Source organism: Harmonia axyridis, chromosome 6, assembly GCF_914767665.1.
Source record: "Harmonia axyridis chromosome 6, icHarAxyr1.1, whole genome shotgun sequence".
Lineage (NCBI taxonomy): Eukaryota > Metazoa > Arthropoda > Insecta > Coleoptera > Coccinellidae > Harmonia > Harmonia axyridis.
This window is the reverse complement of record NC_059506.1, coordinates 19,442,273-19,514,361: the sequence shown is the minus strand read 5'-3', so window position 1 is coordinate 19,514,361 and position 72,089 is coordinate 19,442,273. Positions and strand designations below refer to the sequence as shown.

The window sequence follows — 72,089 nt, the reverse complement described above, 5'->3', positions numbered from 1 at the left end:
AACGATCTTTGGATCAATATTCATCGTTGGTGATAAAAAATCCAGATTAACATCTTACACAGATTCGTTCATTAGCATTGATTTGTGATGAGTATGTATATCTTTTTTTCCCTGCCAAATACACAACAGGTCCAGGTGTCCAGGTGGGATAATGCTTCCGAATCTTAAAAAACATTAAATCCAAACAACTCGCAGCATCTTCATACGGGTTATGGCCAGAATCAGATGTTTGTATATTCTTTCCGAAATTTCTCCACATCAAATGTTTTAGTGAATACTTGAAAGGAAAACCACGATGATGAGGAAAAATTAAGAAAATATCTACAATTTTAGAATGAAAAATTTTCAATATTCGCAAATCATTATCCAAACTATGCCCTATTAAAAAAGTGTCTTCGGTGAAAAATTTCAAAATGTCCCTTTGCACGTTTAAGAATGTCTTGGTTGTTGAATTGTGTTGTGCATCCAACCGAACCAGGCGACTGTTTACAGCAAATGAAACTGTGGTTTAATAATTTACCTCAATGGAAGTAGCAACGATCTTTGGATCAATATTCATCGTTGGTGATAAAAAATCCAGATTAACATCTTACACAGATTCGTTCATTAGCATTGATTTGTGATGAGTATGTATATCTTTTTTTCCCTGCCAAATACACAATAGGTCCAGGTGTCCAGGTGGGATAATGCTTCCGGATCTTAAAAACATTAAATCCAAACAATTCGAAGCATCTTCATACGGGTTATGGCCAGAATCAGATGTTTGTATATTCTTTCCGAAATTTCTCCACATCAAATGTTTTAGTGAATACTTGAAAGGAAAACCACGATGATGAGGAAAAATTAAGGAAATATCTACAATTTTAGAATGAAAAATTTTTAATATTCGCAAATCATTATCCAAACTATGCCCTATTAAAATAGTGTCTTCGGTGAAAAATTTCAAAATGTCCCTTTGCACGTTTAAGAATGTCTTGGTTGTTGAATTGTGTTGTACATCCAACCGAACCAGGCGACTGTTTACAGCAAATGAAACTGTGGTTTAATACTTTACCTCAATGAAAGTAGCAACGATCTTTGGATCAATATTCATCGTTGGTGATAAAAAATCCAGATTAACATCTTACACAGATTCGTTCATTAGTATTGATTTGTGATGAGTATGTATATCTTTTTTTCCCTGCCAAATACACAACAGGTCCAGGTGGGATAATGCTTCCGAATCTTAAAAAACATTAAATCCAAACAACTCGAAGCATCTTCATACGGGTTATGGCCAGAATCAGATGTTTGTATATTCTTTCCGAAATTTCTCCACATCAAATGTTTTAGTGAATACTTGAAAGGAAAACCACGATGATGAGGAAAAATTAAGAAAATATCTACAATTTTAGAATGAAAAATTTTTAATATTCGCAAATCATTATCCAAACTATGCCCTATTAAAATAGTGTCTTCGGTGAAAAATTTCAAAATGTCCCTATGCACGTTTAAGAATGTCTTGGTTGTTGAATTGTGTTGTACATCCAACCGAACCAGGCGACTGTTTACAGCAAATGAAACTGTGGTTTAATAATTTACATCAATGGAAGTAGCAACGATCTTTGGATCAATATTCATCTTTGGTGATAAAAAATCCAGATTAACATCTTACACAGATTCGTTCATTAGCATTGATTTGTGATGAGTATGTATATCTTTTTTTCCCTGCCAAATACACAACAGGTCCAGGTGTCCAGGTGGGATAATGCTTCCGAATCTTAAAAAACATTAAATCCAAACAATTCGAAGCATCTTCATACGGGTTATGGCCAGAATCATATGTTTGTATATTCTTTCCGAAATTTCTCCACATCAAATGTTTTAGTGAATACTTGAAAGGAAAACCACGATGATGAGGAAAAATTAAAAAAATATCTACAATTTTAGAATGAAAAATTTTTAATATTCGCAAATCATTATCCAAACTATGCCCTATTAAAATAGTGTCTTCGGTGAAAAATTTCAAAATGTCCCTTTGCACGTTTAAGAATGTCTTGGTTGTTGAATTGTGTTGTGCATCCAACCGAACCAGGCGACTGTTTACAGCAAATGAAACTGTGGTTTAATAATTTACCTCAATGAAAGTAGCAACGATCTTTGGATCAATATTCATCGTTGGTGATAAAAAAATCCAGATTAACATCTTACACAGATTCGTTCATTAGCATTGATTTGTGATGAGTATGTATATCTTTTTTTCCCTGCCAAATACACAACAGGTCCAGGTGTCCAGGTGGGATAATGCTTCCGAATCTTAAAAAACATTAAATCCAAACAACTCGAAGCATCTTCATACGGGTTATGGCCAGAATCAGGTGTTTGTATATTCTTTCCGAAATTTCTCCACATCAAATGTTTTAGTGAATACTTGAAAGGAAAACCACGATGATGAGGAAAAATTAAGGAAATATCTACAATTTTAGAATGAAAAATTTTTAATATTCGCAAATCATTACCCAAACTATGCCCTATTAAATTAGTGTCTTCGGTGAAAAATTTCAAAATGTCCCTTTGCACGTTTAAGAATGTCTTGGTTGTTGAATTGTGTTGTGCATCCAACCGAACCAGGCGACTCTTTACAGCAAATGAAACTGTGGTTTAATAATTTACCTCAATGGAAGTAGCAACGATCTTTGGATCAATATTCATCGTTGGTGATAAAAAATCCAGATTAACATCTTACACAGATTCGTTCATTAGCATTGATTTGTGATGAGTATGTATATATTTTTTTCCCTGCCAAATACACAACAGGTCCAGGTGGGATAATGCTTCCGAATCTTAAAAAACATTAAATCCAAACAACTCGAAGCATCTTCATACGGGTTATGGCCAGAATCAGATGTTTGTATATTCTTTCCGAAATTTCTCCACATCAAATGTTTCAGTGAATACTTGAAAGGAAAACCACGATGATGAGGAAAAATCAAGAAAATATCTACAATTTTAGAATGAAAAATTTTTAATATTCGCAAATCATTACCCAAACTATGCCCTATTAAATTAGTGTCTTCGGTGAAAAATTTCAAAATGTCCCTTTGCACGTTTAAGAATGTCTTGGTTGTTGAATTGTGTTGTGCATCCAACCGAACCAGGCGACTCTTTACAGCAAATGAAACTGTGGTTTAATAATTTACCTCAATGGAAGTAGCAACGATCTTTGGATCAATATTCATCGTTGGTGATTAAAAATCCAGATTAACATCTTACACAGATTCGTTCATTAGCATTGATTTGTGATGAGTATGTATATCTTTTTTTCCCTGCCAAATACACAACAGGTCCAGGTGTCCAGGTGGGATAATGCTTCCGAATTTTAAAAAACATTAAATCCAAACAATTCGAAGCATCTTCATACGGGTTATGGCCAGAATCAGATGTTTGTATATTCTTTCCGAAATTTCTCCACATCAAATGTTTTAGTGAATACTTGAAAGGAAAACCACGATGATGAGGAAAAATTAAGGAAATATCTACAATTTTAGAATGAAAAATTTTTAATATTCGCAAATCATTATCCAAACTATGCCCTATTAAAATAGTGTCTTCAGTGAAAAATTTCAAAATGTCCCTTTGCACGTTTAAGAATGTCTTGGTTGTTGAATTGTGTTGTGCATCCAACCGAACCAGGCGACTGTTTACAGCAAATGAAACTGTGGTTTAATAATTTACCTCAATGAAAGTAGCAACGATCTTTGGATCAATATTCATCGTTGGTGATAAAAAAATCCAGATTAACATCTTACACAGATTCGTTCATTAGCATTGATTTGTGATGAGTATGTATATCTTTTTTTCCCTGCCAAATACACAACAGGTCCAGGTGTCCAGGTGGGATAATGCTTCCGAATCTTAAAAAACATTAAATCCAAACAACTCGAAGCATCTTCATACGGGTTATGGCCAGAATCAGATGTTTGTATATTCTTTCCGAAATTTCTCCACATCAAATGTTTTAGTGAATACTTGAAAGGAAACCACGATGATGAGGAAAAATTAAGGAAATATCTACAATTTTAGAATGAAAAATTTTTAATATTCGCAAATCATTACCCAAACTATGCCCTATTAAAATAGTGTCTTCGGTGAAAAATTTCAAAATGTCCCTTTGCACGTTTAAGAATGTCTTGGTTGTTGAATTGTGTTGTACATCCAACCGAACCAGGCGACTGTTTACAGCAAATGAAACTGTGGTTTAATAATTTACCTCAATGAAAGTAGCAACGATCTTTGGATCAATATTCATCGTTGGTGATAAAAAATCCAGATTAACATCTTACACAGATTCGTTCATTAGCATTGATTTGTGATGAGTATGTATATCTTTTTTTCCCTGCCAAATACACAACAGGTCCAGGTGTCCAGGTGGGATAATGCTTCCAAATCTTAAAAAACATTAAATCCAAACAACTCGAAGCATCTTCATACGGGTTATGGCCAGAATCAGATGTTTGTATATTCTTTCCGAAATTTCTCCACATCAAATGTTTTAGTGAATACTTGAAAGGAAAACCACGATGATGAGGAAAAATTAAAAAAATATCTACAATTTCAGAATGAAAAATTTTTAATATTCGCAAATCATTATCCAAACTATGCCCTATTAAAATAGTGTCTTCGGTGAAAAATTTCAAAATGTCCCTTTGCACGTTTAAGAATGTCTTGGTTGTTGAATTGTGTTGTACATCCAACCGAACCAGGCGACTGTTTACAGCAAATGAAACTGTGGTTTAATAATTTACCTCAATGAAAGAAGCAACGATCTTTGGATCAATATTCATCGTTGGTGATAAAAAATCCAGATTAACATCTTACACAGATTCGTTCATTAGTATTGATTTGTGATGAGTATGTATATCTTTTTTTCCCTGCCAAATACACAACAGGTCCAGGTGGGATAATGCTTCCGAATCTTAAAAAACATTAAATCCAAACAACTCGAAGCATCTTCATACGGGTTATGGCCAGAATCAGATGTTTGTATATTCTTTCCGAAATTTCTCCACATCAAATGTTTTAGTGAATACTTGAAAGGAAAACCACGATGATGAGGAAAAATTAAGGAAATATCTACAATTTTAGAATGAAAAATTTTTAATATTCGCAAATCATTATCCAAACTATGCCCTATTGAAATAGTGTCTTCGGTGAAAAATTTCAAAATGTCCCTTTGCACGTTCAAGAATGTCTTGGTTGTTGAATTGTGTTGTGCATCCAACCGAACCAGGCGACTGTTTACAGCAAATGAAACTGTGGTTTAATAATTTACCTCAATGGAAGTAGCAACGATCTTTGGATCAATATTCATCGTTGGTGATAAAAAATCCAGATTAACATCTTACACAGATTCGTTCATTAGCATTGATTTGTGATGAGTATGTATATCTTTTTTTCCCTGCCAAATACACAACAGGTCCAGGTGTCCAGGTGGGATAATGCTTCCGAATCTTAAAAAACATTAAATCCAAACAATTCGAAGCATCTTCATACGGGTTATGGCCAGAATCAGATGTTTGTATATTCTTTCCGAAATTTCTCCACATCAAATGTTTTAGTGAATACTTGAAAGGAAAACCACGATGATGAGGAAAAATTAAGGAAATATCTACAATTTTAGAATGAAAAATTTTTAATATTCGCAAATCATTATCCAAACTATGCCCTATTGAAATAGTGTCTTCGGTGAAAAATTTCAAAATGTCCCTTTGCACGTTCAAGAATGTCTTGGTTGTTGAATTGTGTTGTGCATCCAACCGAACCAGGCGACTGTTTACAGCAAATGAAACTGTGGTTTAATAATTTACCTCAATGGAAGTAGCAACGATCTTTGGATCAATATTCATCGTTGGTGATAAAAAATCCAGATTAACATCTTACACAGATTCGTTCATTAGCATTGCTTTGTGATGAGTATGTATATCTTTTTTTCCCTGCCAAATACACAACAGGTCCAGGTGGGATAATGCTTCCGAATCTTAAAAAACATTGAATCCAAACAACTCGAAGCATCTTCATACGGGTTATAGCCAGAATCAGATGTTTGTATATTCTTTCCGAAATTTCTCCACATCAAATGTTTTAATGAATACTTGAAAGGAAAACCACGATGATGAGGAAAAATCAAGGAAATATCTACAATTTTAGAATGAAAAATTTTTAATATTCGCAAATCATTATCCAAACTATGCCCTATTAAAATAGTGTCTTCGGTGAAAAATTTCAAAATGTCCCTTTGCACGTTTAAGAATGTCTTGGTTGTTGAATTGTGTTGTGCATCCAACCGAACCAGGCGACTGTTTACAGCAAATGAAACTGTGGTTTAATAATTTACCTCAATGGAAGTAGCAACGATCTTTGGATCAATATTCATCGTTGGTGATAAAAAATCCAGATTAACATCTTACACAGATTCGTTCATTAGCATTGATTTGTGATGAGTATGTATATATTTTTTTCCCTGCCAAATACACAACAGGTCCAGGTGTCCAGGTGGGATAATGCTTACGAATCTTAAAAAACATTAAATCCAAACAACTCGAAGCATCTTCATACGGGTTATGGCCAGAATCAGATGTTTGTATATTCTTCCCGAAATTTCTCCACATCAAATGTTTTAGTGAATACTTGAAAGGAAAACCACCATGATGAGGAATAATTGAGAAAATATCTACAATTTTAGAATGAAAAATTTTTAATATTCGCAAATCATTATCCAAACTATGCCCTATTAAAATAGTGTCTTCGGTGAAAAATTTCAAAATGCCCCTTTGCACGTTTAAGAATGTCTTGGTTGTTGAATTGTGTTGTGCATCCAACCGAACCATGCGACTGTTTACAGCAAATGAAACTGTGGTTTAATAATTTACCTCAATGGAAGTAGCAACGATCTATGGATCAATATTCATCGTTGGTGATAAAAAATCCAGATAAACATCTTACACAGATTCGTTCATTAGCATTGATTTGTGATGAGTATGTATATCTTTTTTTCCCTGCCAAATACACAACAGGTCCAGGTGTCCAGGTGGGATAATGCTTCCGAATCTCAAAAAACATTAAATCCAAAAAACTCGAAGCATCTTCATACGGGTTATGGCCAGAATCAGATGTTTGTATATTCTTTCCGAAATTTCTCCACATCAAATGTTTTAGTGAATACTTGAAAGGAAAACCACGATGATGAGGAAAAATTAAGAAAATATCTACAATTTTAGAATGACAAATTTTTAATATTCGCAAATCATTATCCAAACTATGCCCTATTAAAATAGTGTCTTCGGTGAAAAATTTCAAAATGTCCCTTTGCACATTTAAGAATGTCTTGGTTGTTGAATTGTGTTGTGCATCCAACCGAACCAGGCGACTGTTTACAGTTAATGAAACAGTGGTTTAATAATTTACCTCAATGGAAGTAGCAACGATCTTTGGATCAATATTCATCGTTGGTGATAAAAAATCCAGATAAACATCTTACACAGATTCGTTCATTAGCATTGATTTGTGATGAGTATGTATATCTTTTTTCTCTGCCAAATACACAATAAGAGGGTTCGAGAAGCATTGAATAAAATCTCGAACATTATTTATTCATTCATTTAAAATCGGAAATCCATCGGAACCCTCTTGGTGGGATAATGCTTCCGAATCTTAAAAAACATTAAATCCAAACAACTCGAAGCATCTTCATACGGGTTATGGCCAGAATCAGATGTTTGGATATTCTTTCCGAAATTTGTCCACATCAAATGTTTAAGTGAATACTTGAAAGGAAAACTACGTTGATTAAGAAAAATTAAGTGTATACAATTTTGGAATGCATTATCCAAACTATGTCCTACTAAGATAGTGTCTTCGGTGAACAATTTCAAAATGTCCCTTTGCATGTTTGAAAATGTCTTGATTAATGAATTGTGAATATCACTCTCAATTACTCCGGAATATCGTGTATTGTAATCGGCTACTTCATGATCAGGTTTCACGAAATGATCATACACAATCAATCCGCTATATGAAATAATTCCTTTATTTGTATAGCAGATTTCACAGTCCAAAGCATAAATATTTTGTTTCTTCCCTAGTTCAGAGGATTTTGTTTTCACAAAGCCTTCTAAAGGCTTATTTGTAGCATCAATGGTGCCATTCCAAACAAGAAGTTTCCCTATTATGCATCCAATTGATCCAGGCGACTGTTTACAGCAACTGAAACTATAGTTCAATAATTTTCCTCAATGGAAGTAGCAAGGATCTTTGGATGAAGATTCATCACTGGTGATTGAAAATACAGATTAAGATACATCTTACACAAATTCTTTCATTATAATATTGGTTTGTTTGAGTATTGTCATGAGTCTGTATATGAATTCCTTTTTCTCTCTTCCGAATACACCACAAGAGGGTTTGAGAAGCATCGCCTAAAAACTCGAACATTTTTGGTTGCTTCATTTAAAACCGAAAATCCGTTGAAGAAAAGCTGTCCAGATGGGATAATGAAATCATCCAACAATGAATAAAGTTGGTCATTTGTGAAAGGATTTCCATAAGGATTAAAGAAGCGAGAAATTTTCCGTTGAAATGAAGAATTTGCTCAAACCTGGTTCTTCTGTAAAAAAAAACAGTAAATATCATCACAAAATGATCATACACAATCCATCCGCTATATGAAATAATGACAACTCGACTCAGTTTGATAATGTCTTGGCTGTTGAATTGTGAATATCACTCTCAGTTACTCCGGAATATCGTGTATTACAATCGACTACTTCATTATCAGGTTTCACGAAATGACCATACACAATCAATCCGCTATATGAAATAATTCCTTTATTTGTATAGCAGATTTCACAGTCCAAAGCATATATATTTTGTTTCTTCCCTAGTTCAGAGGATTTTGTTTTCACAAAGCCTTCTAAAGGCTTATTTGTAGCATCAATGGTGCCATTCCAAACAAGAAGTTTCCCTATTATGCATCCAATTGATCCAGGCGACTATTTACAGCAACTGAAACTATAGTTCAATAATTTTCCTCAATGGAAGTAGCAAGGATCTTTGGATAAAGATTCATCACTGGTGATTGAAAATACAGATTCAGATACATCTTACACAAATTCTTTCATTATAATATTGGTTTGTTTGAGTATTGTCATGAGTCTGTATATGAATTCCTTTTTCTCTCTTCCGAATACACCACAAGAGGATTTGAGAAGCATTGCCTAAAAACTCGAACATTTTTGGTTGTTTCATTTAAAACCGCAAATCCGTTGATGAAAAGCTGTCCAGATGGGATAATGAAATCATCCAACAATGAATAAAGTTGGTCCTTTGTGAAAGGATTTCCATAAGGATTAAGGAAGCCAGAAATTTTCCGTTGAAATTAAGATTTTGCTCAAACCTGGTTCTTCTGTGAAAAAAAAACATTAAATATCATCACAAAATGATCATACACAATCAATCCGCTATATGATATAATGACAACTCGACTCAGTTTGATAATGTCTTAGCTGTTGAATTGTGAATATCACTCTCAGTTACTCCGGAATATCGTGTATTACAATCGACTACTTCATTATCAGGTTTCACGAAATGATCATACACAATCAATTCGCTATATGAAATAATTCCTTTATTTGTATAGCAGATTTCACAATCCAAAGCATAAATATTTTGTTTCTTCCCTAGTTCAGAGAATTTTGTTTTCACAGAGCCTTCTAAAGGCTCATTTGTAACATCAATGGTGCCATTCCAAACAAGAAGTTTCCCTACTAAGCATTCAATTGATCCAGGCGACTGTTTACAGCAATTGAAACTATAGTTCAATAATTTTCCTCAATGGAAGTAGCAAGGATCTTTGGATAAAGATTCATCACTGGTGATTGAAAATACAGATTAAGATACATCTTACACAAATTCTTTCATTATAATATTGGTTTGTTTGAGTATTGTGATGAGTCTGTTTATGAATTCCTTTTTCTCTCTTCCGAATACACCACAAGAGGGTTTGAGAAGCATTGCCTGAAAACTCGAACATTTTTGGTTGCTTCATTTAAAACCGAAAATCCGTTGATGAAAAGCTGTCCAGATGGGATGATGAAATCATCCAACAATGAATAAGGTTGGTCCTTTGTGAAAAGATTTCCATAAGGATTAAGGAAGCGAGAAATTTGTTGTTGGAATGAAGTTTTTGCTCAAACTTGGTTCTTCTGTAAAAAAAAACATTAAATATCATCACAAAATGATCATACACAATCAATCCGCTATATGAAATAATGACAACTCGACTCAGTTTGATAATGTCTTGGCTGTTGAATTGTGAATATCACTCTCAGTTACTCCGGAATATCGTGTATTATAATCGACTACATTATCAGGTTTCACGAAATGATCATACACAATCAATCCGCTTTATGAAATAATTCCTTTATTTGTATAGCAGATTTTACAGTCCAAAGCATAAATATTTTGTTTCTTCCCTACTTCAGAGGATTTTGTTTTCACAGAGCCTTCTAAAGCCTCATTTGTAACATCAATGGTGCCATTCCAAACAAGAAGTATCCCTATTATGCATCCAATTGATCCAGGCGACTGTTTACAGCAACTGAAACTATAGTTCAATAATTTTCCTCAATGGAAGTAGCAAGGATCTTTGGATAAAGATTCATCACTGGTGATTGAAAATACAGATTAAGATACATCTTACACAAATTCTTTCATTATAATATTGGTTTGTTTGAGTATTGTGATGAGTCTGTTTATGAATTCCTTTTTCTCTCTTCCGAATACACCACAAGAGGGTTTGAGAAGCATTGCCTGAAAACTCGAACATTTTTGGTTGCTTCATTTAAAACCGAAAATCCGTTGATGAAAAGCTGTCCAGATGGGATGATGAAATCATCCAACAATGAATAAGGTTGGTCCTTTGTGAAAAGATTTCCATAAGGATTAAGGAAGCGAGAAATTTGTTGTTGGAATGAAGTTTTTGCTCAAACTTGGTTCTTCTGTAAAAAAAAACATTAAATATCATCACAAAATGATCATACACAATCAATCCGCTATATGAAATAATGACAACTCGACTCAGTTTGATAATGTCTTGGCTGTTGAATTGTGAATATCACTCTCAGTTACTCCGGAATATCGTGTATTATAATCGACTACATTATCAGGTTTCACGAAATGATCATACACAATCAATCCGCTTTATGAAATAATTCCTTTATTTGTATAGCAGATTTTACAGTCCAAAGCATAAATATTTTGTTTCTTCCCTACTTCAGAGGATTTTGTTTTCACAGAGCCTTCTAAAGCCTCATTTGTAACATCAATGGTGCCATTCCAAACAAGAAGTATCCCTATTATGCATCCAATTGATCCAGGCGACTGTTTACAGCAACTGAAACTATAGTTCAATAATTTTCCTCAATGGAAGTAGCAAGGATCTTTGGATAAAGATTCATCACTGGTGATTGAAAATACAGATTAAGATACATCTTACACAAATTCTTTCATTATAATATTGGTTTGTTTGAGTATTGTGATGAGTCTGTTTATGAATTCCTTTTTCTCTCTTCCGAATACACCACAAGAGGGTTTGAGAAGCATTGCCTAAAAACTCGAACATTTTTGGTTGCTTCATTTAAAACCGAAAATCTGTTGATGAAAAGCTGTCCAGATGAGATAATGAAATCATCCAACAATGAATAAAGTTGGTCCTTTGTGAAAGGATTTCCATAAGGATTAAGGAAGCGAGAAATTTTCCGTTGGAATGAAGTTTTTGCTCAAAACTGGTTCTTCTGTAAAAAAAACATTAAATATCATCACAAAATGATCATACACAATCAATCCGCTATATGAAATAATGACAACTCCACTCAGTTTGATAATGTCTTGGCTGTTGAATTGTGAATATCACTCTCAGTTACTCCGGAATATCGTGTATTATAATCGACTACATTATCAGGTTTCACGAAATGATCATACACAATCAATCCGCTTTATGAAATAATTCCTTTATTTGTATAGCAGATTTCACAGTCCAAAGCATAAATATTTTGTTTCTTCCCTACTTCAGAGGATTTTGTTTTCACAGAGCCTTCTAAAGGCTCATTTGTAACATCAATGGTGCCATTCCAAACAAGAAGTTTCCCTATTAAGCATTCAATTGATCCAGGCGACTGTTTACAGCAACTGAAACTATAGTTCAATAATATTCCTCAATGGAAGTAGCAAGGATCTTTGGATAAAGATTCATCACTGGTGATTGAAAATCCAGATTAAGATACATCTTACACAAATTCTTTCATTATAATATTGGTTTATTTGAGTATTGTGATGAGTCTGTATATGAATTCCTTTTTTTCTCTTCCGAATACACCACAAGAGGGTTTGAAAAGCATCGCCTTAAAACTCGAACATTTTTGGTTGCTTCATTCAAAACCGAAAATCCGTTGATGAAAAGAGGTCCAGACGGGATAATGAAATCATCCAACAATGAATAAAGTTGGTCCTTTGTGAAAGGATTTCCATAAGGATTAAGGAAGCGAGAATTTTTCCGTTGGAATGAAGTTTTTGCTCAAACCTGGTTCTTCTGTAAAAAAAAAACATTAAATATCATCACAAAATGATCATACACAATCAATCCGATATATGAAATAATGACAACTCGACTCAGTTTGATAATGTCTTGGCTGTTGAATTGTGAATATCACTCTCAGTTACTCCGGAATATCGTGTATTATAATCGACTACATTATCAGGTTTCACGAAATGATCATACACAATCAATCCGCTTTATGAAATAATTCCTTTATTTGTATAGCAGATTTCACAGTCCAAAGCATAAATATTTTGTTTCTTCCCTACTTCAGAGGATTTTGTTTTCACAGAGCCTTCTAAAGGCTCATTTGTAACATCAATGGTGCCATTCCAAACAAGAAAATTCCCTAATATGCATCCAATTAATCCAGGCGACTGTTCACAAAAAAAAAAAAAATATATATATATATATATATATATTTTTTTTTTTTTTTTGTATATATATATATATATATATATATCCATCTGTAGCATCGAGAGAACAAGTTGCTTAATATTTGAGTTGGTGATTTCTTAGTGTTTTCTCGATCGTTATATCTACGTGAGTACCTAAACGAATAGGAGTTTTTTGATCGGGGTGAGATTTCAGTTGGCAACACAACAGTATTGCGTGTAAGATTTTTTACGTAGAAATAATATTGTTTATATCTTGAGATTGTTATAAGGTTGGGATTTGCTTGCCGCATTTCGTGTATCCATCGGCGTGACATCTGTTCTACACATAGATCGGATCATCCTTGGGGAGTATAGTTTTCCATACACTGCACGATTTGTAGATTATTGGTCGTTTTCCTCTGCATGTTACCTTTGTAATTTATAACCTTATTGAACCTAGACCTTCCTGTATGTGTTATAAAGTAAAGTCTCCCTGGTCGGTCTCAGTGGAGTGAAGCTTGTGTCCTTTGTAAATTATCCATAAAATAAGACCAAAAATCTCAAATTGGGAAACTAATAAACGTTAATAAGTTGATAATGCCAAACGAGGAACAGGTATCACTGAAACAACTTCTGGAGGAAATACGAGATACGAGAAAAGAGGTCAAGAACTGCATTTCAGCAACGGAAACTAGGTTATTGTTAGAAATACAACATCTAAAAAATAAAAATGTGGCATTAGAGGAAGAAAACAATTGTTTGAAGGAAAAACTAGAAAGAACAGAACGTTGGTGTAGAAAAAATAACATAGTAATCTTTGGATTAAGGAGGGAGTCTGACTTAACGGCAGACTTTCTTTGCCGAGAGTTGAATCGCTTATTGAATGTGTGTATTGACGCGTCACAAATTAGTGATTTTTATACTTTGGGCAAAGGTGAAAACAGTCCAGTGAAGGTAGAATTCTGCTCATATCAAAATAAAAAGCTCATCTTCGAACACGTCAAAAGTCTGAAGGGCACAGATGTATCAGTTTCGAACGATTTGACGGTACAACAACGCCAGGAGATAAATAAATTGAAAGCATATTTAGTGAAGGCCAGAGCAAATTCAACGGAAAAATCATTCATAAGAGGAAACCGACTGTTTGTTGGTCAAAGAACGTACACTCTGGAGGAACTGGAGGGTCCAGAGGAGGAAACCAAATCGAACAGTGCTCCAAATACACCTACAATAACTAGCAATATTATCTTTGAGAAAGATGAATCGAACACTAACGAACTGAAATCAGAGTCGGGACTATCGAACAAATTGAAAAACGGCGGGGATAAAAAATTTTCTACGCCACATTTATCTACACACAGAAAAATATTTACTAATAGGAAGAAATCCCCAACAAAGGATAATTTGATTGGTATGAAACTGCGACACAAGTCTACAACAGACAAGAACAATTAAATATCCGGAAGCTATTCTTTTTTGTTTGTTTTTCCATAGATTTTTTTTTTTTTTTTTTTGGAGAACAATGGATCCCTATATAAGGGACTATGAGATAAACACCCATGAAACTTCATATTTAAGTAAATTCATCGACCTAAAAAGTTATAATTTGTCGCATCATCTCAAATTTTTACAAATCAACATAAGAAGTATAGAAAAGAATATAGACGAACTAAAAATTCATTTGAAGAATATGGAAGAAGAATTTCATGTCATAGTTCTCACTGAAACATTTAAGGTGAGCGATCCGCAGATATTTGGCATGGTCGGTTATTCAACAATCTACAACGAAGGGGTATACAATAGAAACGACGGAGTCATTGTATTTGTACGAGAGGATTTGCAGTTTGACTACTCAATTATAGCATTTGGCGACATCAAGGCAGTTGAAGTAAACATGAAGACAGAAGAAAATTCCATAAAGTTAACATGTATATACCGTTCTCCGCATTCCTGTCCTAGTGTTTTCAACATAAACCTTTATAAATACTTAGAAAGAACTGAAAGAGCCGATTATCATATCCTAACAGGCGATTTAAATATTAATATTTTGGCAAATAATGATTTCATAGCTGAATATTTAAACATAGTGGACTCTTTTGGGTTTGTCTCGTACATTAATAAATCCACTAGACCATCAAGTGGAACATGCTTAGACCACTTCTTTGTGAAGTCAAAGAACCCTCTTCAGGCTGATGAAGTCAAGTCATTCATTGTAAACACTAACATCACTGATCATTACCCAATTATATTGTGTCTTAAAGGTTCAGAACTACGAAATCAACAACAAAATGTGAAAACTAGAAAATATATAGATTATGATGCATTAAAAACGGACTTGGAGAAAATTGACTGGTACAGTTCAGAGAACACTCTAGATGTTGATAAGTTTGCGACGGAACTGTTCACAAAAATTTATAAATATATTAACAAAAACACTGTAACAGTAAGAATAAATACTAAGAGAACTGGTAAGAAGGGGTGGATTACGACCGGACTTCTCAAATCTATAAACCGAAAGAATGAATTATATCTAAGGACCACAAAATACCCAAATAATCAAGAACTCAAACTGGAGTATATCGCTTATAGAAACAAGTTACACAGACTTATAAGAACAGCGAAAAAGAGACATTTACAAGATTACATGCACAAAACTAAATCATCTACGAAAGCACTGTGGAACTTTGTGAGTGATATATGCAACCAGTCAAAGTCTGAAACGGATATATCGCACATAGAGGTGGGAGGTCGTCAAGTAACAGAAAGGGAGGACGTTGCTGAGGCATTCAATGAGTATTTTAGTGGAATTGGAAAAGAATATGCAGATAAAATAAGGGAACCTAAGGAATTTGAGGAGCATGAGAATTTTCTGGAGGAAACCATTTTTCTTTATCCCACAGACTCAACCGAAGTGAAAAAAGTGATAAGCGACCTTAAAGAGGGAAAAGCTCCGGGTATTGATGGGATAAGATCTACTACTCTTAAACAAATTAAGGACCAAGTATCAGAACCCATCGCATATTTGATCAATCTCTGCTTCGAACAAGGGTCATTTCCAAAAATATTCAAAACAGCTATAATAAAACCCCTTCATAAAGCTGGAAGTCGAACCAATATTCAAAACTATAGACCCATCTCTCTCATTTCAAACTTTGGTAAAATTATTGAAAAAATCATTAAAACACGGATGACGCAGTTTCTAGAAAAACATGAAATTATCGCAGAAAGTCAACATGGGTTCAGAAAAGGCAAATCAACAAGGGATGCCATATTCGAGTTGACAGATGGGATCTATAAGTTGTTGGATCAAAAGAGGGCCGCATTATGCATATTTATTGACCTGGCAAAGGCATTTGATACTGTCTCTCATGAAAAGCTGCTCAGAAAATTGTACGTGTGTGGGTTTCGAGGTAAATCATACGACCTGTTTGAGAGTTATTTAAAAAACAGGAAGCAAATAGTAGAAATAGAAGGGTATCAAAGCAAATCTAGGTCTGTGACATTTGGAGTACCCCAGGGCACCGTTCTCGGACCTGTCCTCTTCTTGGTGTACATGAGCAGCCTTTTGTTGATGCGACAGAATGGAAAAATCATCAGTTTTGCGGATGATACTGCGATCCTCTACACGAACGGCACTTGGAAGGGGCTAAAGCGGATGGTAGAGGTGGAGTTTAAAAAAATTAAAAACTGGTTCAAATACAATAAACTGACACTTAACATAGAGAAAACAAATTACATTACGTTCGTGTCTTACAGATCTGGCGCTCCCAATTTTGGATGTCTGCGAGTTGATGAGGAAACTTATATACCGGAAGCAACGGAGATCAAATACTTCGGTATTACCATTGATCAAAATCTGAGATGGGATAAACATATCAACAACGTTGTTAAGAAACTAAGAGGCCTATTGTATAAATTCAGATATCTAAAAAAATATCTAGACATTCCCCACTTACGACAACTATACTTTTCGCTGGTGCAGTCTCAGTTAACATATGGTATAATAGGATGGGGAGGCGCGTATGACACCCACATGAATAAAGTCGAAACTCTGCAGAAGTGGATTTTGAAAATTATGTATGGTAAACCACTGATCTTCCCAAGCAATGAGATCTATCAATTATCAGGAATGCTGGAACCTTATCAATTATTCACAATGGAAATTCTTACAAACATTTTCAGCGGAAAGCTTCCTGTTAATTTGAGGAACCATCCCTATTCAACAAGAGAAAAGACGTCACAGTTTGAGAGTTCCATAGCCTCTAAAAGAGTTGGCCAGCGAAGTGGTGCATACTTGGCTCCACGGATATATGCAACATTACCAGAGAACATCAGAAAAATAAAGAATTTTAGTACTTTCAAGAAGCAGACAAAGCAGTGGATATTCGAGACAGGCAGAGAAGTCAATTTCAGAATAATAAATAGCTCATAGACGAGATAGTGAAAAATGATGGAAATGGAAGAGACATAACACCGGATGTGACAGACATTACTCCCGACAGTGACACTTTACTCCCGATCAAGACGTTTAACCTGGCAATGAAGATTATTTAAGAAATTTAGAATGATTTTTGTTTTAGGTTGTAGGATTAGTACTAAGTTGAATCATCACGAACAGACATAATATGTCTCTGTGATTATTGTTTATTCAAAACCTAAGGTCGAATAAATTATTTTATTTTATTTATTTATTTATATATATATATATATATATATATATATATATATATATATATATATATATATATATATATAAACAATGGTTTAAGGGGAGTTGGATAAACTTCAATTGTTACTATCTTCTTTATTTCATCAGTCGACGTTTCGATCTTTGGTTGGGATCTTCTTCAGGACTTCTATAAAACAAACAACATACAAATATAACACAAACATTGCAGAAAAGACAACATGTTAAAACGCACCGAAATGCGAAGAGTTACAGATCTTAAGTTGCACTGAATCTTATACAGATTTGGAGGAAAAAATTAATTATTTTTGAACACAAAATAGTCTTTAATACAATAACGTCTTTGATATCACACACTTCTTTATTCTCTTGAGAACTTCTTTTTTAAAAAACTTCCTTCATTCATCTGACAACTGCGTAAAAAACGAAAGGGGCTAGGTCGGGTTCACAGAACATCATAGATCTTCAACTGACATTCGAGAACATAGAACTTGAGATCAACAACTCACTCTCACTAAGTTGGTTTGAATGTATTAGATATGAATAAATGTTGCTTATATTCTCTATATTCTTTCTGTAGTTCGTGGAATTTTCATGTTGCTTAATGTGAATCATCTCCAGGAAACATCTTTTTCTCATATTCTCCTCGCACTCCAAGACTTTTTGAACAGAAATCCCATCAAATTTGTATGAAAAAACCAGAAAGTCGCAAAGCGATAGCTTCAGGCGTTCTGGAGTTATGGCCGACAGAAGACACAATTTAGTTTTTCAGTGCATCAGTTGAAGAATATATTTTTTCGTCCATAACTCTAGAACGCCTGAAGCTATCGCTTTGCGACCTTCTGGTTTTTTCATACAAATTTGATGGGATTTCTGTTTCTGTTAGAACTTGAAGACTCAATTTGGTTTTTCGCAGTGCATCAGTTGAAGAATTTCTTCTTTCGGCCATAACTTCAGAACGCCTGAAATTATCGCTTTGCGACTTTCAGGTTCTTTCATGCAAATTCAATGAAATTTTTGTTTCTGTTAAGAAAATCCTATCATTACATTTGAAATTTCAGAGAAAAATGAACAAAACAATGAACTTCTGACTTAGCGCTCCCTATCGGAAGCAGCTGAATCAAATTCATCATGAGTATATTTTTTCCTCAATCAACAAGATGTTGTCTCTCAAATAAGATCTAATTTGCTCAAAAATGTTGAGCCAAACTGAAGTTACAGACATTTCAATCAGTCAGATTTCTATCTTTTCCCCACCCTTATTTCATGTCGCAAAATCAAAAGTGACAATTCAAACAGATAGAGAATTTTCCAAGGTTTACAGTGATGATATTTTTTTTCCAACTTAATATGAAAATTTTTCGAGTAAAATGCATTTTTCTACTCGACGATAGCTATTACGCCCCCTAGAGGTGGAGGTATGAACTTCAAAACAATTTCCAGTGTTTTGTTTACTTTAGTGGTAAAATTTTTTACCGCAAGTTTCTACGATGAGTGGATCCTGAGATATAGCCGCTTACCTCGCTTATTTGCCCACCCTGTACAATACGGCGTCGGTTTCAGGGGCTAGATTTTGGGTATACGCAGGTTTTCCTTCCTCACAGCCTTCCACAGTTGTGTTCAGTCTTGAAGGTGATGGCAGCAAGGTCTTGTACTTCAAAGTGACGTAAATGTTGTTTTTGTCGATGTCGTTTATATCCACGCAGTCGTCCAAATATTGTTCCAGCACGTCAGCTTCTATGTTCTCGATGGCCATCACTCCAAACTCGTTCTTGTTAGCAAGGGAAGAGCCTTTGCGAAGAGAAGTTCTAAGATGTGCTTGGTCTTGGCGAACTTCACAGCGTAATGCAGAGGGGTCTGCTGGAAATTCTTGCTTTATCCAGAATTCAGAGATGCTTCATCCTGGCTTTTCATGAGTTCCTCGAAGCATTTCCCGTATTTTCCGCCAGCTTCGCTGAGGTTCATCTTATTCAACAGGATTGACAGCGTTGAGCTAGGGACTTTCAGGCTTTTGTCGTGGTCTAGAAGGAGTTCTACTATTTCGAAGTGACCATGTTCACCAGCTAACTCCAAGGGAGGACTAGACTGTTTCTGCGTGGTTCTACGGACGTCTGCCTTGTTTTCTAAGAGGTGTCTTGTGGCTTTCAACAGTCCAAGTTGGCAACTCAACTGAAGAAGGGTTTGAGTGTAGTCATCTGTATCTTTGTACTGAGAAATATCACCTTGGTTGTAACTGATAAAAGCGTCTTCATTATAGGACTTCAAGTAATTATTGTCTTGATATTGATGATGGACTATATGTTAGATAGTTATTTGGGCTGTTTCCATCATCTGTGCGGTTGGGTGTTTCCGACGTTTCGGCAAGCATTCGCCTGCCGTCCTCAGGGTGGTGGTCCTGAGAAGGACCGATTGGGTGGTTCTGAGAAGAACCGTTTGCCAAACTTGGTCTGTCTGGACTTGTACGCACCATAGTTTTTTCGATTTCGTATGAGGGTATCGAGGTTTGAACCTTAGTCGTATCGGTTGCAATCCTTCAACTCTCACCACTAGTCTACAGAAGCAGGTAGTAATCTATACGCATTAAGCTTAATATAAGTTACACCTGTATGCGCAGTTGGGATGCGCAGTAGTCGAATATTCGGGTTGCGCAGATGGTGTGCGCAGTTATCCGTCCGAATTCCGATTCATTTTTTAATTTGGTGGTGTCGAGGTGCTTCCGACCTGGACCGGGTTTAATTTCCTCAGATCAGATCTTATGATTGGTGCCCAGACTTCCTTGATCTCCAGGACTTCAAGTATTTGAAGAGGAGGTCTTTGGGACTGGCAATGGTGGTGAAATTGTCTGGTAACACTAGATCACTAGGGTATTTGGATAAGGTCAGCTCTCTGGCACTTTTACCATTCACTGTGTAGTTGTCGATGTCCAAATCGAAGCTGTTATTCAAAAGCACCTCAATGAGATCCCTGTAGTCCTTCTTGATGGCCCGTAGGATTGCAGTGAAGTTCTTCAGGTCAGCGTGGTTGACGTTGATGCCGGATTTAACAAGAATTCTTGCACATTCCAGAAATTCAGTCCTGTTGCTTTATTCTCCCTCTTTAACTAGAAGTAACAAAGCGTTGTTGCCTCGATAAGTGTGATTTATCTCTTCTCTGGTCAAGTATTTGACGAGTATCTTAAGAACTGCTGAGTTGGTGAGTCTACACACCACGTGGATGATTTCTCCTTTGGCGAGTCTGTCTCGAGCCAAGTTTAATGTGCGCCCTCTCCAGGGGGTTTTTTAGTGTTTCGTCCCGAGATCGCTGGTGGACTCATCGGTTAGGCTATCCAGCGATCTCTGCCTAATGCCCGCCACTCACGAAGAGTTTCTTCCAGCGTTTGGTAGCAGGCGTCGAAGAGATTCCAGTCAGACAGCTCGGGACATGGCCGTACGACTGTAAATCAGAGTATGAACTTGACTGCCCGACTGGAATCTTTTCGACGCTTGCTACCAAACGCTGGAAGAAACGCTTCGTGAGTGGCGGGCATAAGACACACCCTTCCCACACCATTTGGTGAGAAGTGATTCGGTTGCTTCGCGTCGGCCCCTTTAAATACGCCGGAGCCGATGTTGTGTGGCGCATTACCACCATGGCGCCATCTCTGAGCAAACCGAGTCACTACAACATTAGAAAGTTAACATTTTTAGAATGGCCATCAACCCCATTAGGTAAGTCATTATAAATATGACAAATAAACATTTTGAATGTACCTACTCAAGAACTCATTAAGAGTAAGTGTCAAACTTTTGTTGGTTATCTGATGACGTCGTAATCTTTAAAGCATTATTTACCCTTTTAATAGATAACATAGGTATCCATGAGAATTTGTCAATAAACTTAATTAAGGACCTGATACCAACAACTGAATACTTATTGTTCAGAATTCAGTATTAAATAAATATCAAAAAAAAAAAAAATAATAATAAAACAAATGAACATTTGAAAGGAACTTTAAGAAGAGCGTGTAATTTTTTTTGCTTATCTGATCACGTTATGGTCATTAAAGCATTATTTAATTATTTACTAATAGGTAATTAAATAATTCTCATACTTTTTTTCTTAAAGTTATTCAACTATCTGTTTGCAATTAAAGAATGGATTTATAAGTTTTTGAACGACTATGATGTTATCAGATAAGTGACTTCTTGAAAGTTTTTTAAAATGTTTATTTGTCAACTTATCATGGCTTATGAAATGGCATTTGATAATAACTTACTAATAGCATAGTATAAGGAAAGGATAGTAAGCCAACCGCTGTTTGACGGCAAGGAAATCTAAATATGCAACATCCATCGGGATATTACGATCCACTGATCTAGTCCATTCATCAATACACCTCAGCAAGGCGGATATGACTGATCTCTTCGGGAGAAAACCATGCTGATCGCCATGAATAATGCTTTTTTGTTCAAAGAACGATAATAGCCTCGAACTGACAAACCGCTCGGCGATCTTACCAATAATAGGAAGCAGGCTTATGGGTCTATGATTTGAAGTATCAAACTTGTCCCCTTCCTTATACACTGGAGTCACCTTGGCACATTTCCATACTGTAGGCAGCTTCTTAGTATCAAAAGAAATATTAAGTAGTCTGGTAATAGGATCAGTTAGAGACTCAGCACAGTTTTTTAGGATGCTAACAGAAATGTTGTCAGGACCTGGTGCAGAGGTGGGGTCAAGTGATCTCAGAATGTCATTAATTTCTGTGGAACTAAAGCTGATACGATCGAGAGTCTGGTGGCATCTTGGTGCTTCAACATCAGGAATTAGTTCGTCAGGTTCCGATGTGAATGATTGTCCAGAGATTCAGAGCAAATCACTATTATACTGATAAATTTGCTTCTTCAGTGATAATACCTTCCAAAAATTTTACATTGAAAGTTCTTATATTTCCAATTAGCTTATGTATTCTTCGAGTTCAATAATATAAATTTTTAAATTGTTGAAACAAATAATCTTTCCGAATACAACTCGTTCTTCAAATTTTATCAGAACATTATTTATTTTCATCAATCAAACTTGCTTATTTGAGGCAAAAATTTCTCATACGTCTTTATTATTGCTCTCATATACCTTCCATGTCGACTTTGTTTTTGAGCAAAAAATATCTCAAGACCACAAAATCTTGAATAGTTCATTCCATTTTTGATAACCACTCTCATTATATCTACTATCTCTTTGTTAAATCACTCAGAAACTTAATCACTCGCAATAGCATGATAATAATGTTAGGACATTACAACTAATCACCTTCCTTTTACTTTCGATAGGGGCGATCAATCGGTCAAGCGTACTTTCATGTGAATCTTCAGGCTTCGTGTCCGGATGCATCGTGATTTTCTAGTGCTATCTAGAGCTAGTTTTCCTATCTTCTGCATTTTTATGTTCTTTGAGTTCTTCGGGTAGCATATTTGTATTAGTCCCATCTAGTAGATATTTTGGTGTAAAAGCTGTTACTGGGCATTATGTTATATTATATTTGTCAACACATTCTCTCACTATAGTTGTCCAAGCTTTCTTTTCTGTAGATTCAATGACTCTACATCTCATTTCATCGACTATGGTTTGGTTTACTCTTTCATTTAGACCATTTGACAAATGTACATTTGAGACTGTGTGAATAAGTCTGATATTTTGTCCTATTAAAAAAATGTTGTGTCCTGGATATTGAACTGTTAATATTGTATCTTTCTGGTTTATTTCTAGTGTGTTCTGAACTATCTTTATGAAATCGTTTGGGTTTTTGAAGTATTCATGAATGCGTATCTTCTAAAGTGATGAACCATATTTTGAAGATAGTTTTTCGTTGATCTGTGACCATCAAATCCAACGATCCTATCAATCTACACTATCTCAGGACTTGACTTGACTGAATACTGGTCCTAATTGCGACATCAAGCCATACTTTGCTAGACCTCAAGATTTATTTATTTTACAATAATTTACATATAATATGGGCATATGCTGTGCATTTTTGACAATTCGACACCAATCTATATGTGTATTTCTTATCAATTCTACACTGAATTTCTGTGATAATACTATCTTCTTTTTGTTCTCACTTTGTTTATAAATTATACCATGCAAATATATTGTTCCTTTCTTGAGTTCTTTTAATGCAATGTTTTCATCTTGATCTTTTTTTAGCTCTTGAATTTGGATTGTATTTACTATATTTTCAGTTTGTGTTTTGTTTCTACTGAGAACTTTCATCTTCGGATTTCGTTTCTCACTAGTATCATGATGAATGGAGAAGCATTGCACACATTCTTTCATTTCACAGTATTTTCTAGAACAACATTTCATAAACTGGTGATCTTCATCCTTTACTCAAGACGCATCTGAGAACTCACTCCCTTCGATCGCCATACTTACCTATTACTATTATGTACATATTCATTTTCATAACAATAACAATATATGGACCGTATTACAAGCACATATCATTGAAATAATACTAAACCAATAAAGTTGAATATGACTTTCTGAATATTGTCGAAACAATATTCAATCAATATCCTATCAAATTTGGATATACCTACAATATTGTCTATTATTTCTTGAATCGGTATTAAAAGAATATTGAGGTTACAATATTGATTCAAGATGTTGAGAATAATGTTGTCTTGCCTCTATTGGCCATGATCGTGACAGGAATTTGTAAAGTAAATCAAATCAAATAAAATATTTTTCCATTATTTTGAATATACAATAAAATAAACCTACTATATACAAATTATTACATATATACAATTACATAGATAATCTCAATTATTTCATCCGGCCTTCTTTATCAAAATATTTGAATGTATTATGATTTTTTTTTTATCTTTTCCTTTTCGCACTAAAATGTCGGAGTGAATTATAATTTACAAATAATCAACACATTTCAGTTTTTACAAATCACCGTGAAACGGTAACAAAACAATAACACAATGAAAAAATAAATACATAATGAAACATGACACGATAACAATATCAATATATAGCACCGTCATCTAAGTTGTCATCTTCATCATTACAATAGTCTTCACCATTATCGAAGTAATTATTGCCATAATCATCTCCATCTTCAATTTCCTCCTCCATATCTTCATCTCCTTGCTCCATTCCATCATCTTCATCCTCTTCCTCTTTAGGCTTAGTTTTGACCTCTTCAGACCAAGAGTTACTCTCCATTTTCTCCAAATTTCCCAGTTTCGCCAAGAAGCTGTCGTTGTCCTCCTTCTTCAAAGCTTTGATTTGTCTTTTTGCCTTCAATTTTGGACGTAGTTCTGAGGGTAACAAGTGCCAATCGTAAGTCATCTTTTTTGGGGCAGGAAGTCTGATCTTTTCTGAGTCATCGTTGGATTGTTCTGGCATATTCATGTAGGAGTAAGTTGACTGTAGGTGTTTCACAAAGGAATTTCTTAGAACTATTTCATAGTCTGAAGTTTTAGATGAGTCAAATGTCACTGGGATTTTATGTGAAGGTGGAAAGAGAGGTGGAGGTTTTAATTTCGTTTTTGTTGTGGTTCAGTATTTGGACCTGTAGCGCCTAAAGCGTTCAATTGTTCTCTATTGAAAGAACGGGTGGATCCTCTACCTCTACCTCTTCCTCTTGCAGACATCACGAAGTTATTTCACAATTTTTGCTTCTTGATCAAAACTTAACACTGATATTTTGTCCTTTAAAAAAAATTTTGTGTCCTGGATATTGAACTGTTAATATTGTATCTTTCTGGTTTATTTCTAGTGTGTTCTGAACTATCTTTATGAAATCGTTTGGGTTTTTGAAGTATTCATGAATGCGTATCTTCTAAAGTGATAAACCATATTTTGAAGATAGTTTTTCGTTGATCTGTTACCATCAAACCCAACGATCCTATCAATCTATACTATCTCAGGACTTTGTTACTGAATACTGGTTCTAATTGCGACATCAATCCGTACTTTGCTAGACCTCAAGATTTATTTATTTTACAAATATCGCGAGTTTTGCATGTTTTTTTAAGTTTTCTATTAATCTTCTTGAAGTGTAATATGGGCATATGCTGTGCATTTTTGACAATTCGACACCAATCTATATGTGCATTTCTTATCAATTCTACACTCAATTTCTGTGATAATACTATCTTCTTTTTGTTCTCACTTTGTTTATAAATTATACCATGCAAATCTATTGTTCCTTTCTTGAGTTGTTTCAATGCAATGTTTTCATCTTGATCTTTTCTTATCTCTTGAATTTGGATTGTATTTACTATATTTTCCGTTTTTGTTTTGTTTCTACTGAGAACTTTCATCTTCGGATTTCGTTTCTCACTAGTATCATGATGAATGGAGAAGCATTGCACACATTCTTTCATTTCACAGTATTTTCTAGAACAACATTTCATAAACTGGTGATCTTCATCCTTTACTCAAGACGCATCTGAGAACTCACTCCCTTCGATCGCCATACTTTCCTATTACTAATATGTACATATTCATTTTCATAACAATAACAATATATGGACCGTATTACAAGCACATATCATTGAAATAATACTAAACCAATAAAGTTGAATATGACTTTCTGAATATTGTCGAAACAATATTCAATCAATATCCTATCAAATTTGGATATACCTACAATATTGTCTATTATTTCTTGAATCGGTATTAAAAGAATATTGAGGTTGCAATATTGATTCAAGATGTTGAGAATAATGTTGTCTTGCCTCTATTGGCCATTATCGTGACAGGAATTTGTAAAGTAAATCAAATCAAATAAAATATTTTTCTATTATTTTGAATATACAATAAAATAAAACTACTATATACAAATTATTACATATATACAATTACATAGATAATCTCAATTATTTCATCCGGCCTTCTTTATCAAAATATTTGAATGTATTATGATTTTTTTTTTATCTTTTCCTTTTCGCACTAAAATGTCGGAGTGAATTATAATTTTTTTTTCAATTTTTGTTTTTATCGTTTTGTCTTCCCTACAAATGTTTTTTTTTCGATAGCTTTTCCGAATTGCTCGTAATAATCTTTGAGAGATCTTTGAGCATCTGGTACTCGCTTCTGGTCTAGCTCAATAGCTTTTCCGATTTGCTCGTAATAATCTTTGAGAGATCTTTGAGCATCTTTTTCTCGCTTCTGGTCTAGCTTAGATCTTTCCTCTTCTTCCTGCAAAAAAAAAAAACTACATATTAGTTGGTGAAATAATGTGACTGCTGGCTGAAGGTTGGGAGTTCAAAAGTTGTGAAACAAAACCGGGTATTTTATTTTTCGAAAAGTAACGTTTTGGATATTAAAACCATCGCATATATACAATATTATGAATATTGAATGGAATACTGAATATTCAGCTCAAGAAATGTTAGTTGATATTGATTACTACCACATGAAAAAGATCGCATAACTTTTTTTCCTTTGAACAAAATTGAAAAAGTATTCTATTATTAAACTATGAAATTGAGTCGATGAAAAATAGTATTTGAAAAAGTTAACTCACATCATCTGGGGAATAATCAGTGTCTATTGCTCTTCTTTGTTGCCACTCACATGTATTTTCTCTAATTCTCCTTAGACGTTTGACTTTCTGCGAACAAAAGAATATATATTAAAATGGCCGATTCCGTGAATAGTTGAAGGTTATTGGATAGTTGTCGGATTTCAATTAACTCATTTGTGAAGTATGAATGAAATTAATCAATTCTCGTTTATTGACTAAAGATTTTTCTGGTTTTAAAAATTGGTTATGAAATGCGATTGAAAACCCAACCGATTCTTTACTCGGGAATTCTTTAGGTAAAAAGTATTATATTCGATTTCACGATTATGTATTATTAAGTTTCCGAAAAATGAGTTTTTTCGAATTGTGCTTCAATTTTATCAAAAATATCAAATTTTATGTTCAACAAATGATATTTGGTGAACTAAATACAATAAAAGATTAAAACAATTAAATATAAACCGACCGAATATATAAAATATATATATATAATGAAGATAAATATATGTAATAAAGAAAAAACAGGATATGCCGACTTACCCCATTGATTACTTCAGTTTCTTCGATTAGATATCGAGACATTTTAAAGTTATAATAATTAATTCAAAATCAAACGACACACAGCACCACGACAAGTCGGAAGCTTACAATATTATGATTTCTTTTTGAATGCATCTCTGAATATATTCTGTATTCTTAATGACTCAGCTCAACTTAATGACTTCATGCCTATTCAACTTCTTGTTTCCTACTTTTTCTTCTCCTTCTTCTTCTTTATCTTATTTTTGGCCTGCGGTTTGTAAATTTCACTTCAATTCTTGGTGGATGTGGATTCAAGTCCTTCCGACATGTATTTTTCTTCAAGTATTATGATTAGATTTTTATTTTAAATTAATTTCAACGACATACATGTACACAGTATTTTTTTCTCTCAACTTCTTTACCAAATGGTTTAGAAAAAGGACTCAATAGAGTTTTTGACAATTTTTAATCGCTTATATATTATAATTTCGAATATTTTTCATTGATTTGAATTACTGCATTTCGAAAGGTGGGCGTGTTTTAATAGGATTTTTCATTTAGATTCGAAAAAGAAATTTAAGAAAATTATTATATATGGTAATTTTTCAAATCATAGGATGAAAATAATATTATTGAATAATATGCTGAAGTACTCTGGAAAATTTAAATTTTTCATCAATTCCTTAATCTAATTGTCATTATATTTTTTTAGTTTCAATATTTTCAATGCAATTGGATTTGTTTTTGGTGTATATTCAAAATTTGCTCCATTTTTTTTCATCCAGAGACAGTTCAAAATATGAACATATTTCAGAAAATGATATTTGAAATAGAATAGTGAACTTTCGAATGAATGATATTTTTTTGTAAAAATATAGCACCTTCGAAGTTTTGGAATGTCGAATATTTGAAACTCAATTATCCTAGGATTCGCAGATGAATACCATACAAATGATGTACAAAATAAATTTTTCAATGGAATGTGTTACACAAGGTGATTCCTAGCAACAACGAAACTTCAGATGATGATTTGTTAGTTCGTTTCAAGAAAAAAATTTCATACGAATATATGTATGGAGATGCTTCGCTCCCGAGATATATTGATAGTTTAAAGAAGGGTAGAAATTTACAATTTATAGAGAATATTGTTGAACCGATTTGGAATCGATTCAGTAAAAATATCGGATGTAATAAATCGTTCAGTTGGCCCCAACAAGATTGAAATTATCAGAACCAGTGGCGTCCCAAAGGACAAAACAGCCTTCCTTCAGGTAACAAGATACGACGCGGACTTTTCTGTAGTTATTCAAATTTTCAAGATTGAGCCAATTGAAAAAACAACTTTAGGTTCACTTGTGTTTCATGCATAACAAGCTTCGTTTTGAGGAAAAATTGTTAAAGCCACTTTATTTCATATAATAATAATAATATGTCTTCATTGAAATTGACAGAGAAAAAAATATACATCATAGTGATTGAAAAATATCGCAAAGGGCGAGGTTCAGTTCACTCATATCATGTTGTATAAGGATGAATTTTAGAAATAGCGGCAAATTTGATTTGAATGTTTTATTCCTGACTGTATTTTCTGACTTTTATATTGACGATGCTAAACATGTGAATATGTATTCGAACCATTCTACAATATGAATAATGCAATATTCTGAGTTTTTTCTCGATAACGATATGAAAAATATATTTACGTTAATTTTTTTCACATGTCAAAATCTGATATTTTGGTGGTTTCAACTAATAGCAATGCATTATTCCACAAGCCAATCATTAAGTATTATACTGATAAATTTGCTTCTTCAGTGATAAAACCTTCCAAAAATTTTACTTTGAAAGTTTTTATATTTCCAATTAGCTCATGTATTCTTCGAGTTCAATAACATAAATTTTTAAATTGTTGAAAGAAATAATCTTTCCAAATACAACTCGTTCTTCAAATTTTATCACAACATTATTTATTTTCATCAATCAAACTTGTTTATTAGAGGCAAAAACTTTCAAATACATCGAATTCAGACAAAATCTCGAGTCCATTAGCACGATTGATTTTATCTGAATTCGGTGATTTCGCCAAATATACAAGATTTCGTGAAAAAAAATTATCGACCTTCGGTGTCGGACTCTTTCTCCAAAAATGAAAATGACCGAAAGCAGTTTTTCAAAGAAAACACGCTGAAATGCGAAATTATCCGGTCATTTTGATGCACGAGTGTAATTCGGGGGAATATTTCACGAATAAACTGTTACAGTACTTGTCAAACTGACGTAGAATGGAATTGCCATAGATTCGAACTGTGTAATTATCGCAGGGCTATTTCGCTTCCCACAAATGCAATTATCAATAGTAAAAACACAAGAGCTTTTTTTTTATCGGATTCTCTTTGAAACGAAACAGTTTTGGGAAATATTCGATTAAATTTGAAGCACTCGTTGGATGCCATTTGATAATTTATAAATATCTACCGCCTTTCTTAAATAAGTAGTTGGGAATCACCATATATATCCAGTGTTCCATATATGTTGTAGCCTTCATTGCATTGTTGTGATTGTTATTCTGACGTTTTTGCAACATCGCGTATTCTAGGAATATCGGTACGTACCTATTTTTCGTTAGATTGATTCATTTTCATTAGAGGTATTGTTTTCGGTAAGAAAAGAAAGAAGTTGATGTATGGTGATAAAAAATTTTCGGTGTTGCACAGAACGTTTTGGTTTCATTTACGGACATTTTTCATATATCATAAATACAGTTCATGAGGAGGACAGTTTCGCATTGTATAAATCTCATTTTATTGTTATTATTATTTATTGGAAATAAGAGAAGAGGCAAAAGCCCATACATCTAAAGTACAAATAAATTCAAAGAAATACATTGCTAGTGTGCGAGGAGTTGAAAACAATACAATTAAAAAGGAAAAGTCTGGAAGAGAAAAAATCAAACAAATTAACATTGGAAATCAAGATACAGACAAGTGATGATCAAGACGGTTTTTGAAAGTGTTTATTGACGGGGCGCATACAATTTCACTAGGCAGTGCGTTCCAAGCGTGGAATACACGATTAGATAAAAATGCTCTCGAACGGTACCCTTGAAATTTTCGCGGTAGAGCTTAAGATGATGACCACGCCGTCCCGCACGATCCCGCACAAACAACCCACTCATATCACAACCGAAAAGCCCATGGAGGGTGCGATAAGTCACAATGAGATCCCCGCGCGCACGACGGTCCGAAAAAGATGGCAGACCAAACAAATTGAGTCTCTCCTCGAAAGTTGGACGCATGATGCCGAATGGAATCCTGGTAGCCCTTTGCTGAACAGACTCCAGGGTTTCACGATCTCGAACCAGTACAGGCGCCCAGACAGGACCAGCATACTCCAGTATGGGCCGTAAAAAGGTTGTGTAAAGTAATTTGCAGGTCTCCACTGAGCACCGGGAAAATGATCGTTTGATGAGATATATGAGCTTTGCTCACTATACAATCAATATGTTGCGACCAACTGAGGTCATCTGAAACCGCAACACCAAGATCGCTTTTGGAACTGGAAACTCGCACTAGTTGCCCATAATGGTGGCCAGGGTTTCCTCTCCCCAAGTGCATAATAGCACATTTTTCAATATTCATAGGCAAGAGCCACCTTCTCGACCATTCGAATATGCGATCCAAATCCTGCTACAAGCTAACACTTGAGGAGACATCAGCGAAGATCTTAATGTCATCGGTGTACGAAGAGTGACGGCAGACCAAGCCCATCGGCAAATCAGCCACGTAAGCCAGGAATAGGATTGGGCCGAGGACAGATCCCTGAGGCACCGCACTACCAACTGCGAAACTACGGAAAGTAACGTCAGCCACCCTCACCTGAAATTGGCGATCATGAAGAAATGACTCGATCCATCGCAGGAGTCCACCCCTGACACCAAAATGTTCGAGCTTGTGGAGAAGTCTTCTATGCGGCACACGATCAAATGCACGCTAGAAATCTAAATATGCCACATCCATCGGGATATTACGATCCACTGATCTAATCCATTCATCAATACACCTCAGCAAGGCGGTTATGACTGATCTCTTTGGGAGAAAATCATGCTGATCGCCATGAATAATGCTGGTTTGTTCAAAGATCGATAATAGCCTCGAACTGACCAACCGCTCGGCGATCTTACCAATAATAGGAAGCAGGCTTATGGGTCTATAATTTGAAGTATCAAACTTGTCTCCTTCCTTATACACTGGAGTCACCTTGGCACATTTCCATACTGTAGGCAGCTTCATAGAATCAAAAGAAATATTAAGTAGTCTGGTAATAGGATCAGTTAGAGACTCAGCACAGTTTTTTAGGATGCTAGCAGGAATGTTGTCAGGACCTGGTGCAGAGGTGGGGTCAAGTGATCTTAGAATGTCATTAATTTCTGTGGGACTAAAGCCGAAACGATCGAGAGTCTGGTGGCATCTTGGTGCTTCAACATGAGGAATTAGTTCGTCAGGTTCCGATGTGAATGATTGTCCAGAGAATCAGAGCAAATCACTATTATACTGATAAATTTGAATCTTCAGTGATAATAACTCTCAAAAATTTTACATTGAAAGTTCTTATATTTCCAATTAGCTTATGTATTCTTCGAGTTCAATAATATGAGTTTTTAAATTGTTGAAACAAATAATCTTTCCGAATACAACTCGTTCTTCAAATTTTATCGGAACATTATTTGTTTTCATCAATCAAACTTGCTTATTTGAGACAAAAATTTCTCATACGTCTTTATTATTGCTCACATAAACCTTCTATGTCGACTTTGTTTTTGAGCAAAAAATATCTCAAGACCACAAAATCTCGAATAGTTTATTCCATTTTTGATAACCACTCTCATTATATCTACTATCTCTTTGTTAAATCACTCAGAAACTTAATCACTCGCAATAGCATGATAATAATGTTAGGACATTACAACTAATCACCTTCCTTTTACTTTCGATAGGGGCGATCAATCGGTCAAGCGTACTTTCATGTGAATCTTCAGGCTTCGTGTCCGGATGCATTGTGATTTTCTAGTGCTATCTAGAGCTAGTTTTCCAATCTTCTGCATTTTTATGTTCTTTGAGTTCTTCGGGTAGCATATTTGTATTAATCCCATCTTGTAGATATTTTGGTGTAAAACCTGTTACTGGGCATTATGTCATATTATATTTGTCAACACATTCTCTCACTATAGTTGTCCAAGCTTTCTTTTCTGTAGATTCAATGACTCTACATCTTATTTCATCGACAAAAATTGAGGAAAATAAACATGGCGCCGCGAAATGATAACAGTGGAGAAAATAGCTGCAATAAATGTTCAAAAGAAGTGAAAGTGTATGTTACCTGCTCTAAGTGTAAAAAGACATATCACCATAGCTGTGTACTTAAAATCTGCGGTATTTATGTGGGAGATGAAGGAAAGGTAGTTTGTTGCGAAAACATAACCTCTAAAAAGTGTCAATGTGAAGACAAAGATTTGGAGATACAGAAGCTAAAAGAACGGCTTTCGGAACTCAATGAATTAAATTTTGAACGGTCAATAAGCCAACAGCAATCAGAAATTGTGAATGAACACTCCCAAGAACATAATGACGAGGATACTTTCAGTAGCCCGAGGGAGACAGTGAAAAATAGGGAGAACGACAGAGAGGTAGAGGTGAGGTACTTAAATATGGTAATAGATGAGAAATCAAATTTGATGGTGGAACTGCAAGACAAAGTAGAAGTTTTGAAGAAATACATTCTCTTGTTAGAGAAAATAGAACAAAATAAATCACCGGAGCCATCTATAAATTCTACCCGAAAGGAAATGATGACACAACAAAACCAACATATTATTACTGCTAAGGAGAACGCTGCACACACGTTGAAGGAATCTTTATTAAAATCCAAATCAGATATGGTCAAGAAAACTGACAGCTGTGCAGAAAACTGTACCGGTATGAGATTTGAGCAATATGCATCAAGAGATAAAACACCACTACAAAATCAACAGATTCCGCTTGAAGGAACGGCGGTTCAAACATTGAAGGAACCTGCATCACAGTCCGAATCAGATGAAGAATTTAAACAAATAAGATATAAAACTAGAAGCAAACAGGCTAGTGGTTCTAAACATATGTCAAATGGAAGCGATAAACTAAAAGTGAACGAGGATGATAAATCAAAATCAAATGAGACAAATTTGAAGAGGGAGAAAAGGTCAGGTGAAAGGAACGAAAAAAGTGTCACTGGAACTGGTACAGGATCGTCGACTTTTTTGTGTGCACAAAGACGCGCATGGATGTACGTGGGCCGAGTGGGTGAAAAAGTACAAGAATCTGAAATAGAACAACATCTAAAGGAAAAATTCCCTGATGAGGAATTCTCGATTGAAAAACTTTCTAAACGTGATATTATGTCGAACAGCTCTTCGTTCAAGATAGGTGCGAGCTTATCGCTTGTGGACGAACTTTATAAGCCACAAAACTGGCCTGCAGGTGTGGTCGTGAAACGCTTCAGATTTTTTCGAGGAGCAAGGAAAAACTAAATACGATAAAAACGACGTGTTAAAATCAAGAAAACTGTCAGAATTGAAAAATGACGCAGTATTAAATATCAATATTCAGAGTTTAAGTAATAAACTGGACGCGGTCGACTTCGTTTTGAATACCGGAAAATACAAACTAGCTTGCATTACTGAACATTGGATGACTGATAACCAGTTACGAGGCTTTAACATACAAAACTATGTGGTGGCTAGTTCTTTTTCTCGTAAAGTTTTCAAACACGGTGGCTGCCTGATACTTGCACGGAAAGATTTTCAAAGTGGTCCTGAAACAAAAACTCTCAACGAACTATCTATTGAGAAGCACATAGAAATATGTGCAGTTTTAGAGAAAGGAACAAAAATATTCTATATATGTATTTATAGATCACCACATGGAAACTTTGATTTATTTATTGATCAGTTTGAGAAAGCCCTGAACATAGTAAGTAAACAAGCGCATCATAACATAGTAATCGCCGGGGACTTCAATATCAACTTTCTTGAAAGAAATAATGAAACGCGAAAAATCGAGGAAGTCCTGACATCATATGGATTGCACGTTGTCTTCAAAGAGGCATCTCGTAAAACACAAACATCAGGTACATGTATTGATAATATTTTCTCCGATTTAAACCAGAACACCTATAAAACGAAAACAATAAATTATCACATCTCTGATCACCTGGCGCAGAGACTGGACATTCAAATGACAAACGCATGTGGGAAAGATAAATGCAGAACTGTTCGTATCATGAATAAAGAAAATACTCGCATATTTCGGGAAAGATTAGAAAACACAGATTGGAGTTTCATTCATAATGACTCAGTTCATGATTCATACAGGAAATTCCACGTGGCCATCATGAATGTTTATAATGATTGTTTTCCAGAGAAAAAAATGACTATAAGGAAGTCACGTCCAAGAAGATGTTGGGAAAATGCAGAGTTAACTGAACTCAAGAAGAAGGTCGATGCGGCCCAAACAATATATGAAGTAAAAAGAGATGAAGACTCAAAAAGATTATATATGGAATTGAAAAAGCAGTTTAAAGTTTTAATAACGAATGTAATAAGAAATGAAGATAAGAAATTAATCGATGAAGCAGAAAACAAAAGCCAGGCTATATGGAGGGTTATAAATTCGAAGCTGAAAACCAAAGAGAGCGCGAAATCAGAGACACTAACCGAAGAGGATTTCAACTTTTATTTCTCGAAAGTTGCAGACAAGTTAATTGGATCAAACAATGATCGAGCAAAGAGTGATAAATTTATGAAGAAAAAGAAAATTAGAAATTCATGCTCATTATTTATTTCCCCAACATCTCCAGGGGAAGTCATGAATGTGGTCTCGAAGATGAAAAAGAAGTCCTCGCAAGATATTTATGGTTTTTCAGTCAGGATTGTGAAAGAGATTATCCAATGTCTGGCACACCCACTTTCAGATCTTATAAATCGTTGTTTTCAGCAAGGATACTTCCCTGAAGAACTGAAGGTCGCTAGAGTAATCCCAGTGCATAAAAAGGGCGATCGAGATTCACTTGATAATTACAGACCAATATCGATTCTGCCAGCTCTGTCGAAAATCTTCGAGTCGCTCCTAAGGAAGAGATTAACAGCATTTCTAGAAGGAAACTCTTTGCTGGACAACCATCAACATGGATTCAGAAGAGGAAAGTCTACAACTACTGCCCTAGTCCAGATGATCGAGTTCATTACGACTGCACTCGATGAGGAAGATGAGGTAAAAATATCGTGCATGGATCTCAGCAAAGCTTTTGACTGTGTGAACCATGATATATTGCTACGCAAGCTCGATAATATAGGTGTCAGGGGCCCCGCATTGAACCTGATAAAGTCATATTTGCAAGATCGGTACCAGGTTGTGGATCTAGAAGGAACAAAGTCCTCGAAAATGAAGATGACCTCAGGTGTGCCCCAGGGATCAATGCTCGGACCAATTTTATTCCTCGTATATATTGACGACCTGGTGAGTAATGTTGAAGCTGACAACGAACTTCTCTTTGCCGACGATGCGTCATTCCTTAATAAATCTAAGAATAGGCATTTACTGGAAGATAGGTCCCGGAGATCAGTACAGGAAGCTATAATCTGGTTCACGGCAAACAACTTGAAAGTGAACACGGATAAAACACAGGAACTTATTGTTAGTACAAAACATCACACTACAAAAAGTATCTCCTTGTTAGGGATGAAAATTGATGGGAATTTGTCATGGACGCTACATATTGACGAGCTGTGCGGAAAATTATCCACGTCAATATTCGCAATAAGAAGAATCCGACATATATTGACCGAAAAAGAAGCGTTACTCACATACCATACTCAATTTCATAGCAGAATGACCTACGGCATTATCTTGTGGGGTGCATCACCAGAGGCGGAGAGAGTATTCTTAAAACAAAAGAGAGCACTACGTGCATTGGCGGACGTCGGTCAGATGACCAGCTGCAGGCCACTATTTAGAAGATACAATGTACTGACTGTCACAGGTTGTTACATGTTAGAGTGCCTCATGTATATACACAACAACAAACACAATTTCCTTAAACACTCAGAAGTGCACAACCATAATACACGATTCAAAGAAAAGTACATAACTCCAAAACACAGGCTACAAAAAACACAGAACACTCACGTTTTCAATGGGATGAGACTTTACAACAATCTTCCCCAGAGAATTACATCACTAGATGGCAAAGCATTCAAAAAAATCATGAAGCATAACCTTACCGAATGCGTAGTGTACACTTTTGATGAATTATTGTCCTGTCAGTTCTAGTCAATCACTATATTTTTAGAATGATTTATCTATGCTTTTATTTCGTTCTTGAGTATGTGTTATAAGTGTAACCATATTGTATTTTTGCATTATTGCAGATTATTTATTTTACCGAAACTATCTATTTATGTATGACTTTCCCTGTATGTTTTGAGGGTAATAAATGAAATATGAAAATAAAATATGAAAATATGGTTTGGTTTACTCTTTCATTTAGACCATTTGACAAATGTACATTTGAGACTGTGTGAATAAGTCTGATTGTTAAGTTTTGAGTCGTTGCTCTCGCCCCTTGAGACACAGTGTTCAGCTTGCACAATTTCAAGTTAGTGAAATATTGGCCTTGTCGCCACATGGTTAGAAAAGACCCTACAGTTGTTCATCGCATCTTCGTTAGTACGGTAAATTGTTATTGGATAAGTGCGTGGAACTGATTCATAGTTTTCGATAACTAGTTAAGCAAATCTTGTAAAGTGTACATTGTGTAATTGTATATATAAACCTACTTCAATAAATAGTGTGGAAAATTTCATGGTCCTTCGAACTTCACAACCCAGTACCTTACAGTCCAATTTATGTATGGATGTTCTCATCTAATAGCTACATAAATTGGTTTTTTTAATAATTGTAGAAATATATTTAACAGAACAACATCAAACATAATTCTATGAGAGAAAAGAACTAAAAAGTTCAAAAATAATTTACAAATAATCAAAACATTTCAGTTGTTACAAATCACCATGAAACGGTTACAAAACAATAACACAATAAAAAAATAAATACATAATGAAACATGACACGATAACAATATCAATATACAGCACCGTCATCTAAGTTGTCATCTTCATCATTACAATAATCTTCACCATTATCGAAGTAATTATTGCCATAATCATCTCCATCTTCAATTTCCTCCTCCATATCTTCATCTCCTTGCTCCATTCCATCATCTTCATCCTCTTCCTCTTTAGGCTTAGTTTTGACCTCTTCAGACCAAGAGTTACTCTCCATTTTCTCCAAATTTCCCAGTTTAGCCAAGAAGCTGTCGTTGTCCTCCTTCTTCAAAGCTTTGATTTGTCTTTTTGCCTTCAATTTTGGACGTAGTTCTGAGGGTAACAAGTGCCAATCGTAAGTCATCTTTTTTGGGGCAGGAAGTCTGATCTTTTCTGAGTCATCGTTGGATTGTTCTGGCATATTCATGTAGGAGTAAGTTGACTGTAGGTGTTTCACAAAGGAATTTCTTAGAACTATTTCATAGTCTGAAGTTTTAGATGAGTCAAATGTCACTGGGATTTTATGTGAAGGTGGAAAGAGAGGTGGAGGTTCTAAATTTCGTTTTTGTTGTGGTTCAGTATTTGGACCTGTAGCGCCTAAAGCGTTCAATTGTTCTCTATTGAAAGAACGGGTGGATCCTCTACCTCTACCTCTTCCTCTTGCAGACATCACGAAGTTATTTCACAATTTTTGCTTCTTGATCAAAACTTAACACTGATATTTTGTCCTTTAAAAAAAAATTTGTGTCCTGGATATTGAACTGCTAATATTGTATATTTCTGGTTTATTTCTAGTGTGTTTTGAACTATCTTTATGAAATCGTTTGGGTTTTTGAAGTATTCATGAATGCGTATCTTCTAAAGTGATAAACCATATTTTGAAGATAGTTTTTCGTTGATCTGTGACCATCAAACCCAACGATCCTATCAATCTACACTATCTCAGGACTTTGTTACTGAATACTGGTTCTAATTGCGACATCAATCCATACTTTGCTAGACCTCAAGATTTATTTATTTTACAAATATCGCGAGTTTTGCATGTTTTTTTAAGTTTTCTATTAATCTTCTTGAAGTGTAATATGGGCATATGCTGTGCATTTTTGACAATTCGACACCAATCTATATGTGTATTTCTTATCAATTCTACACTCAATTTCTCTGATAATACTATCTTCTTTTTGTTCTCACTTTGTTTATAAATTATACCATGCAAATCGATTGTTCCTTTCTTGAGTTCTTTTAATGCAATGTTTTCATCTTGATCTTTTTTTATCTCTTGAATTTGGATTGTATTTACTATATTTTATGTTTTTGTTTTGTTTCTACTGAGAACTTTCATCTTCGGATTTCGTTTCTCAATAGTATCATGATGAATGGAGAAGCATTGCACACATTCTTTCATTTCACAGTATTTTCTAGAACAACATTTCATAAACTGGTGATCTTCATCCTTTACTAAATACGCATCTGAGAACTCACTCCCTTCGATCGCCATACTTTCCTATTATTATTATGTACATATTCATTTTCATAACAATAACAATATATGGACCGTATTACAAGCACATATCATTGAAATAATACTAAACCAATAAAGTTGAATATGACTTTCTGAATATTGTCGAAACAATATTCAATCAATATCCTATCAAATTTGGATATACCAACAATATTGTCTATTATTTCTTGAATCGGTATTAAAAGAATATTGAGGTTACAATATTGATTCAAGATGTTGAGAATAATGTTGTCTTGCCTCTATTGGCCATTATTGTGACAGGAATTTGTAAAGTAAATTAAATCAAATAAAATATTTTTCTATTATTTTGAATATACAATAAAATAAACCTACTATTTACAAATTATTACATATATACAATAACATAGATAATCTCAATTATTTCATCCGGCCTTCTTTATCAAAATATTTGAATGTATTATGATTTTTTTTTTATCTTTTCCTTTTCGCACTAAAAGGTCGGAGTGAATTATAATTTTTTTTTCAATTTTTGTTTTTATCGTTTTGTCTTCCCTACAAATGTTTTTTTTTTCGATAGCTTTTCCGAATTGCTCGTAATAATCTTTGAGAGATCTTTGAGCATCTGGTACTCGCTTCTGGTCTAGCTCAAATCTTTCCTCTTCTTCCTGCAAAAAAAAAACTACATATTAGTTGGTGAAATTATGTGACTGCTGGCTGAAGGTTGGGAGTTCAAAAGTTGTGAAACAAAAACGGGTATTTTATTTTTCGAAAAGTAACGTTTTGGATATTAAAACCATCGCATATATACAATATTATGAATATTGAATGGAATACTGAATATTCAGCTCGAAAAATGTTTGTTGATATTGATTACTACCACATGAAAAAGATCGCATAACTATTTTTCCTTTGAACGAAATTGAAAAAGTATTCTATCATTAAACTATGAAATTGTGTCGATGAAAAATAGTATTTGAAAAAGTTAACTCACATCATCTGGGGAATAATCAGTGTCTATTGCTCTTCTTTGTTGCCACTCACATGTATTTTCTCCAATTCTCCTTAGACGTTTGACTTTCTGCGAACAAAAGAATATATATTGAAATGGCCGATTCCGTGAATATGTTGAATAGTTGAAGGTTATTGGATAGTTGTCGGATTTCAATTGACTCATTTGTGAAGTATGAATGAAATTAATCAATTCTCGTTTATTGACTAAAGATTTTTCTGGTTTTGAAAATTGGTTCCGAAATGCGATTGAAAATCCAACCGATTCTTTCCTCGGGAATTCTTAAGGTAACAAGTATTATATTCGATTTCACGATTATGTATTATAAAGTTTCCGAAAAATGAGTTTTTTCGAATTGTGCTTCAATTTTAACAAAAATATCGAATTTTTTTTCAACAAATGATATTTGGTGAACTAAATACAATAAAAGATTAAGACAATTAAATATAAACCGACCGAATATATAATATAAATATATATATATATATATATATATATATATATATATATATATATATATATATATATATATATATATATATATATATATATATATATATATATATATATATATATATATATATATATATATATATATATATATATATTTATATTTATATATATATATATATATATATATATATATATATATATATATATATATATATATATACTATGTAGATAAATATATGTAATAAAGAAAAAATAGGATATGCCGACTTACCCCATTGATTACTTCAGTTTCTTCGATTAGATATCGAGACATGTTGAAGTTATAATAATTAATTCAAAATCAAACGACACACAGCACCACGACAAGTCGGAAGTTTACAATATTATGATTTCTTTTTGAATGCATCTCTGAATATATTCTGTATTCTTAATGACTCAGCTCAACTTAATGACTTCATGCCTATTCAACTTCTTGTTTCCGACTTTTTCTTCTCCTTCTTCTTCTTTATCTTATTTTTGGCCTGCGGATTGTAAATTCCACTTCAATTCTTGGTGGATGTGGATTCAAGTCCTTCCGACATGTATTTTTCTTCAAGTATTATGATTAGATTTTTATTTTATAATAATTTCAACGACATACATGTACACAGTATTTTTTCTCTCAACTTCTTTACCAAATGGTTTCAAAAAAGGACTCAATAGAGTTTTTGACAATTTTCAATCGCTTATATATTATAATTTCGAATATTTTCCATTGATTTGAATCACTGCATTTCGAAAGGTGAGCGTGTTTTAATAGGATTCTTCATTTAGATTCAGAAAAGAAATATAAGAAAAGTATTATATATGGTAATTTTTCAAATCATAGGATGAAAATAATATTATAAATACAAAATGAAACATGACACGATAACAATATCAATATACAGCACCGTCATCTAAGTTGTCATCTTCATCATTACAATAATCTTCACCATTATCGAAGTAATTATTGCCATAATCATCTCCATCTTCAATTTCCTCCTCCATATCTTCATCTCCTTGCTCCATTCCATCATCTTCATCCTCTTCCTCTTTAGGCTTAGTTTTGACCTCTTCAGACCAAGAGTTACTCTCCATTTTCTCCAAATTTCCCAGTTTCGCCAAGAAGCTGTCGTTGTCCTCCTTCTTCAAAGCTTTGATTTGTCTTTTTGCCTTCAATTTTGGACGTAGTTCTGAGGGTAACAAGTGCCAATTGTAAGTCATCTTTTTTGGGGCAGGAAGTCTGATCTTTTCTGAGTCATCGTTGGATTGTTCTGGCATATTCATGTAGGAGTAAGTTGACTGTAGGTGTTTCACAAAGGAATTTCTTAGAACTATTTCATAGTCTGAAGTTTTAGATGAGTCAAATGTCACTGGGATTTTATGTGAAGGTGGAAAGAGAGGTGGAGGTTCTAAATTTCGTTTTTGTTGTGGTTCAGTATTTGGACCTGTAGCGCCTAAAGCGTTCAATTGTTCTCTATTGAAAGAACGGGTGGATCCTCTACCTCTACCTCTTCCTCTTGCAGACATCACGAAGTTATTTCACAATTTTTGCTTCTTGATCAAAACTTAACACTGATATTTTGTCCTTTAAAAAAAATTTTGTGTCCTGGATATTGAACTGTTAATATTGTATCTTTCTGGTTTATTTCTAGTGTGTTTTGAACTATCTTTATGAAATCGTTTGGGTTTTTGAAGTATTCATGAATGCGTATCTTCTAAAGTGATAAACCATATTTTGAAGATAGTTTTTCGTTGATCTGTGACCATCAAACCCAACGATCCTATCAATCTACACTATCTCAGGACTTTGTTACTGAATACTGGTTCTAATTGCGACATCAATCCATACTTTGCTAGACCTCAAGATTTATTTATTTTACAAATATCGCGAGTTTTGCATGTTTTTTTAAGTTTTCTATTAATCTTCTTGAAGTGTAATATGGGCATATGCTGTGCATTTTTGACAGTTCGACACCAATCTATATGTGTATTTCTTATCAATTCTACACTCAATTTCTCTGATAATACTATCTTCTTTTTGTTCTCACTTTGTTTATAAATTATACCATGCAAATCTATTGTTCCTTTCTTGAGTTCTTTTAATGCAATGTTTTCATCTTGATCTTTTTTTATCTCTTGAATTTGGATTGTATTTACTATATTTTATGTTTTTGTTTTGTTTCTACTGAGAACTTTCATCTTCGGATTTCGTTTCTCAATAGTATCATGATGAATGGAGAAGCATTGCACACATTCTTTCATTTCACAGTATTTTCTAGAACAACATTTCATAAACTGGTGATCTTCATCCTTTACTAAATACGCATCTGAGAACTCACTCCCTTCGATCGCCATACTTTCCTATTATTATTATGTACATATTCATTTTCATAACAATAACAATATATGGACCGTATTACAAGCACATATCATTGAAATAATACTAAACCAATAAAGTTGAATATGACTTTCTGAATATTGTCGAAACAATATTCAATCAATATCCTATCAAATTTGGATATACCAACAATATTGTCTATTATTTCTTGAATCGGTATTAAAAGAATATTGAGGTTGCAATATTGATTCAAGATGTTGAAAATAATGTTGTCTTGCCTCTATTGGCCATTATTTTGACAGGAATTTGTAAAGTAAATTAAATCGAATAAAATATTTTTCTATTATTTTGAATATTCAATAAAATAAACCTACTATATACAAATTATTACATATATACAATTATTTCATCCGGCCTTCTTTATCAAAATATTTGAATATATTATGATTTTTTTTTTATCTTTTCCTTTTCGCACTAAAATGTCGGAGTGAATTATAATTTTTTTTTCAATTTTTGTTTTTATCGTTTTGTCTTCCCTACAAATGTTTTTTTTTTCGATAGCTTTTCCGAATTGCTCGTAATAATCTTTGAGAGATCTTTGAGCATCTGGTACTCGCTTCTGGTCTAGCTCAAATCTTTCCTCTTCTTCCTGCAAAAAAAACTACATATTAGTTGGTGAAATTATGTGACTGCTGGCTGAAGGTTGGGAGTTCAAAAGTTGTGAAACAAAAACGGGTATTTTATTTTTCGAAAAGTAACGTTTTGGATATTAAAACCATCGCATATATACAATATTATGAATATTGAATGGAATACTGAATATTCAGCTCAAAAAATGTTTGTTGATATTGATTACTACCACATGAAAAAGATCGCATAACTATTTTTCCTTCGAACAAAATTGAAAAAGTATTCTATCATTAAACTATGAAATTGAGTCGATGAAAAATAGTATTTGAAAAAGTTAACTCACATCATCTGGGGAATAATCAGTGTCTATTGCTCTTCTTTGTTGCCACTCACATGTATTTTCTCCAATTCTCCTTAGACGTTTGACTTTCTGCGAACAAAAGAATATATATTGAAATGGCCGATTCCGTGAATATGTTGAATAGTTGAAGGTTATTGGATAGTTGTCGGATTTCAATTAACTCATTTGTGAAGTATGAATGAAATTAATCAATTCTCGTTTGTTGACTAAAGATTTTTCTGGTTTTAAAAATTGGTTCCGAAATGCGATTGAAAATCCAACCGATTCTAACCTCGGGAATTCTTAAGGTAACAAGTATTATATTCGATTTCACGATTATGTATTATTAAGTTTCCGAAAAATGAGTTTTTTCGAATTGTGCTTCAATTTTAACAAAAATATCGAATTTTTTTTCAACAAATGATATTTGGTGAACTAAAAACAAAAGATTAAAACAATTAAATATAAACCGACCGAATATATAATATATATATATATATATATATATATACAATGTAGATAAATATATGTGATAAAGGAAAAATAGGATATGCCGACTTACCCCATTGATTACTTCAGTTTCTTCGATTAGATATCGAGACATTTTGAAGTTATAATAATAAATTCAAAATCAAACGACACACAGCACCACGACAAGTCGGAAGTTTACAATATTATGATTTCTTTTTGAATGCATCTCTGAATATATTCTGTATTCTTAATGACTCAGCTCAACTTAATGACTTCAAGCCTATTCAACTTCTTGTTTCCGACTTTTTCTTCTCCTTCTTCTTCTTTATCTTATTTTTGGCCTGCGGTTTGTAAATTCCACTTCAATTCTTGGTGGATGTGGATTCAAGTCCTTCCGACATGTATTTTTCTTCAAGTATTATGATTAGATTTTTATTTTAAATTAATTTCAACGACATACATGTACACAGTATTTTTTCTCTCAACTTCTTTACCAAATGGTTTCGAAAAAGGACTCAATAGAGTTTTTGACAATTTTCAATCGCTTATATATTATAATTTCGAATATTTTCCATTGATTTGAATTACTGCATTTCGAAAGGTGAGCGTGTTTTAATAGGATTCTTCATTTAGATTCAAAAAAGAAATATAAGAAAAGTATTATATATGGTAATTTTTCAAATCATAGCATGAAAATAATATTATAAATACATAATGAAACATGACACGATAACAATATCAATATACAGCACCGTCATCCAAGTTGTCATCTTCATCATTACAATAATCTTCACCATTATCGAAGTAATTATTGCCATAATCATCTCCATCTTCAGTTTCCTCCTCCATATCTTCATCTCCTTGCTCCATTCCATCATCTTCATCCTCTTCCTCTTTAGGCTTAGTTTTGACCTCTTCAGACCAAGAGTTACTCTCCATTTTCTCCAAATTTCCCAGTTTCGCCAAGAAGCTGTCGTTGTCCTTCTTCTTCAAAGCTTTGATTTGTCTTTTTGCCTTCAATTTTGGACGTAGTTCTGAGGGTAACAAGTGCCAATCGTAAGTCATCTTTTTTGGGGCAGGAAGTCTGATCTTTTCTGAGTCATCGTTGGATTGTTCTGGCATATTCATGTAGGAGTAAGTTGACTGTAGGTGTTTCACAAAGGAATTTCTTAGAACTATTTCATAGTCTGAAGTTTTAGATGAGTCAAATGTCACTGGGATTTTATGTGAAGGTGGAAAGAGAGGTGGAGGTTCTAAATTTCGTTTTTGTTGTGGTTCAGTATTTGGACCTGTAGCGCCTAAAGCGTTCAATTTTTCTCTATTGAAAGAACGGGTGGATCCTCTACCTCTACCTCTTCCTCTTGCAGACATCACGAAGTTATTTCACAATTTTTGCTTCTTGATCAAAACTTAACACTGATATTTTGTCCTTTAAAAAAAATTTTGTGTCCTGGATATTAAACTGTTAATATTGTATCTTTCTGGTTTATTTCTAGTGTGTTTTGAACTAACTTTATGAAATAGTTTGGGTTTTTGAAGTATTCATGAATGCGTATCTTTTAAAGTGATAAACCATATTTTGAAGATAGTTTTTCGTTGATCTGTGACCATCAAACCCAACGATCCTATCAATCTACACTATCTCAGGACTTTGTTACTGAATACTGGTTCTAATTGCGACATCAATCCATACTTTGCTAGACCTCAAGATTTATTTATTTTACAAATATCGCGAGTTTTGCATGTTTTTTTAAGTTTTCTATTAATCTTCTTGAAGTGTAATATGGGCATATGCTGTGCATTTTTGACAATTCGACACCAATCTATATGTGTATTTCTTATCAATTCTACACTCAATTTCTCTGATAATACTATCTTCTTTTTGTTCTCACTTTGTTTATAAATTATACCATGCAAATCTATTGTTCCTTTCTTGAGTTCTTTTAATGCAATGTTTTCATCTTGATCTTTTTTTATCTCTTGAATTTGGATTGTATTTACTATATTTTATGTTTTTGTTTTGTTTCTACTGAGAACTTTCATCTTCGGATTTCGTTTCTCAATAGTATCATGATGAATGGAGAAGCATTGCACACATTCTTTCATTTCACAGTATTTTCTAGAACAACATTTCATAAACTGGTGATCTTCATCCTTTACTAAATACGCATCTGAGAACTCACTCCCTTCGATCGCCATACTTTCCTATTACTAATATGTACAGGGTGGGCAAATAAGCGAGGTAAGCGGCTATATCTCAAGAACCACTCACCGTAGAGACTTGCGGTAAAAAATTTTACCACTAAAGTAAACAAAAGAAAACACTGGAAATTGTTTTGAAGTTCATACCTCCACCGCTAGGGGGCGTAATAGCTATCGTCGAGTAGAAAAATGCATTTTACTCGAAAAATTTTCATATTAAGTTGGGAAAAAAATATCATCACTGTAAACCTTGGAAAATTCTCTATCTGTTTGGATTGTCACTTTCGATTTTGCGACATCAAATAAGGGTGGGGGAAAGATAGAAATCTGACTGATTGAAATGTCTGTAACTTCAGTTTGGCTCAACATTTTTGATCAAATTAGATCTTATTTGATAGACAACATCTTGTTGATTAAGGAAAAAATATACTCATGATGAATTTGATTCAGCTGCTTCCGATAGGGAGCGCTAAGTCAGAAGTTTATTGTTTTGTTCATTTTTCTCTGAAATTTCAAATGTAATGATAGGATTTTCGTAACAGAAACAGAAATTTCATTGAATTTGCATGAAAAAACCTGAAGGTCGCAAAGCGATAATTTCAGGCGTTCTGAAGTTATGGCCGAAAGAAGATATTCTTCAACTGATGCACTGCGAAAAACCAAATTGAGTCTTCAAGTTCTAACACAAACAGAAATCCCATCAAATTTGTATGAAAAAAACAAAAGGTCGCAAAGCGATAGCTTCAGGGGTTCTCTAGTTATGGACGAAAAAAGATATTCTTCAACTGATGCACTGAAAAACTAAATTGTGTCTTCTTTCGGCCATAACTCCAGAACGCCTGAAGCTATCGCTTTGCGACCTTTTGGTTTTTTCATACAAATTTGATGGGATTTCTGTTTGTGTTAGAACTTGAAGACTCAATTTGGTTTTTCGCAGTGCATCAGTTGAAGAATATCTTCTTTCGGCCATAACTTCAGAACGCCTAAAATTATCGCTTTGCGACCTTCAGGTTTTTTCATGCAAATTCAATGAAATTACTGTTTCTGTTACGAAAATCCTATCATTACATTTGAAATTTCAGAGAAAAATGAACAAAACAATAAACTTCTGACTTAGCGCTCCCAATCGGAAGCAGCTGAATCAAATTCATCATGAGTATATTTTTTCCTTAATCAACAAGATGTTGTCTCTCAAATAACATCTAATTTGCTCAAAAATGTTGAGCCAAACTGAAGTTACAGACATTTCAATCAGTCAGATTTCTATCTTTCCCCCATCCTTATTTGATGTCGCAAAATCGAAAGTGACAATTCAAACAGATAGAGAATTTTCCAAGGTTTACAGTGATGATATTTTTTTCCCAACTTAATATGAAAAATTTTCGAGTAAAATGCATTTTTCTACTCGACGATAGCTATTACGCCCCCTAGCGGTGGAGGTATGAACTTCAAAACAATTTCCAGTGTTTTCTTTTGTTTACTTTAGTGGTAAAATTTTTTACCGCAAGTCTCTACGATGAGTGGTTCCTGAGATATAGCCGCTTACCTCGCTTATTTGCCCACCCTGTACATATTCATTTTCATAACAATAACAATATATGGACCGTATTACAAGCACATATCATTGAAATAATACTAAACCAATAAAGTTGAATATGACTTTCTGAATATTGTCGAAACAATATTCAATCAATATCCTATCAAATTTGGATATACCAACAATATTGTCTATTATTTCTTGAATCGGTATTAAAAGAATATTGAGGTTGCAATATTGATTCAAGATGTTGAGAATAATGTTGTCTTGCCTCTATTGGCCATTATTGTGACAGGAATTTGTAAAGTAAATTAAATCAAATAAAATATTTTTCTATTATTTTGAATATACAATAAAATAAACCTACTATATACAAATTATTACATATATACAATTACATAGATAATCTCAATTATTTCATCCGGCCTTCTTCATCAAAATATTTGAATGTATTATGATTTTTTTTTTATCTTTTCCTTTTCGCACTAAAATGTCGGAGTGAATTATATTTTTTTTTTCAATTTTTGTTTTTATCGTTTTGTCTTCCCTACAAATGTTTTTTTTTTCGATAGCTTTTCCGAATTGCTCGTAATAATCTTTGAGAGATCTTTGAGCATCTGGTACTCGCTTCTGGTCTAGCTCAAATCTTTCCTCTTCTTCCTGCAAAAAAAAAACTACATATTAGTTGGTGAAATTATGTGACTGCTGGCTGAAGGTTGGGAGTTCAAAAGTTGTGAAACAAAAACGGGTATTTTATTTTTCGAAAAGTAACGTTTTGGATATTAAAACCATCGCATATATACAATATTATGAATATTGAATGGAATACTGAATATTCAGCTCAAAAAATGTTTGTTGATATTGATTACTACCACATGAAAAAGATCGCATAACTATTTTTCCTTTGAACAAAATTGAAAAAGTATTCTATCATTAAACTATGAAATTGAGTCGATGAAAAATAGTATTTGAAAAAGTTAACTCACATCATCTGGGGAATAATCAGTGTCTATTGCTCTTCTTTGTTGCCACTCACATGTATTTTCTCCAATTCTCCTTAGACGTTTGACTTTCTGCGAACAAAAGAATATATATTGAAATGGCCGATTCCGTGAATATGTTGAATAGTTGAAGGTTATTGGATAGTTGTCGGATTTCAATTAACTCATTTGTGCAGTATGAATGAAATTAATCAATTCTCGTTTATTGACTGAAGATTTTTCTGGTTTTAAAAATTGGTTCCGAAATGCGATTGAAAATCCAACCGAGTCTTTCCTCGGGAATTCTTAAGGTAAAAAGTATTGTATTCGATTTCACGATTATGTATTACTAAGTTTCCGAAAAATGAGTTTTTTCGAATTGTGCTTCAATTTTAACAAAAATATCGAATTTTTTTTCAACAAATGATATTTGGTGAACTAAAAACAAAAGATTAAAACAATTAAATATAAACCGACCGAATATATAATATATATATATATATATATATATATATATATATATATATATATATATATATATATATATATATATATACAATGTAGATAAATAAATGTAATAAAGAAAAAATAGGATATGCCGACTTACCCCATTGATTACTTCAGTGTCTTCGATTAGATATCGAGACATTTTGAAGTTATAATAATTAATTCAAAATCAAACGACACACAGCACCACGACAAGTCGAAAGTTTACAATATTATGATTTCTTTTTGAATGCATCTCTGAATATATTCTGTATTCTTAATAACTCAGCTCAACTTAATGACTTCATGCCTATTCAACTTCTTGTTTCCGACTTTTTCTTCTCCTTCTTCTTCTTTATCTTATTTTTGGCCTGCGGTTTGTAAATTCCACTTCAATTCTTGGTGGATGTGGATTCAAGTCCTTCCGACATGTATTTTTCTTCAAGTATTATGATTATATTTTTATTTTGAATTAATTTCAATGACATACATGTACACAGTATTTTTCTCTCAACTTCTTTACCAAATGGTTTCGAAAAAGGACTCAATAGAGTTTTTGACAATTTTCAATCGCTTATATATTATAATTTCGAATATTTTCCATTGATTTGAATTACTGCATTTCGAAAGGTGAGCGTGTTTTAATAGGATTCTTCATTTAGATTCAAAAAAGAAATATAAGAAAAGTATTATATATGGTAATTTTTCAAATCATAGGATGAAAATAATATTATAAATACATAATGAAACATGACACGATAACAATATCAATATACAGCACCGTCATCTATGTTGTCATCTTCATCATTACAATAATCTTCACCATTATCGAAGTAATTATTGTCATAATCATCTCCATCTTCAATTTCCTCCTCCATATCTTCATCTCCTTGCTCCATTCCATCATCTTCATCCTCTTCCTCTTTAGGCTTAGTTTTGACCTCTTCAGACCAAGAGTTACTCTCCATTTTCTCCAAATTTCCCAGTTTCGCCAAGAAGCTGTCGTTGTCCTCCTTCTTCAAAGCTTTGATTTGTCTTTTTGCCTTCAATTTTGGACGTAGTTCTGAGGGTAACAAGTGCCAATCGTAAGTCATCTTTTTTGGGGCAGGAAGTCTGATCTTTTCTGAGTCATCGTTGGATTGTTCTGGCATATTCATGTAGGAGTAAGTTGACTGTAGGTGTTTCACAAAGGAATTTCTTAGAACTATTTCATAGTCTGAAGTTTTAGATGAGTCAAATGTCACTGGGATTTTATGTGAAGGTGGAAAGAGAGGTGGAGGTTCTAAATTTCGTTTTTGTTGTGGTTCAGTATTTGGACCTGTAGCGCCTAAAGCGTTCAATTTTTCTCTATTGAAAGAACGGGTGGATCCTCTACCTCTACCTCTTCCTCTTGCAGACATCACGAAGTTATTTCACAATTTTTGCTTCTTGATCAAAACTTAACACTGATATTTTGTCCTTTAAAAAAAATTTTGTGTCCTGGATATTAAACTGTTAATATTGTATCTTTCTGGTTTATTTCTAGTGTGTTTTGAACTAACTTTATGAAATAGTTTGGGTTTTTGAAGTATTCATGAATGCGTATCTTTTAAAGTGATAAACCATATTTTGAAGATAGTTTTTCGTTGATCTGTGACCATCAAACCCAACGATCCTATCAATCTACACTATCTCAGGACTTTGTTACTGAATACTGGTTCTAATTGCGACATCAATCCATACTTTGCTAGACCTCAAGATTTATTTATTTTACAAATATCGCGAGTTTTGCATGTTTTTTTAAGTTTTCTATTAATCTTCTTGAAGTGTAATATGGGCATATGCTGTGCATTTTTGACAATTCGACACCAATCTATATGTGTATTTCTTATCAATTCTACACTCAATTTCTCTGATAATACTATCTTCTTTTTGTTCTCACTTTGTTTATAAATTATACCATGCAAATCTATTGTTCCTTTCTTGAGTTCTTTTAATGCAATGTTTTCATCTTGATCTTTTTTTATCTCTTCAATTTGGATTGTATTTACTATATTTTATGTTTTTGTTTTGTTTCTACTGAGAACTTTCATCTTCGGATTTCGTTTCTCAATAGTATCATGATGAATGGAGAAGCATTGCACACATTCTTAAATTTCACAGTATTTTCTAGAACAACATTTCATAAACTGGTGATCTTCATCCTTTACTTAAGACACATCTGAGAACTCACTGCCTTCGATCGCCATACTTACCTATTACTAATATGTACATATTCATTTTCATAACAATAACAATATATGGACCGTATTACAAGCACATATCATTGAAATAATACTAAACCAATAAAGTTGAATATGACTTTCTGAATATTGTCGAAACAATATTCAATCAATATCCTATCAAATTTGGATATACCAACAATATTGTCTATTATTTCTTGAATCGGTATTAAAAGAATATTGAGGTTGCAATATTGATTCAAGATGTTGAGAATAATGTTGTCTTGCCTCTATTGGCCATTATTGTGACAGGAATTTGTAAAGTAAATTAAATCAAATAAAATATTTTTCTATTATTTTGAATATACAATGAAATAAACCTACTATATAGAAATTATTACATATATACAATTACATAGAAAATCTCAATTATTTCATCCGGCCTTCTTTATCAAAATATTTGAATGTATTATGATTTTTTTTTATTTTTCCTTTTCGCACTAAAATGTCGGAGTGAATTATAATTTTTTTTTCAATTTTTGTTTTTTTCCGAATTGCTCGTAATAATCTTTGAGAGATCTTTGAGCATCTTTTACTCGCTTCTGGTCTAGCTCAAATCTTTCCTCTTCTTCCTGCAAAAAAAAAACTACATATTAGTTGGTGAAATTATGTGACTGCTGGCTGAAGGATGGGAGTTCAAAAGTTGTGAAACAAAAACGGGTATTTTATTTTTCGAAAAGTAACGTTTTGGATATTAAAACCATCGCATATATACAATATTATGAATATTGAATGGAATACTGAATATTCAGCTCAAAAAATGTTTGTTGATATTGATTACTACTACATGAAAAAGATCGCATAACTATTTTTCCTTTGAACAAAATTGAAAAAGTATTCTATCATTAAACTATGAAATTGAGTCGATGAAAAATAGTATTTGAAAAAGTTAACTCACATCATCTGGGGAATAATCAGTGTCTATTGCTCTTCTTTGTTGCCACTCACATGTATTCTCTCTAATTCTCCTTAGACGTTTGACTTTCTGCGAACAAAAGAATATATATTAAAATGGCCGATTCAGTGAATAGTTGAAGGTTATTGGATAGTTGTCGGATTTCAATTAACTCATTTGTGAAGTATGAATGAAATTAATCAATTCTCGTTTATTGACTAAAGATTTTTCTGGTTTTAAAAATTGGTTCCGAAATGCGATTGAAAATCCAACCGATTCTTCACTCGGGAATTCTTTAGGTAAAAAGTATTATATTCGATTTCACGATTATGTATTATTAAGTTTCCGAAAAATGAGTTTTTTCGAATTGTGCTTCAATTTTATCAAAAATATCAAATTTTATGTTCAACAAATGATATTTGGTGAACTAAATACAATAAAAGATTGAAACAATTAAATATAAACCGACCGAATATATAAAATATATATATATATATATATATATATATAATGAAGATAAATATATGTAATAAAGAAAAAATAGGATATGCCGACTTACCCCATTGATAACTTCAGTTTCTTCGATTAGATATCGAGACATTTTGAAGTTATAATAATTAATTCAAAATCAAACGACACACAGCACCACGACAAGTCGGAAGCTTAGAATATTATGATTTCTTTTTGAATGCATCTCTGAATATATTCTGTATTCTTAATGACTCAGCTCAATTTAATGACTTCATGCCTATTCAACTTCTTGTTTCCGACTTTTTCTTCTCCTTCTTCTTCTTATTTTTGGCCTGCGGTTTGTAAATTCCACTTCAATTCTTGGTGGATGTGGATTCAAGTCCTTCCGACATGTATTTTTCTTCAAGTATTATGATTAGATTTTATTTTAAATTAATTTCAACGACATACATGTACACAGTATTTTTTTCTCTCAACTTCTTTACCAAATGGTTTCGAAAAAGGACTCAATAGAGTTTTTGACAATTTTCAATCGCTTATATATTATAATTTCGAATATTTTCCATTGATTTGAATTACTGCATTTCGAAAGGTGAGCGTGTTTTGATAGGATTCTTCATTTAGATTCAAAAAAGAAATATAAGAAAAGTATTATATATGGTAATTTTTCAAATCATAGGATGAAAATAATATAATTGAATAATATGCTGAAGTACTCTGGAAAATTTTAATTTTTCATCAATTCCTTAATCTAATTGTCATTATATTTTTTTTTGTTTCAATATTTTCAATGCAATTGGATTTGTTTTTGGTGTATATTCAAAATTTGCTCCATTTTTTTTTTCATCCAGAGACAGTTCAAAATATGAACATATTTCAGAAAATGATATTTGAAATAGAATAGTGAACTTTCGAATGAATGATATTTTTTTGTAAAAATATAGCACCTTCGAAGTTTTGGAATGTCGAATATTTAAAACTCAATTATCCTAGGATTCGCAGATGAATACCATACAAATGATGTACAAAATAAATTATTCAATGGAATGTGTTACACAAGGTGATTCCTAGCAACAACGAAACTTCAGATGATGATTTGTTAGTTCGTTTCAAGAAAAAAATTTCATACGAATATATGTATGGAGATGCTTCGCTCCCGAGATACATGGCGTTGAAAGTTTGAAGAAAGGTAGAAATTTACAATTTAAAGAGAATATTGTTGAACCGATTTGGAATAGATTTAGTAAAAATATCGGATGTAATAAATCGTTCAGTTGGCCCCAACAAGATTGAAATTATCAGATCCAGTGGCGTCCCAAAGGACAAAACAGCCTTCCTTCAGGTAACAAAATACGACGCGGACTTTCCTGTAGTTATTCAAATTTTCAAGATTGAGCCAATTGAAAAAACAACTTTAGGTTCACTTGTGTTTCATGCATAACAAGCTTCGTTTTGAGGAAAAATTATTAAAGCCACTTTATTTCATATAATAATAATATGTCTTCATTGAAATTGACAGAGGAAAAAATATACATCATAATGATTGAAAAATATCGCACAGGGCGAGGTTCAGTTCACTCATATCATGTTGTATAAGGATGAATTTTAGAAATAGCGGCAAATTTAATTTGAATGTTTTATTCTTGACTGTAATTTCTGACTTTTGTATTGACGATGCTAAACATGTGAATATGTATTCGAACAAATCTACAATATGAATAATGCAATATTCTGAGTTTTTTCTCGATAACGATATGAAAAATATATTTTTCGGCAACCGTCCGGGAAGTGCTCACTTCCCGGACCCTTTTTCTCTGAGAAAGTAGCATTTCCCGGCCTAGTCCGGAAAGTACGTACTTCCCGGACTAGGCCGGAAAAGAATCATAGAATCCATAACAACCGAGATAACGGCTGACAGTTCATATGAAATTAGTTGTCAAAAATTTGCATGTTTTTTGATAGCAATCATAATATAATATGGAAAGCAGCAGCGATAGTGTTATTTTACATGGTTTCCGAAAAAATATTGTACGCAACACGCCCGAAAATGGTTTTTTTGGACTCACAGACTTCCAGGATTCGCTTACGCTCGTCCTGGAATTTTGTCTATTCGTCCAAAAAAACCCTATTTTCCGGACTTGTTACGTAAATTACTATTACGTTAATTTTTTTCACATGTCAAAATCTGATATTTTGGTGGTTTCAACTAATAGCAATGCATTATTCCACAAGCCAATCATTCAGTAATATACTGATAAATTTGCTTCTTCAGTGATAAAACCTTCCAAAAATTTTACTTTGAAAGTTTTTATATTCCCAATTAGCTCATGTATTCTTCGAGTTCAATAACATAAATTTTTAAATTGTTGAAAGAAATAATCTTTCCAAATACAACTCGTTCTTCAAATTTTATTGGAACATTATTTATTTTCATCAATCAAACTTGCTTATTTGAGACAAAAATTTCTCATACGTCTTCAGTATTGCTCACATATACCTTCCATGTCGACTTTGTTTTTGAGCAAAAAATATCTTAAGACCACAAAATCTCGAATAGTTTATTCCATTTTTGATAACCACTCTCATTATATCTACTATCTCTTTGTTGAATCACTCAGAAACTTAATCACTCGCAACAGCATGATAATAATGTTAGGACATTACAACTAATCACCTTCCTTTTACTTTCGATAGGGGCGAACAATCGGTCAAGCGTACTTTCATGTGAATCTTCAGGCTTCGTGTCCGGATGCATTGTGATTTTCTAGTGCTATCTAGAGCTAGTTTTCCAATCTTCTGCATTTTCATGTTCTTTGAGTTCTTCGGGTAGCATATTTGTATTAGTCCCATCTAGTAGATATTTTGGTGTAAAACCTGTTACTGGGCATTATGTTATATTATATTTGTCAACACATTCTTTCACTATTGTTGTCCAAGCTTTCTTTTCTGTAGATTCAATGACTCTACATCTTATTTCATCGACTATGGTTTGGTTTACTCTTTCATTTAGTCCATTTGACAAATGTACATTTGAGACTGTGTGAATAAGTCTGATATTTTGTCCTTTAAAAAAATTTTGTGTCCTGGATATTGAACTGTTAATATTGTATCTTTCTGGTTTATTTCTAGTGTGTTTTGAACTATCTTTATGAAATCGTTTGGGTTTTTGAAGTATTCATGAATGCGTATCTTCTAAAGTGATAAACCATATTTTGAAGATAGTTTTTCGTTGATCTGTGACCATCAAACCCAACGATCCTATCAATCTACACTATCTCAGGACTTTGTTACTGAATACTGGTTCTAATTGCGACATCAATCCATACTTTGCTAGACCTCAAGATTTATTTATTTCACAAATATCGCGAGTTTTGCATGTTTTTTTAAGTTTTCTATTAATCTTCTTGAAGTGTAATATGGGCATATGCTGTGCATTTTTGACAATTCGACACCAATCTATATGTGTATTTCTTATCAATTCTACACTCAATTTCTCTGATAATACTATCTTCTTTTTGTTCTCACTTTGTTTATAAATTATACCATGCAAATCTATTGTTCCTTTCTTGAGTTCTTTTAATGCAATGTTTTCATCTTGATCTTTTTTTATCTCTTGAATTTGGATTGTATTTACTATATTTTATGTTTTTGTTTTGTTTCTACTGAGAACTTTCATCTTCGGATTTCGTTTCTCAATAGTATCATGATGAATGGAGAAGCATTGCACACATTCTTTCATTTCACAGTATTTTCTAGAACAACATTTCATAAACTGGTGATCTTCATCCTTTACTAAAGACGCATCTGAGAACTCACTCCCTTCGATCGCCATACTTACCTATTACTAATATGTACATATTCATTTTCATAACAATAACAATATATGGACCGTATTACAAGCACATATCATTGAAATAATACTAAACCAATAAAGTTGAATATGACTTTCTGAATATTGTCGAAACAATATTCAATCAATATCCTATCAAATTTGGATATACCAACAATATTGTCTATTATTTCTTGAATCGGTATTAAAAGAATATTGAGGTTGCAATATTGATTCAAGTTGTTGAGAATAATGTTGTCTTGCCTCTATTGGTCATTATTGTGACAGGAATTTGTAAAGTAAATTGAATCAAATAAAATATTTTTCTATTATTTTGAATATACAATAAAATAAACCTACTATATACAAATTATTACATATATACAATTACATAGATAATCTCAATTATTTCATCCGGCCTTCTTTATCAAAATATTTGAATGTATTATGATTTTTTTTTATCTTTTCCTTTTCGCACTAAAATGTGGGAGTGAATTATAATTTTTTTTTCAATTTTTGTTTTTATCGTTTTGTCTTCCCTACAAATGTTTTTTTTCGATAGCTTTTCCGAATTGCTCGTAATAATCTTTGAGAGATCTTTGAGCATCTTTTACTCGCTTCTGGTCTAGCTCAGATCTTTCCTCTTCTTCCTGCAAAAAAAAAACTACATATTGGTTGGTGAAATTATGTGACTGCTGGCTGAAGGTTGGGAGTTCAAAAGTTGTGAAACAAAAACGGGTATTTTATTTTTCGAAAAGTAACGTTTTGGATATTGAAACCATCGCATTTATACAATATTAGGAATATTGAATGGAATACTGAATACTCAGCTCAAAAAATGTTTGTTGATATTGATTACTACCACATGAAAAAGATCGCATAACTATTTTTCCTTTGAACAAAATTGAAAAAGTATTCTATCATTAAACTTTGAAATTGAGTCGATGAAAAATAGTATTTGAAAAAGTTAACTCACATCATCTGGGGAATAATCAGTGTCTATTGCTCTTCTTTGTTGCCACTCACATGTATTTTCTCCAATTCTCCTTAGACGTTTGACTTTCTGCGAACAAAAGAATATATATTGAAACGGCCGATTCCGTGAATATGTTGAATAGTTGAAGGTTATTGGATAGTTGTCGGATTTCAATTAACTCATTTGTGAAGTTTGAATGAAATTAATCAATTCTCGTTTATTGACTAAAGATTTTTCTGGTTTTAAAAATTGGTTCCGAAATGCGATTGAAAATCCAACCGATCCTTCACTCGGGAATTTATAAGGTAAAGAGTATTATATTCGATTTCACGATTATGTATTATTAAGTTTCCGAAAAATGAGTTTTTTCGAATTGTGCTTCAATTTTAACAGAAATATCAAATTTTTTTTCAACAAATGATATTTGGTGAACTAAATACAATAAAAGATTAAAACAATTAAATATAAACCGACCGAATATATAAAATATATATATATACAATGAAGATAAATATATGTAATAAAGAAAAAATAGGATATGCCGACTTACCCCATTGATTACTTCAGTTTCTTCGATTAGATATCGAGACATTTTGAAGTTATAATAATTAATTCAAAATCAAACGACACACAGCACCACGACAAGTCGGAAGCTTAGAATATTATGATTTCTTTTTGAATGCATCTCTGAATATATTCTGTATTCTTAATGACTCAGCTCAACTTAATGACTTCATGCCTTTTCATGCCTATTCAACTTCTTGTTTCCGACTTTTTCTTCTCCTTCTTCTTTTTCATCTTATTTTTGGCCTGCGGTTTGTAAATTCCACTTCAATTCTTGGTGTATGTGGATTCAAGTCCTTCCGACATGTATTTTTCTTCAAGTATTATGATTAGATTTTTATTTTAAATTAATTTCAACGACTTACATGTACACAGTATTTTTTTCTCTCAACTTCTTTACCAAATGGTTTCGAAAAAGGACTCAATAGAGTTTTTGACAATTTTCAATTGCTTATATATTATAATTTCGAATATTTTCCATTGATTTGAATTACTGCATTTCGAAAGGTGAGCGTGTTTTAATAGGATTCTTCATTTAGATTCAAAAAAGAAATATAAGAAAAGTATTATATATGGTAATTTTTCGAATCATAGCATGAAAATAATATTATTGAATAATATGCTGAAGTACTCTAGAAAATTTGAATTTTTCATCAATTCCTTAATCTAATTGTCATTATATTTTGTTTAGTTTCAATATTTTCAATGCAATTGGATTTGTTTTTGGTGTATATTCAAAAGTTGCTCCATTTTTTTTTCATCCAGAGACAGTTCAAAATATGAACATATTTCAGAAAATGATATTTGAAATACAATAGTGAACTTTCGAATGAATGATATTTTTTGTAAAAATATAGCACCTTCGAAGTTTTGGAATGTCGAATATTTAAAACTCAATTATCCTAGGATTTGCAGATGAATACCATACAAATGATGTACAAAATAAATTATTCAATGGAATGTGTTACACAAGGTGATTCCTAGCAACAACGAAACTTCAGATGATGATTTGTTAGTTCGTTTCAAGAAAAAAATTTCATACGAATATATGTATGGAGATGCTTCGCTCCCGAGATACATGGCGTTGAAAGTTTGAAGAAGGATAGAAATTTACAATTTATAGAGAATATTGTTGAACCGATTTGGAATCGATTCAGTAAAAATATCGGAAGTAATAAATCGTTCAGTTGGCCCCAACAAGATTGAAATTATCAGATCCAGTGGCGTCCCAAAGGACAAAACAGCCTTCCTTCAGGTAACAAAATACGACGCGGACTTTCCTGTAGTTATTCAAATTTTCAAGATTGAGCCAATTGAAAAAACATCTTTAGGTTCACTTGTGTTTCATGCATAACAAGCTTCGTTTTGAGGAAAAATTATTAAAGCCAGTAAAGTTTCAACTAATAGCAATGCATTATTCCACAAGCCAATCATTCAGTATTATACTGATAAATTTGCTTCTTCAGTGATAAAACCTTCCAAAAATTTTACTTTGAAAGTTTTTATATTTCCAATTAGCTCAAGTATTCTTTGAGTTCAATAACATAAATTTTTAAATTGTTGAAAGAAATAATCTTTCCAAATACAACTCGTTCTTCAAATTTTATCACAACATTATTTATTTTCATCAATCAAACTTGTTTATTAAAAGCAAAAACTTTCAAATACATCGAATTCAGACAAAATCTCGAGTCAATTAGCACGATTTATTTTATCTGAATTCGGTGATTTCGCCAAATAAACAAGATTTCTTGAAAAAAAATATCGACCTTCGGTGTCGGATTCTTTCTCCGAAAATGAAAATGACCGAATGCAATTTTTCAAAGAAAACACGCTGAAATGCGAAATTATATGGTCATTTTGATGCACGAGTGTAATTCGGGGGAATATTTCACGAATAAACTGTTACAGTACTTGTCAAACTGACGTAGAATGGAATTGCCATAGATTCGAACTGTGTAATTATCGCAGGGCTATTTCGCTTTTTCATTAGAGGTATTGTTTTCGGTAAGAAAAAAAAGAAGTTGATGTATGGTGATAAAAAATTTTCGGTGTTGCACAGAACGTTTTGGTTTCATTTACGGACATTTTTCATATATCATAAATACAGTTCATGAGGAGGACAGTTTTGCATTGTATAAATCTCATTTTATTATTATTATTATTTATTGAAAATAAGAGAAGAGGCAAAAGCCCATACATCTCAGGTACAAATAAATTCAAAGAAATACATTGCTAGTGTGCGAGGAGTTGAAAACAATACAATTTAAAAGGAAAAGTCTGGAAGAGAAAAAATCAAACAAATTAACATTGGAAATCAAGATACAGACAAGTGATGATCAAGACGGTTTTTGAAAGTGTTTATTGACGGGGCGCATACAATTTCACTAGGCAGTGCGTTCCAAGCGTGGAATACACGATTAGAGAAAAAATGCTCTTGAACGGTACACTTGAAATTTTCGCGGTAGAGCTTAAGATGATGACCACGCCGTCCCTTACGATCCCGCACAAACAACCCACTCATATCACAACCGAAAAGCCCATGGAGGGTGCGATAAGTCACAATGAGATCCCCGCGCGCACGACGGTCCGAAAAAGATGGCAGACCAAACAAATTGAGTCTCTCCTCGTACGTTGGACGCATGATGCCGAATGGAATCCTGGTAGCCCTTTGCTGAACAGACTCCAGGGTTTCACGATCTCGAACCAGTACAGGCGCCCAGACAGGACCAGCATACTCCAGTATGGGCCGTAAATAGGTTGTGTAAAGTAATTTGCAGGTCTCCACTGAGCACCGGGAAAATGATCGTTTGATGAGATATATGAGTCTATGAGCTTTGCTCACTATACAATCAATATGTTGCGACCAACTGAGGTCGTCTGAAACCACAACACCAAGATCGCTTTGGGAACTGGTAACTCGCACTAGTTGCCCATTAATGAAGTATTGGTGGCCAGGGTTTCCTCTACCCAAGTGCATAATAGCACATTTTTCAATATTTAAAGGCAAGAGCCACCTTCTCGACCATTCGAATATGCGATCCAAATCCTACTGCAAGCTAACACTTGAGGAGACATCAGCGAAGATCTTAATGTCATCGGCGTACGAAGAGTGACGGCAGACCAAGCCCATCGGCAAATCAGCCACGTAAGCCAGGAATAGGATTGGGCCGAGGACAGATCCCTGAGGCACGGCACTACCAACTGCGAAACTACGGAAAGTAACGTCAGCCACCCTCACCTGAAATTGGCGATCATGAAGAAATGACCCGATCCATGTTCGAGCTTGTGGAGAAGTCTTCTATGCGGCACACGATCAAATGCACGCGAGAAATCTAAACAGGGCCTCCGCAAGGGACATCAACGCCTGCGTGCGGAACATATTTTGGCGCCCCTTAAAGGGGGGAGGTGGAGAAATGCACTGCTGGATAATCGGAATTTTTTTTTTTAAGTTTTATTGAGAATTTAGTGTAGAATGGTTGAAAATCTATCAGCAACCTTCATTGCCTTGAGAACATTATGGTGTTAGTTGCTACATAATACATTCCAAATGTCATTCAAAATTCAAGCTGTATTCTTCTATAAATTATTCATAAAGGCATAAACATTTAATTAGGATCAATCCAGAAATTGAATGGATGTTTTTCTAGATTTGGCTGATGCAAATTCTGTTATATTATCAATCAATCAATTTTATCGAGTATCTCTTGCTCTATATCTAAGATTGACAATCCAGAAAATCTTTCTTATGACATGGTAGCCATCAAATAGTTTTTAATTATTTTTAATTCAGTGAATGATCTCTCACCAGAAGCAACAGACACAGGTAAAGTGAGAAGGATTCTTGAGGCAATACTAAGATTCGGTAGAGAAGAAGTTCAAAAATATATTGTAGAATTTCAAGGGGATTTTCGCTTCAGATAATGAAAAAATCTTAGGGCTTTTATCTCGTTGAATAAATCATTTTCTTTCACGTCTGCTTCTTTTTTTCCTGATCAGTTAGCTTTTGTTGAAGAGTATGACAGCATTTTAATAGATATTTGTCATTTAATTTAAGAATATCACAAATAAAACAAAAAACGTTATCGTAATCAGATATCATATCAAACCTACTATTTAAGGAAGTGTTTGATCAATTATTTTTAAAAAGAAAATTTATTTTCAAAGCTAATTTTGGATCTTGAGGTGCCTCATCCGTCTGTTCATAATCGAACAATTTTGGTTTATACTTTCGTGTTACAGTATATAATGGAGAAAAACCTTGATCTATCTCAAGAGCAGCCGCTAGTTTTCCAGCTTCCGCAAGTTTTTCCTCGATACCATTATCATCCTATAATTTTTGAAATGATCAACTAAATTCTTTTGGCACACTTTAATGTCAATCGTTACACTTTGCATCAATTTGCTAACAATATTAATCTGGAATGAAACATCATAAGAAATTATTATACTTCAAATAAATTTAAAAGAATGAATATTTAATAAAAGAGAACTTATTTTATGTCTAGTTTCAATGTTAAAAGTATCATTTTCTGCTATTTCTAAAAGGCTATCACATATTTGAATAAAATGAAACTTTTGCATCAATTCTACTTGACCATCTAGTATCACTTAGGGGTTTTAGATGTAACTGAGGATCATGCTTTTTATAACATTCCAATCTTTTTGTGGATGAAGAGAAATATATATATAAAGTTCTTGTACAATATCAAAAGAGTCCACTGTTTCATTTGAAACCTTAGCAGCATCATTTTCAGTTAAATTTAAGCTGTGCGCAGCACATGGCGCAAAAAATGCCCTAGGATTAGCATCGAGTATGCGTTTTTGTAAACCAATATCTGGGTATTTCGTACTTATTGCGACGTTCGGAAAAAAAATTGTTGATAAAATTTGAAAGAATCTTTTTCGAAAACCTTTGGTCCATCGGTTCTTCATGCGGGCTATAAGAGGTTTTGGCGCCCTTTTAGAGTGGCGCCCGCGTGCGGTGCACGCGTTGCACGTGCGGTTGCGGTTGCGGGGGCCCTGAAGGAAATAGTCACCAGGGGTCGCTACTGTAGTTGGATTTGGAGAAGTAACTCGATAATAGTTGGCACTGAATCATGAGCTATAGATGGCGCAGAAATAATACGATAATTCATTCAGTGGCGTGCTTGAAAAGGGGTCGCATGACATTGCCAACAATTTTTATGTTATTATTAAGTTATCACAAATACACGCCACTGGTGTAAATGCTTATTACAGATCAGAAAAAATATCAAAATATAGAAATCTTCTGACCACTCTATTTCAAATATTTTAGTTCTTCGAAATAACACCGATTTTTTTCAGAGGGCTCCACTTTACAGACCAATTTTTGACAGTAAAATTCGAGTAAAACGTGAGTACAACTAGATGGCGCTCAACATCAACAAAATCGAAAAATGCACTACACTGGCTTACTATCCTTTCCTTATACTATGCTAATAGATAGTTTTATATTTTTCCTCAATGAAAAAGGTCACAGACATAGACAAGATAATTGCCTTGAGTCTGAATGAAAAAACCCAACAATAAAACGATCATTTATCTTCTCTGAGACAATTACGAATTTCTTGTATGAACGACCTCAAACTGTCTTTGGATTATTGTTGGATTTCGTCTTTAAACACCAAATCTTGCGTGCTTCAGGTAAGTATCAATAACTGAGCGCACATATTTCAGCCATCTCCAATCAAAAAGACCGATAGTAGGGGAAGCTTAAACGCGAATCAGCTCAAAAAAACAGTAGGAGTAGCGTTATATGTGACTTCGAGGCTGTGAAAATTTTTGATTCACTTCTCGGAAAACAATTTTTTCATTTTGTTATATTTTATCCGAATTCTAAGCAATACTGTAGATTGGCTTGGTTTCTACTTGTTCGAAATTCATTTTGAATAGAAAATGAAATGACAGTCATTATATTTCATCTTTTCTCATTCCCATTCTTTTTCATTCTTCAAATTACAATTTTTTTCCTACATAGTCGCTTCTTTAGATTTTACATTAAAATAATAAACGTTACTGAAAATGTGAAATCTGAAAGAAACTACTGTCTATTAACAATTTTAATTTGTTGAATTGAAAAATGGAAATATAATAACCGTCATTTTATTTTCAATACAATCAACTAAATCCTCATTTGCTTAAATCTTTTCAACGTTTTGTTAATGCCTCCAGGCAACATTTCTTCGATCCAATAAGGAATGCTATCTTTAATCACCTGTTACATTAATGAATTCATTGTTTGTAGTATTAAATGAAAAAAATATATATCGGGGCTATCAACACCTAAAACAAGTGTTCAGGTAGATGCAGTAACACCTATTTAAGTTTTTTGGACCGAGATAATCTATAGGTCCTAAGTTAGTATGAATGGAATGCTTTATTTGTTCGATCCTTTCACTTTCGACAGATTATTATGCGATCTGCATTTTTTATTATGTTTTGATAGAATAAATTGGTTTTATTGATAGCGATTTTATTTCGAGTGGAAAACGTATTTTGTATTGAAATGAACAATGTTTTTTTCCATGAAGTTTAACTTTTGATCCACTAATTTTTCAAAAAAAAACATGAAAGTTTGTATATCTTTATAATATCAAGTTTTTCAGATTTATCCGTCGTGTTGAGATTCCATTACAGTTTTTGTTTTTTCTTAGTTTTGAATTTATATTTTAGAAATTTAACAAACAAATGGATATTATATTTCCTATTGGAATAATTTGGATCTTTCGTTTTTCATTTCCGATGATTCCAAGATGTCTCGAAATTTTTAAGGAATATTTAATTATTAGATGACCTAATAAAGGGATTAATCTGAATCTGAACTTGTAGAATCCCTGAATCTAATCTGTCTGCCATCTACAGTTTTTCTCGAAAACTGCGAAAATTACATGATTGAAATTTGGTACAATAGTTCATTGATCTTCCTAGTTAAAAGAACTGCAAATTTCATAATATGATTTATTATTTGCACTTTCAACGCAGAATATCTCGACAGATGGAGAAAAAAATATAAAATTACCAATGTGAAAAAAACGAATTATCATAAAATTGAAAACAATTAATATGTTTGGTGTAGATACATCAGATAGCCCTTTGTTCAGATTTTTAATACATGTCAGTGAGAAGTTACAAAGTTCGAATCCATAAAAAAAAATTTCAAGCCGATTTTTCAATTATCAGTACTATAACTGAATTGAAGGTACAAATGAAAGTAAGAGATTGCTTGGATAATTTTCAGAATAAAGTCTTATAACAATGGAACAGAAGAAGTTGGTTCTCGAGATACAGAGTATTAAAGTTTGATTTCTTCAAGTTTTTTTTGTCATAGCATCTGTACTTCTGTATTGAAATTTGGAAAATGCTTAGTGTAAGGGCGTAGAGCTTTTTTTTCTTGGGAGGGGTAATCGAATAAAGAAATTTTTGACGATATTGTTTCATCATACCTATAATGTGAGAAAAAGAGGTTTGATAACGAAGTTTGAACCAAATTACTCGAAATTATTTTTTTTATTACCAATAATTGTTCTTATCTTAAACTGCATCGAAAAGACCACTAAAAATGCTACTAAGTTAAGTTTTAAGTTCTACGGCTTCGACTACCAGGGCCATTAGCCGTGTGAATTAAAGCTCAATGTGAGATTACCTTCTTCTTCTGCTGTATAAGGGTAAAAGTAAATATTGTCAATTTTTGGTTTGTTTTCGGCAACGAGAAGACCACTAAAAAAATTCTACTAGTTTGCCCATTTAACCGACATCGTGGCATCAATATAATAGTTTAGTTAGCAATGGTGCCGTCTTAATTTGAAACACCCTGTATACCCCGTTGATCACTGGATATCAATTATAAGTTATATTTTGCCGATCTGTATCAATGATTCAGGAAGATTAAAAAAATCATCACAAAAAATTATGACCACAAGAAACACCCTTTATTTCGAAAATCAACCAAGGAATCTCCCAATTTTGCTTGTACCGAATTTTCACCATAATGTGTCCCCTCCTTTAGCATTGTTACTAAAAGAGGTACAGAAAAATATTTTCTACAACTTCATTTTTTCAAAAGGAACACCCTGTATATTTTTTATATTTGACTAGCTCTTATTCCCCTGATTTCGAATATATAACATATGCTTGGTCTATCTCACAGTTTCAAATTTTAAGAACCACCTGGCATCATCAGTTTTCAGTTTTCAAGTGGTAGGCTGCGATAACTCAAAATGACTTTTTTTGAGTTATCTCGTTGGCAACGATATGACATACGTTTTTCACTTCAAATTGGAAATCAATGATTTGGATGCAACTCCATATATTCTCTCCTTGTAGATTTCTTATTTTTATTGTTCTCCACATGAAAATATTTCAAATTTTTCCGCTTCTGTGTTGAGCATATTTGATGAATGGTTTCATTCAATGACAAACGTACAGTCCATTCAGGAATTATTGACATCGAAGTAGGCCATGAACGTCTAGTCGCGGCTTTATTTCTGGTTACAAAAATATCACTAAAAATTGCTATGGTTCATCAAAGAAATAATCAGATTAAATTATTTTCATCATTTTTGTATCCTAAAGATCCTGAATTTTTGCAATTACGATTATTACGAAGGGACGCATACAGTCATGATTTCATAAATTGAAATTCAGATTATATAAAGTAAAAATATGGAAATGATATCTCATGATGTCCAGGAGCTGTGGTTCCAACAAGACGGCGCAACATGTCACACAGCTCGTGCCACAATCGATTTATTGAAAGACACGTTTGGTGAACGCCTAATTTTACGTTTTGGACCTGTGAATTGGCCTCCAAGATCTTGTGATTTAACACCGCTAGACTACTTTCTGAAAAGTCATTGGTCTATGCGGATAAGCCACAAACCCTTGACCATTTGGAAGACAACATTCGCCGTGTTATTGCCGATATGCGGCCACAAATGTTGGAAAAAGTCATCGAAAATTGGACGTCCAGATTGGACTACATCCGAGCCAGCCGTGGCGGTCATATGCCAGAAATCATATTTAAAATGTAATGCCACAAGATTATCTTGCGGATAGATAAAATTCATGTCAATCGAATAATCCATCGTTGTTTTATTGCAATTTAAAGTTCTATAGCTCTAAAAAAACACCTTTTACAAGCGGGTAACTTCAGAATTAAAAATTATTCAAGAGCACGTTTTCGCTGCCGGGGGAGGTTCTCGTCTTATTTCCTGAAGGGGGGCCTCAAATCAGCATCTAGCCGAGGGCCTCCAATGGAGCCAGACCGGGCCTGGATATATGCCTTCTTTGAAAGAATTATTTGTAATATAGGACAAAACTCTACTTATACTTGTGATCGATGTTTTCACTATACTAACTGGTATTTCATCTTCTCCACAACTGAGCTTATTTTTCAAGGATCTTGCTAACTCTATTATTTCTGTTGGTTTAGTAGGTCGTAAGTACATTGATTGGTCATTTTTCTTTAGTTGAGTAAAATAAAATTGTGTGTCTTTTAATTTTTCCAACATTTCTAACGCTATATTATTGAAGTATTCATTAAATTTATCCGCGACGATTAGTGGCTCTCCCTCTATTTGACAATCATTTTGCAGTTTACTTTTACCCCTTATTTCGTTACACACAGCCCACATGGTTTTGTTTTTATTGTCAGATTGGTTAATTCTGTTCTCATAATTTTGTATTTTTAATTTCTTAAGTGATCTATCATATTCCTTTTTTGTTGTTTTATACGACTCGCAATATTCAGATTTGTGTCTGCTTAGTCTACAAAGAATATATAAACGATTTTTTAATTCATCTATTTGGGCTTCATAATCAGAGATATGGAATTCTATTACTTCACAACTATACAGAGTGGGCCATTGAAAACGATACAGCGGCTCTGTAGGTCGGCAGAACCAAGTTATATAAAAACGCTCGGACACGTCAACAACATTTTCGAGGGGGACATCGTTCGCGATGAAATTCACCCGAAATACATTCCATCCCTCGGAGCTGTGACCGCCACCCCTAAATTTTTAAATGGCACCATATGGCAAGTGATACCTCATTTGAAAGGTACTTTCCTTCTCAATATCAAACAATAAAAATAAATTAATTTTATCGATTCGTTTTCGAGATATAGGAACTTGAAGTTGGGAAATAACTTTTTATTCGCTCAATCAATAAAAATAAGATCTGACATTGCAACTGTTTAAAGATAATTATCATTGTCAATGAATTAAATGTTCAAACTGTCTACCACCCATTTCCATACAATAGTACAAGTTCTGTTCAAAATGAGACCTCACATTTTGTAGCATTTCCGGCGTTATTCGACGGCATTCTTCAATAATTCTACGTCGTAAATCTTCCAGAGATTCTGGTTCGGTTGCATTGATTTTGTTTTTCAAGTGACCCCACAGGAAAAGTGGGGTTTAATCTGGAGATCTGACTGGCCACTCTATAGCGCGTCTTCTTCCAATCCAACTTCCAGGAAACATTCTATCTAAAAACGCCTTAACGGGCTGTGCATAATGTGGAGGTGCCCCGTCTTGTTGAAATTTAAAGTGGTCTTCATGGTAACGATCGTCATTTTCAATGATGTCTACTAATTGTGGATGAACAAATTCATTCAATAATTCCAAATAAGTTTCTCCTGTCAGATTACTGTCGAGAAATACTGGTCCAATTATACGGTCCCCAATCATTTAATTCCTTGACAATGATAATTATCTTTAAACAGTTGCAATGTTAGATCTTATTTTTATTGATTGAGTGAATACAAAGTTATTTCCCAACTTCAAGTTCCTATTATCTCGAGAACGAATCGATAGAATTAATTTATTTTTGTTGCTTGATATTAAGAAGGAAAGTACCTTTCAAATGAGGTATCACTTGCCATATATTATTATTATTATTATTATTATTATTATTTAAAAATTTAAGGGTGGCGGTCACAGCTCCGAGGGATGGAATGTATTTCGGGTGAATTTCATCGCGAACGATGTCCCCCTCGAAAATGTTGTTGACGTGTCCGAGCGTTTTTATATAACTCGGTTCTGCCGACCTACAGAGCCGCTGTTTCGTTTTCAATGGCCCACTCTGTATATTTCGATATTTGTGAAGATATTACCAAGGCATGACTTCGACCGCGCTGTGATCCGTGTATAATCATTAATAAATTTGCCTAAGTTGAAGGAACTCATTGATGTTAAAAATTCTGTTTTGTATTTGTTGTCATATTTTAATTCTATATTGAAGTCTCCTGCTATTATGATTGATTTATCTTCGTTAAAAACTTCAATTAATACTTCATCCATTTTATCAATAAATAACCTAATATTTCCACTAGGTGGACGATATATTGAAAATATTAAGAAAGTTTCTGAATTTAATACACATTCCGCCACAGCACACTCGAATTCGCCCTGTACTGATAAATGATTTTTTCTCTCTTTTCCTACAACTGATTGATGCAGATGAACTGATGCCTCCCATAACCTTTAGGTCTACAATAACTTGCTACAAGCTTGAAGTTATCTATTTGGATGTTTTCTAATGCATCACTACTTTGCCAATGTTCTGTTAAACATATATTTTTACAATTTGTAATTTGGCTATTCACACTATGTTCAATACGATCAAGCGAGTTGTTTATAGAGCATACATTTTGGTGAATTAGACATATTTCGTGTTTACTTCTTGAAGTTTTGTTGTTATTCTTAATTGCTATTCCGTGGTTTTGTTTTCCCCAGGTTTCTGAAAAAAATGTTTATCGAATGTTAACTCTCTGAGGACAATGCCCTGTGGCCAGAACTTCACATTGAAAACCGCCTTATAAACTTCCGTATTTGTTATACCGATACTAAACGCTGAGTTTTGTCCTTTTGTATTTAATTTCTTTACCACTATATCCCGAGTTTTATTTACATCTTTCAGAAATTCTGCTATATTTTCCTCTGTTACTTCCTTTCCTGCAATCTTACCGACATATATCCAATTCCGCTTGATTGCCCCCTGTATCAAAGTGTTTTCCTTATTGAGATTCGTTCCCTCGCAGATTAACGTCTTCCTTCTTGATGATTTTCCCCTAGCTGTTGACCATCCATTATTTTGACTGTATGTCGTTCTCTGTTTCTCTCCCATTTCATAATCCGATTCCAGTGATTCCACATCCTCAGATTGTTTTGATTGATTTCTCGACGTATCAATTCGTGACTTTGACATACCAGATGAAGGCTGACGTTGTAGCACAGAACTGTATGATTGGCCATAACTATCTCGATTCTGCGCAACGGCTTGGGAGTCTTTATTTATTTCTCGAAGGCTATCAAGATTTTGGCGCTTATCAGTCGTAGCATTTGTGCTCTCTTTTTTAGGAGGTTTATCGATCTTTTTACCTTGTTCAATGTTATGGATTTTCTCCAGTAATAATCTTTTATTCTCCATTAATATTTTATTTATACTTTGTGATTTTTCTAATAAGGCTTTCAAGTAACTTATTTCCACTTTCATTAGTTTGTGCTCTATTTCAACGTTACCAGTATCCGATTTTTGATCGACTACCTTTTCATGCTGACAGATAGCATTTTTCCTAATTGCCACTTGAGTAAGACATGAATGAAGAAACTTTTCTTTGCACTTTATACACTCGACATATTCACATACTTTTCTGTTACAATAATTGCAAAATAACTGTTATCTGTTAAACTTTGAGAATTTGCGGAGCGGTTTGAAGATACGTCTTCACACGCCATACTTCATAACATTACTGTAACTAGAACACTAGATTTATAGTCGTTTCCAGATAACACAAGTATACTTATACATTTGTTGGTAGAATCTCCATATTGAAGAGTATACTGTGTGTCTTCCCAGCATTGAGCACAAGGCCGTTTGCATGAAACAAGTTTTGAGCGTCCTCGAATGATTTTTCCGATTCAACTTCCAGGTTATGACTATTCCTTGATATATTCAGGAAAGCGGTATCGTCGGCGTAAGTGCCTATTTTATCTGATTTCAAATTATAATGCAAATTATTTATGAACACAATGAATAGAACAGGTCCAAGAATTGACCCTTGTGGTACCCCAACCTTGATCTCCTTTAGATAAGTGACGATATGATTCCGCTTTACTGCCTGAAATATGTCTCTCAAATAGGATCGGAAGATATTCAATACCTTTCTTCTCACACCATAATGAAAAAGTTTTCTCTACAAGATTTCGCGGCAGACACTGTCGAACGCCTTGCTT

The 72,089-nt window shown here is 33.5% G+C and overlaps 5 protein-coding genes and 1 pseudogene across 5 annotated transcripts; all 6 read right to left on the bottom strand.

Moving 5' to 3' along the window:
- Positions 1 to 19,153: 19,153 nt before the first annotated feature.
- LOC123683104 lies at positions 19,154 to 24,131 on the bottom strand (annotated as a pseudogene).
- Positions 24,132 to 24,524: 393 nt separating this feature from the next.
- LOC123683103 (DNA-directed RNA polymerase III subunit RPC7-like) lies at positions 24,525 to 25,460 on the bottom strand. The gene is made up of 2 exons (XM_045622006.1): positions 25,249 to 25,460; positions 24,525 to 25,207 (listed from the first exon to the last, which is right to left on the bottom strand). The coding sequence occupies exons 1-2, from the start codon at positions 25,339 to 25,341 to the stop codon at positions 24,710 to 24,712; spliced, it is 591 nt and encodes a 196-aa protein (XP_045477962.1). The 5' UTR covers positions 25,342 to 25,460; the 3' UTR covers positions 24,525 to 24,709.
- A 12,455-nt stretch (positions 25,461 to 37,915) lies between these two features.
- On the bottom strand, positions 37,916 to 38,548 carry LOC123683102 (DNA-directed RNA polymerase III subunit RPC7-like). The gene has a single exon (XM_045622005.1). It carries the CDS (start codon positions 38,546 to 38,548, stop codon positions 37,916 to 37,918), a length of 633 nt encoding a protein of 210 aa, XP_045477961.1.
- A 3,193-nt stretch (positions 38,549 to 41,741) lies between these two features.
- On the bottom strand, positions 41,742 to 42,374 carry LOC123683101 (DNA-directed RNA polymerase III subunit RPC7-like). The gene has a single exon (XM_045622003.1). The coding sequence runs from the start codon at positions 42,372 to 42,374 to the stop codon at positions 41,742 to 41,744; it is 633 nt and encodes a 210-aa protein (XP_045477959.1).
- A 2,990-nt stretch (positions 42,375 to 45,364) lies between these two features.
- Positions 45,365 to 45,997, bottom strand: LOC123683100 (DNA-directed RNA polymerase III subunit RPC7-like). Its single transcript, XM_045622002.1, has one exon. The coding sequence runs from the start codon at positions 45,995 to 45,997 to the stop codon at positions 45,365 to 45,367; it is 633 nt and encodes a 210-aa protein (XP_045477958.1).
- Positions 45,998 to 50,598: 4,601 nt separating this feature from the next.
- On the bottom strand, positions 50,599 to 51,231 carry LOC123683099 (DNA-directed RNA polymerase III subunit RPC7-like). The gene has a single exon (XM_045622001.1). The coding sequence runs from the start codon at positions 51,229 to 51,231 to the stop codon at positions 50,599 to 50,601; it is 633 nt and encodes a 210-aa protein (XP_045477957.1).
- Positions 51,232 to 72,089: the final 20,858 nt, after the last annotated feature.

Bases quoted from the DNA above. Each gene is read 5' to 3' on its own strand.
- LOC123683102 (XM_045622005.1), bottom strand. From the start codon at position 38,548: ATGTCTGCAAGAGGAAGAGGTAGAGGTAGAGGATCCACCCGTTCTTTC.
- LOC123683101 (XM_045622003.1), bottom strand. From the start codon at position 42,374: ATGTCTGCAAGAGGAAGAGGTAGAGGTAGAGGATCCACCCGTTCTTTC.
- LOC123683103 (XM_045622006.1), bottom strand. From the start codon at position 25,341: ATGTCTGCAAGAGGAAGAGGTAGAGGTAGAGGATCCACCCGTTCTTTC. The intron at 25,208-25,248 runs GAACCACAACAA...CCACCTCTCTTT, and splicing joins GCGCTACAGGTCCAAATACT to CCACCTTCACATAAAATCCC.
- LOC123683099 (XM_045622001.1), bottom strand. From the start codon at position 51,231: ATGTCTGCAAGAGGAAGAGGTAGAGGTAGAGGATCCACCCGTTCTTTC.
- LOC123683100 (XM_045622002.1), bottom strand. From the start codon at position 45,997: ATGTCTGCAAGAGGAAGAGGTAGAGGTAGAGGATCCACCCGTTCTTTC.